This window comes from Oncorhynchus kisutch, linkage group LG17 (assembly GCF_002021735.2).
Source record: "Oncorhynchus kisutch isolate 150728-3 linkage group LG17, Okis_V2, whole genome shotgun sequence".
Classification (NCBI taxonomy): domain Eukaryota; kingdom Metazoa; phylum Chordata; class Actinopteri; order Salmoniformes; family Salmonidae; genus Oncorhynchus; species Oncorhynchus kisutch.
In genome coordinates this window covers 48,401,573-48,457,231 of record NC_034190.2, presented here as the reverse complement: position 1 = coordinate 48,457,231, position 55,659 = coordinate 48,401,573, and the positions used below count along the sequence as shown (strand labels likewise).

General features: G+C 42.6%; 2 protein-coding genes across 2 annotated transcripts; both read right to left on the bottom strand.

The window, feature by feature from the left end:
• Positions 1–483: 483 nt before the first annotated feature.
• On the bottom strand, positions 484–27,787 carry LOC109906969 (collagen alpha-3(IX) chain-like). Its single transcript, XM_031793960.1, has 32 exons — positions 27,492–27,787; positions 26,023–26,091; positions 24,489–24,524; positions 24,315–24,386; positions 23,701–23,754; positions 21,148–21,183; positions 20,680–20,703; positions 20,361–20,414; positions 19,724–19,777; positions 19,270–19,311; positions 19,085–19,141; positions 18,760–18,813; positions 18,595–18,648; positions 18,346–18,399; positions 18,140–18,193; positions 17,942–17,995; positions 17,671–17,724; positions 17,496–17,549; positions 17,330–17,383; positions 17,007–17,051; positions 15,735–15,788; positions 15,545–15,598; positions 11,770–11,823; positions 11,598–11,669; positions 10,976–11,011; positions 8,866–8,910; positions 8,728–8,760; positions 7,031–7,177; positions 6,819–6,873; positions 6,499–6,681; positions 6,197–6,274; positions 484–5,961 (listed from the first exon to the last, which is right to left on the bottom strand). The coding sequence occupies exons 1-32, from the start codon at positions 27,555–27,557 to the stop codon at positions 5,777–5,779; spliced, it is 2,037 nt and encodes a 678-aa protein (XP_031649820.1). The 5' UTR covers positions 27,558–27,787; the 3' UTR covers positions 484–5,776.
• A 2,009-nt stretch (positions 27,788–29,796) lies between these two features.
• LOC109907781 (opioid growth factor receptor) lies at positions 29,797–45,183 on the bottom strand. Its single transcript, XM_020505983.2, has 7 exons — positions 44,796–45,183; positions 40,075–40,143; positions 39,747–39,828; positions 39,581–39,659; positions 38,066–38,132; positions 32,386–32,534; positions 29,797–32,235 (listed from the first exon to the last, which is right to left on the bottom strand). Exons 1-7 carry the CDS (start codon positions 44,925–44,927, stop codon positions 31,155–31,157), a joined length of 1,659 nt encoding a protein of 552 aa, XP_020361572.1. The 5' UTR covers positions 44,928–45,183; the 3' UTR covers positions 29,797–31,154.
• Positions 45,184–55,659: the final 10,476 nt, after the last annotated feature.

Genomic DNA, 55,659 nt, shown 5'->3' with positions numbered 1-55,659 from the left:
TACATAAGTATTCAGACCCTTTACTCAACCTGTCTAGGCGCTCTGCGGACAATTCCTTTGACGTCATGGCTTGGTTTTTGCTCTGACATGCACTGTCAACCCGTTGGAACTTATATAGACAGGTGTGTGCCAAAATGTGGAAAAAGTCAAGGGGTCTGAATACTTTCCCGAATGCATTGTCAGTAACCCATGCTAGTTGATGCATCTTTAGAGCTCCCCTCTTTCTTAATTTCTAACTGATATTTTCATCTCTGTCGCATGAAATCGCTGACATGTGCGGTAGGCTTTTGAGAATGGTGTTTTCCCGCAATTGCATTTTTAGAACATTCCCACGTAGCCTACAACCAAGTGTGCATTGTTGAGCTTATAATATGAATAAATAAAACGCTATCAACATTTTAAGATAAACGGTCTGATCTCTTACATCAGCCTCATTGTAGAGACAGGCGATATGGCCTAAAAAATCATACATTTCTTTTGGGCGACTCACAATATCTCTGTTTATTGATTTGATCTTTAAATAAGCTTTGTTGTACAATTAACGTTCAAATACACTGCATTTCAAACAGTCAGCAATAATCTAATGAATTCAGGACTTGTGAAATTATACTTAGGCCAAATATCAGCCTTCCGCAATATAAGAACCACCACTAATAATGTACTTTATCAACAAAATGTACCCTGCTTTTTTTGTTGTTGCAATAATCACTGATCTGGTTTTCAAGTCAGTCTATGACAATGCCCTTTTTGTTACAAATGTAACCAGAACCATGCATAATGCACAGTCACTAATAATGACCAACTTCTGTTAGCAGGCATTGTAGAAAATGAGCACAGGTCTCATGAACAATCTCTCAAGCATAAACCCACGTGCTATTGAGTAGCCAGCTAATCTTTATATTTAAAGTCTAGCCAACTTGGATCTAGTATTTGCTAGCTAACAACGTAAAGCAGTTTAATTGTTATGAATGCACCCTTCTGTCCTCAAACTGCTTGAACAGCATGCTAGCCTGTCCACTTTGTTCAGATGTTGAAAACAAGTGGCCTACCTTATTTCTCAGAAGGAGAACGAGTTGCCAATTCCTTTATATACTTTTTTTTTATTCTCACATTTCTAAAAACACAGACTAGATTGCTAGTCTAACAGTCTGGCTAAAATGCTGCTAATGCTTTGCGCAACAAACTGAGCATTCATTTTCCAGAATCAATGTTCATTCATACTCTATTTTAGGCATCTGCTCTTTGCTTAGTTTGAGGAGGTGAGACATACAAAGGATATTGTTAGAAAGGTTATGTTATCCTCTGTTACATTAAAACGACGTCTGAACGTGTTTTGGTGTCCACATGAGCAATTCTATTGGATCAAACCTCAAAAAGCATATAGCGAGTGGAAGAAGTGATCTTTCATATCTTGTTGTTCTGAGTGCAGGGGGAGGAGCTTTGTGTGTAATTTTATAAAGTCATTTTTATGTCGCAATAAAGGGGCAGTGTTGTATTTTGAGACAGGCTTGAATATGCGAAGAAGCCAATAGGCAGAGTGTAGCTTAAATTTGTGTCTGATTGAGGGGGCAAATTAATTGAGCTTTTGGACAAGTAAAACAGTCTGGCCTACTTGTGTCTAAAAAAAGTGAATGTCAAGCCCTGAACAGACACATCTTTGTGTCGCGGCTGCTGTAGTGTCCTGAGGTACCATAGAACAGGGTTTCACGGGAGGGGCCCCGGGATAGAGTTTAGGAAACCCTGCCATAGAGTGCTATTCTCCCGTGGTGACTTTCTCCTCTCCCTCAGGATTTCCAGAGCACATTCTGTGGTAAGACTGGTCAGTGGATGAAGCCGAGCAGTGTCTCATGCCAGGTCATGGTCTGCCAGGAGACAGCAGAACCACCAAGCGACCCACAGGCATCGTAGCAGTGAAACAACGTCTTAAGCCGGATGGACACTAAACGATTTTGGCCTTCGATTTAGCTGTCCCAGACAAGTTTTTGAGATCGGAGACTCATTTAAAAAAAAATGTTTTAATTGAACCTTTATTTAACCAGGAAGGGTTCATTGAGATTTAAAATCTCTTTTTCAAGAGCGTCCTGGCCAAGATAGGCAGCACCAAGTCATTACAAAAATTAGGGAAAAAATCCCCAATGTCGTTGCCTTACTCAGTGCGTGCGGCCGTCAGTGACGCTCGCTTAATGTGAGTGGGTCAAAGATGCAATTTGAGGGCTACCGAGCAGTCCCAGACGTCCAGGTTTGATTTGATTGCCACAAAATCTGCAATTCTCTTGTAGTGTGAAATGTGCAATGACATGTTTTGAAAAAGATCTCACTTGTCTGGGACAGCTAAATCGTGGCCAAAATCGTTACGTGTACAGCCGGCTTCTGAGTTATTACACCTATTTAATAATTATTATATTTATTATATGAAATATAATTGTACCTCAATGTGATTATTAGCCCCCTTAACAGGGCATGTACTCAAACATGTAATTTTCCATCTTCATCTGGCCATCATTTTTTGTCAGATTTCATACATTTGTATTGTGATAAAAAGTGTCCTGATAGTTCGACTGATATTTCAAATTAGCTTCACTTCCAAACCTCAACAATAGTTAAAGTTTTAAGTTTCAGACCACGTAACATACCAACATTTTGACTGAGGGCCTGGGTAATACAATGCAAGTTTAACAGCACTCAAGGGCTCATATAGATCAGGTTACTGTAGAATGAAGGAGAGATGTTTTTTATACAACTTTACATAATTGTGAGTCTGAGGCAACAAACCTTTTTCAAACAAAATAAGAGCGATTTACGGAATATCGTGCACAGGTGGCACTGTTTCTCTAGCATTGAAGAGTTGATGAAAACGTGGTGATCCACTGACTACATTTCAGTTGAGTTATTCTTAATCGTATGTGCATCTTTGAATTCTAAAATTTGTACAATCTTTTTTTGTGTTTTATACAGGTTTGTTTAGTACTTGTGGCTGCAGTAAATACACTAAATGTATATTGTTCAATGATGCTACACTCTGTATATACTCTGTTCAAAAGTTGTTTAGTATTTTATTGTGACCGTTTTTCACATTACCCTGTTTATATTGGATAGTTGAAAAATAAATGTGACAATTTACTTGTTTTTGGTTAGTGTTATCTACTGATTGTTTTCGGGCATGAACATTCAGTTGATTAACTTGATACAGGGGTTTGCGAAAGTATTCACCCTCCTTGGATTTTTTCCTATTTTGTTGCCTTACAACCTGCAATTATTTTTTATTTTTTTTGGGGGGGTGGGGGGTTGTGTCACATGTCTACCACTTTGAAGATGCAAAATAATTTTTATTGTGAAACAAACAAGAAATAAGACACACCATTTTTTTTTTGCATGCATAACTATTCAACCCCCCAAAGTCAATACTTTGTAGAGCCACCTTTTGCAACAATTACAGCTGCAAGTCTCTTGGGGTATGTCTCTGTAAGCTTGGCACATCTAGCCACTGGGATTATTGCCCATTCTTCAAGGCAAAAATGCTCCAGTTCCTTCAATTTGGATGGGTTCTGCTGGGGTACAGCAATCTTTAAGTCACACCACAGATTCTCAATTGGAGGTCTGGGCTTTGACTAGGCCTTTCCAAGACATTTAAATGTTTCCCCTTAAACAACATGAGTGTTGCTTTAGCAGTATGGTTAGAGTCATTGTCCTGCTGGAAGGTGAACCTCCATCCCAGTCTCAAATCTCTGGAAGGATGTCCCTGTTTTTAGCACCATCCATCATTCCTTCAATTCTGACCAGTTTCCCAGTCTTGATGTTTTTCATCAGCAGGAATGGTGTTCTCGGGGTGATGAGAGGTGTTGGGTTTGCGCCAGACATTTTCCTTGATGGCCAAAAAGCTAAATTTTGGTCTCATCTGACCAGAGTACCTTCTTCCATATGTTTGGGAAGTCTCCCACATGCCTTTTGGTAAACACCAAACATGGTTGCATTTTTTTTTTTTTAAGCAATGGCTTTTTTTCTGGCCACTCTTCCGTAAAGCCCAGCTCTGTGGAGTGTACGGTTTAAAGTGGTCCTACGGACAGATACTCCAATCTCCGCTGTGGAGCTTTGCAGCTCCTTCAGGGTTATCTTTGGTCTCTTTGTTGCCTCTGATTAATGCCCTCCTTGCCTGGTCTTGGAGTTTTGGTGGGCAGCCCTCTCTTGGCAGGTTTGTTGTGGTGCCATATTCTTTACATTTGTTAATAATGGATTTAATGGTGCTCCGTGGGATGTTCAAAGTTTCAGATACTTTTTTTATAACCCAACCCTGATCTGTAATGTGTCCCTAACCTGTTTGGAGAGCTCCTTGGTCTTCATGGTGCCCCTTGCTTAGTGGTGTTACAGAATCTGGGGCCTTTCAGAACAGGTGTAGATATACTGAGATCATGTGACAGAACATGTGACACTTAGATTGCACACAGGTGGACTTTTTTAACTAATTATGTGACTTCTGAAGGTCATTGGTTGCATCAGATCTTATTTAGGGGCTTCATAGCAAAGGGGGTGAATACATATGCACACACCACTTTTCACTTCACTTTGACTATTTTGTGTACGTCCATTACAATGAAATACAAATACAAATTCATTTAAGTTACAGGTTGTAATGCAACAAAATAGGAAAAATGCCAAGGGGGATGAATACTTTTGCAAGGCACTGTATGTAGAAAAGAGTAATGTTTTACTGAAAAGTGGCTTTATTTGTTATTCTTTACATGGTGCTGTAGCATCTTACTGTACATACAACAGTCACCCCCAAATAATAAATAGTATTTAAAGTAATGTATATTTAATAGATACAGCACCGGTATATAGTGGATGTGGTCATTGCAAAATTAAAAAGATAAAGAACACAAATTGTGTTATTCTACAATTACAATTTCTGATGCATCCACAACTGTATTTATTTTCAAAACATATTGGAAGGGGAGATTTTAAAATCAAACATGTAATCGTGAAAAGTGAAACGAAAGACAAAAAAGGAAATTGGCAAAAAAAAACTTTACAAACTGATAAATAAAATAAAAACGAATCTATCAAGAGTTGGAAAATACTGTGGTTGCATCAATATCCAAAATATCTGGGCACTTAGGTTTCTTCATTGCCTGTTTGCGATACACACAAAGCTCCTTGGCAGACTTCACTTTGCTCACTGGCACATATCTTCCTATTTTACAATATCATAAGCTTGTCTTGTGAGGTAACACCCGCGGTCTATGCAGAAAGGACCTTGACACATACACATTCACTGCAAGGACAATCACGGTTGTAGTGTTTTGGAGAGTTATCTTCCATAGGGGGGTATGTGACGCAAGATGTTTAGGGAGTGAAAGAACATAAGTACATACTTTTACACACATAAATGATTTTGAAAAATAATGGCCTATAAGCACTTTTCCAGTAAAGTTGTTTTCAGTTGTTAATAAAAAAAATGTTGATGGTATTTGGAGCAATGCTGGTGTTTTCTAACTCTCTTGTGAAATGTTTACTCAGCTTTGTCCACTTCATGGATGGGTGGAGTCTAGATTTTTAGTCTCAGTTTGTTTCTTTGTTTTCCCAAACTGCTGTTTTCCTTCTTTTAACACTCTTGGGATGTTCTTCTCTTCCTCAAAATAAATCTGTTGCTACTGTTCCCGTCTTGTTTTAAATACATTTAAAGAGGACATTATGTGACTCGTCTCTCTCCTCTCCTCCATCTCTTCCTCATATTTTCTCCTCCCAGGGGTGGCTAGTTCCGGGATGAGGGAAGTAATGTTTAATGGTTCTTGGGATTGGAGGTTTTCGCATGGACATTTGCCCCCTGGCAGGCGGTAGTGTCGCAGATTCCTGGGGAGCCCGAGTGCCCGGTCCTTCCTGTCCTACCTGCCTCTCCGGGTTCTCCTGGATCTCCTGGGGATCCGTCACGCCCGTCTTTGACGATTCCAAATACTCCTGGGATACCTATGGGCACAGAAACAAGAGTGCAGGGGATGAGCCAAGTCTCCCAACAAGTACACACTAATTCAAACACACAGTGGAACCCTGCGTTACTCTTAAATAGAGGCTCAGATGTCCCACAAAGGGGTTTGTGGCAAAGAGAGTCTACTGATACAACTCCCCTTCGCTACCCATGAACTTGTATCATTCTAGCCCAAACCACACTCATTGTGAATGCACGGTGTATAAACTGTCATACCTTGGTATCCTTGGTCTCCAATGGGCCCTTCGATGGCTTTTCCAATGGGTCCCTTGTCACCCTGTTCACCAAGATCACCTGTGGAAGAGACGGAAAACAATGTTACAAAAAAAGACAATCTATTGGCACTACTTTGAGAACTGTGCAATATGCCTAACATACTAGAGATGGTCACACCTGTCTGTACACTTTATATGAGACGTACAGTACGTTTTGTGCTATCTGTTTGCTCTGTGCTGATAACATAGGCAGTTTGAGCCGTATGTTTCTCGGCATGGACCTGTGTATCTCCTGTTACTTACCTCTGGGACCTGGGTCTCCCAGGTCTCCAGGCAGTCCTCTGTAGCCAGGAGGTCCACGGGAGCCGGGGTGACCGATAGACCCAGTCTCGCCTGGTTTCCCCGTAGGTCCGGCAATGCCGGGGCGACCCACTTGGCCAGGGGACAGGGGTCTTCTGAGGTTGGAAGCCAGCTTTGCAATCTGATCTGGGAGAGGCAGGACAGAGGAACAAGAAATTTGCAAACATGTTTTTGTCAAAAAGGATTTAAAGTCCCTTTTTGGTAATTTAAAGAAAGACAAGGACACTGCACCCTACAACCCTTTTGATCTCCAAAATCCTTACCATCAATCATAGATCCACACAATTCTCTGATGTGCTGTTCGCTTGCCAGTTTACCCTGAAAACAGAGACAGGGAAGACACATTTAATTCAGCAGGTGTCGTCAGTGACAGTTCAGTCGATCTGAGACATTCTTGGTGCCGGGACACCAACTTGCCAAGTTGACATGGATCGAAGTACGGCATTAACCCTAGTTACTCAAAGAGGTTACTCACGGGAACACCAATCTTGCCAGCGATTCCGGACAGACCCTGTTCACCCTGAAAGCCCATGAGGCCTGGTTTCCCAGGAACCCCTCTGGCTCCGAGCTCTCCCTGTGGTCCCACCACGCCCTTGGGTCCCAGCTCTCCACGCTTCCCAGACTGTAAACACACACAAAAAAAACAAAATCAAATATACAGCTCTTGTGTTCACTAAAGTAAATGAGTTAAATTCAGTGGAGGTGTTCCGTTGTCAGGGAAGAAAGTCTGAGTCTATTGCACTCTGTGGCGAAACACCAGAATAAGAAACAACCTGACTTATCAAAGAGTGTTGGAAAAGTAAACACTGTAGTTGTGCGCTTCCTTGAGAACATCAGTGTGGGAGTGTACATATGTCTCATTTGATAATTAATTGAATGATCACAACAAATCCTACGTGTGAGAGTTGCTGTAGCTAGCAGCAGGTAGCGTTAGCGAGCCACATCAGTGCCTTGGCTGTAATTACATTAATTGTGAGGTAAACTGTGCTGCAGCTTAGCGTGACTCCCTTCTCCCCTGTGGGGATGGCAGAGAGTGGGGATGGCAGAGACTGGGCTAAGCAATCATGCGGCAGGCTAATTAATCCAGCTAATCCTGGAATGTGAGCTGGGATCCTGTACAATGAGTTAGTGTGTTGCAGTCTGGTCTGGGCACCAGCATTTAGTGCAAACACCAAATCTCTGGCAACATATCAGAGAAAAGATAGAGAGAGGAGAGAGACCATAATAAGGGAAAGAGACACTGAAGATGTGTGAGATAGTGAAAAAGGGTCAATGATAGACTGGTCTAGTAAGCCCAACTAAGTAGAGCTTTTGACTATACGCCTAGTGAATGTGATGACAACTGTTGTGGTAGTTATCTAGAGGGACAAACCTGCCAGTAAAATATGTGTCAATGAATGGAGTTGGACCTAGGGCTCTATTCAATCAGATCCACTTTAACTAGAGCTGTCAAATCCACAAGTGGCTCCCACTGCATGGAGTAGTAGTTACTGTCTTGTCTCATCGCTACAACGTCCTCCGAAACACAACCCAACCGAGCCGCAGTGCTTTTCAATACAGCGCGCATCCAGCCCGGAAGCCAGCCGCACCAATGTGTCGGAGGAAAACACCTAGCGACCTGGTCAGCGTGCACTGCGCCCGGCCCACCACAGGAGTCGCTAGTGCGCGATGAGACAAGGATGTCCCTGCCGGCCAAACCCTTCCTAACCCGGACGACGCTAGGCCAATTGTGCGCCAGACAGAGCCTGGGCTCGTACCCAGAGTCTCTGGTGGCACAACTAGCACTGCGATGCAGTGCCTTAGACCACTGCGCCACCCGGGAGGCCCTATCATAAATATATTTTTTTTAATTAATAAAAATTTAAAAAATACATTTGAGCGTAATCATTTCTATGTAGCTTACACTTTCTCAGTCTGAACTTCTAACTGGAGTGGGGCGGGTGTGGCTTTGTGACAATGATCGCAAGAGGCGCTATTCACCGATTCGACTGCTCCAACACAGTTCCATCTCTGACACCACCAAAACATCCTCAATGCGGGTGACTGCTATCACCGGTTAACGCGTGATCTGACTGAATCTAGGCCCTAAACATATATGTGGTTGTCAAACATACATTCAACACTGACAAGGACTCACTCCACCGTTTGGATGAAGATAAAGAGATTACTCACCTCTCCTTTTTGGCCAACTGGACCGAATGGACCCTGAAAATGATAAATAAGACAAAAGAAATTGGATGACACACATGTTTTCATGTTGATTGGATGAATATTAATTTGACTGAACTTAAAATATGAAAGATAACTTACAGGTTCTCCATTCTCCCCGGGCAAACCATCAGCTCCTGCCACACCCTGAACAGAAAACAAAATAATTCTTTTTTGATGCCATTTACTGAGTGGTTATCATTTTTCCTTTTGCTTTTCAAGCCTGAGTGAATATTTGAATAACAATAATTGGGTGTGCATAGAAGCTTCCATAGAAAATATCACATCTATCTTTGGTTATGTTCCTACAAAAGTAAAATATACCCCCACAATATCTTCCATAATGAGCCCAAAAAACCATATTCCCACCTCTATAACCTTTCCCATTATCAATGACAATGGCAAGATTCTCTCCAAACCCAAATACAGTGCCTTGCGAAAGTATTCGGCCCCCTTGAACTTTGCGACCTTTTGCCACATTTCAGGCTTCAAACATAAAGATATAAAACTGTATTTTTTTGTGAAGAATCAACAACAAGTGGGACACAATCATGAAGTGGAACGACATTTATTGGATATTTCAAACTTTTTTAACAAATCAAAAACTGAAAAATTGGGCGTGCAAAATTATTCAGCCCCTTTACTTTCAGTGCAGCAAACTCTCTCCAGAAGTTCAGTGAGGATCTCTGAATGATCCAATGTTGACCTAAATGACTAATGATGATAAATACAATCCACCTGTGTGTAATCAAGTCTCCGTATAAATGCACCTGCACTGTGATAGTCTCAGAGGTCCGTTAAAAGCGCAGAGAGCATCATGAAGAACAAGGAACACACCTGGCAGGTCCGAGATACTGTTGTGAAGAAGTTTAAAGCCGGATTTGGATACAAAAAGATTTCCCAAACTTTAAACATCCCAAGGAGCACTGTGCAAGCGATAATATTGAAATGGAAGGAGTATCAGAACACTGCAAATCTACCAAGACCTGGCCGTCCCTCTAAACTTTCAGCTCATACAAGGAGAAGACTGATCAGAGATGCAGCCAAGAGGCCCATGATCACTCTGGATGAACTGCAGAGATCTACAGCTGAGGTGGGAGACTCTGTCCATAGGACAACAATCAGTCGTATATTGCACAAATCTGGCCTTTATGGAAGAGTGGCAAGAAGAAAGCCATTTCTTAAAGATATCCATAAAAAGTGTTGTTTAAAGTTTGCCAGAAGCCACCTGGGAGACACACCAAACATGTGGAAGAAGGTGCTCTGGTCAGATGAAACCAAAATTGAACCTTTTGGCAACAATGCAAAACGTTATGTTTGGCGTAAAAGCAACACCCTGAACACACCATCCCCACTGTCAAACATGGTGGTGGCAGCATCATGGTTTGGGCCTGCTTTTCTTCAGCAGGGACAGGGAAGATGGTTAAAATTGATGGGAAGATGGATGGAGCCAAATACAGGACCATTCTGGAAGAAAACCTGATGGAGTCTGCAAAAGACCTGAGACTGGGACGGAGATTTGTCTTCCAACAAGACAATGATCCAAAACATAAAGCAAAATCTACAATGGAATGGTTCAAAAATAAACATATCCAGGTGTTAGAATGGCCAAGTCAAAGTCCAGACCTGAATCCAATCGAGAATCTGTGAAAAGAACTGAAAACTGCTGTTCACAAATGCTCTCCATCCAACCTCACTGAGCTCGAGCTGTTTTGCAAGGAGGAATGGGAAAAAATGTCAGTCTCTCGATGTGCAAAACTGATAGAGACATACCCCAAGCGACTTACAGCTGTAATCGCAGCAAAAGGTGGTGCCACAAAGTATTAACTTAAAGGGGCTGAATAATTTTGCACGGACAATTTTTCAGTTTTTGATTTGTTAAACAAGTTTGAAATATCCAATAAATGTCGTTCCACTTCATGATTGTGTCCCACTTGTTGTTGATTCTTCACAAAAAAATACAGTTTTATATCTTTATGTTTGAAACCTGAAATGTGGCAAAAGGTCGCAAAGTTCAAGGGGGCCGAATACTTTCGCAAGGCACTGTATATATATATATTTAACTAGGCAAGAAACAGGGTAACCCCATGAGCACACTGAATGCTGACTGAAGACAGTGGGAACAGGGTTTCTATGGTATTATTATTCTCAACTTAATTTGACCTTTGACCACTACTGTAGAGAGCTACAAGTGTAGTACATGTGAACTTACCACGTCTCCTTTAGGGCCTGATGCTCCGACTGGACCCTGCAGTAGGAACAGAATGAGAGAGAGAGAGAGAGGGGGGACTGTTGAATAAAAGAGAGCCAGTGGTTGTGGAGACCAGTAGCAGAGCCCATGGCTCCATAGATGGCAGGCTGTGTGCATTGAGTGAGGAGGGGGGGGGGGGGGGGTTGTGGAGTGGGACAGAGCAGGAAGCTGGATAAAGCCAGGCTTTGTTCTGCTCTCGGCTCCTGAACAGGACTCTTCTTTCTCACCTCTCTCCTGGGTACAGTACAGTACACCGTTAGGGCTGGAGTGAGTAAGCCCACACTGTCCAGGTTATAAGCATACACTGCTCTGATCTAAATGGGTGTGGCAGGAGGAGCTATGGGTGTGCGTGTTTGTGTGCAGTCCAATATTGGGTCAGATGGTCAATAGCTGTAATCTGTTTTTAAAGGCATAGCTACAAATGAAAGGCCTTGTTAATTCCCACAAGGACATCTGTGTGGTGAATAGGGATTCGTGGGCTTGGAAACTGATGGTGAAATGTTCAAATCCCCAGGGTGAACATCACTGTGGGTCACTTCTGCAGTCTTTGGCCAGCAAGCGTTCTGTTCGGGGTCACACTCACCCTCTCACCAAATCCGCCGCGGATTCCGGTTGGTCCGGGAAGGCCAGGGTCCCCCAGAGACCCCTTTATTCCCTGTTGAACATGACAGACACCATCAGAAGACCTCCAACACATGACACAGAATTTCATTCAGGGATTGTCCAGAAAGGATGTATCCCATCATACCACTGACCTGGAAGCCTTTGCTGCCCCGAACCCCGATGTTGCCCACTGGTCCGATGCCCCCCTGGGAAATATACAACATTATGTTAGCACAACAAGAAATACATCAGGGCCTGCAGACACAGGAAGTACATCTCATCCGGACCTTTGACTTTTTGCCTTCCCTCATCCAATATGATCTGTTATTTGAACCTTACCTTTTTTACCCCTCGTGGTATCCAATTGTTAGTAGTTACTATCTTGTCTCATCGCTACAACTCCCGTACGGGCTCGGGAGAGACGAAGGTCGAAAGCCATGCGTCCTCCGAAACACAACCCAACCAAGCCACACTGCTTCTTAACACAGCGCACATCCAACCCGGAAGCCAACCGCACCAATGTGTCGGAGGAAACACTGTGCACCTGGCGACCTGATCAGCGTGCACTGCGCCCGGTCCGCCACAGGAGTCGCTAGTGCGTCATGAGACAAGGATATCCCTACTGGCCAAACCCTCCCTAACCCAGACGACGCTAGGCCAATTGTGCATCGCCCAATGGACCTTCCGGTCACGGCCGGCTGCAATAGAGCCTGGGCTCGAACCCAGAGTCTCTGGTGGCACAGCTAGCACTGCGATGCAGTGCCCACTGTGCCACCCGGGAGGCCCCGAACCGTACCTTTTTAAGAGACACCAACAAAGAAGGACATGATTGTTTATACTTGGTATTGCGGTTGCGCTTGATGAAAGAGGCCCAAGAGTCATTGTTGATGTCGTGCAGGGTTTCCCACACTCGGTTCTGGGGGCCCCGCCCTGGGTGCACGTTTTGGTTTTTGCCCTAGCACTACGAAGTTGATTCAAGTCATCAAAGCTTGACGATGAGTTGGTTATTTGAATCAGCTGTGTAGTGCTGGGGCTAAAACCAAAAAGTTCACCCGTGGAGGGGGAGGGGCCCAAGGACCCGGTTTGGGAAACCCTGGTGTAGAGCATGATAATCACTTTTATATCCTGGCTGTATCCTGAATTCCCTCCCTCTAGGGTTCTGATGGGGATCCAGACAAAATCCCCTCTGTGTCTCTGACCCTCTTCCATCCATACCTCTTTTATACACTCCTGTCTTCACCACTGCCTCCATCTAACTAGAGGAGAATAGCTATACACAATTTATTAGGTACACCCCTCCAGTACCGAGTTGTACCCCGCTTTGTCTCCAGAACAGCCTGAATTCTTCAGGGCACGGAAACGTTGCTCAATTAGAATCAAGGGAAAAAGTTCCCGACACCATTACACCCCAGCCACTAGCCTGTACCATTGACACCAGGCAGGATGGGGGCATGGACTCATGCTGCTTATGCAAAATCCTGACTCTGCCATCAGCATGACGCAACAGGAACTGGGATTATTCGAAAATGTTTTTCTACTTTTTCTACTGTCCAGTGTTGGTGATGGCGTGCCCACTGGAGACTCTACTTCTTGTTTTTAGCTGATAGGAGTGGAACCCAGTGTGGTCGTCTGCTGTAGTAGCCCATCTGTGACAAGGGCCAATGAGTTCCGAGATGCATTCTCCTTCGACCTCTCATCAACAAGCTGCCGCTGACTGGATGCTATTTGTTTGTCGCACCATTCTCAGTAGACCCTAGACACTGTTGTGCGTGAAAAGACTAGGAGGCCGGCCTTTTCTACAGTAACCGGCGAGCCTGGCACCGACGATTATACTATGCACTCGTTTTTCCCATTGAAAAGTTAAATCGAACAGTAAGTGAATGACTCGACGCCTGTCTGCCTGCTTTATATAGCAAGCCATGGCCACGTTACTCACTGTCTATAGGAGCAATCCATTTTAGTGAATGGGATGGTGTACCTAAATAAACGGGCCACTGTGTGTATATAGTGTGAATATACACGTCCCTCCGTATTTATTTGGAGAGTGAAGCTAAAATATGTACATTTGGCTCTATACTCCAGCATTTTGGATTTGAGATCAAATCTTTCATATGAGGCAATGTTACATATGTTTTACCGTTTCCATTTCCATTTTAGTCGTATCCAGAGTGACTTACAGGATAAATTAGGGTTAAGTGTCCTCCTCAAAGCTCTGGGATTCGAACAAGAGAATCTAACCTCCCCTGTTATTAGTAATGCTGCGATGCTAGCATTTGTTTTTTTTGGGGGGGGGGGGTTATGTTCTTTCTTCCTCTGTACCTTTCTCACTCATATTGTATGTTGCTATCCAACAGTCTCCCAGTTGATCACAACCAATTGTGTTTTATGATTTAACTAAATAAGGGGAAGTTTTCACCCTTATCCTCTCTCAATCGTCATACTGTATCTTCAAACAAACAATAAGACGATGGATAAAATGTGTAACACCATCTTGTTTCACTTGCTAATGTCCACATGAAAACAATACAAGTAATCCAGGAAGTTATGCCTTATCTTTTAGGGGCGAGAAGCTTTGGAACTTAAAATGAATGTCACACCCAAACTTTAGGGAAAGAGTTGTGTATTGTTGGGCGTTGAAATCCTTCTAATAACGCCTCTGTGCTCTTGTTTCATTTCAGACTTGTTGTAAGCATAATGAGAGAGAATGAGAGAGCAGCAGACTCATCAATAGGTAATGTGGTAATACACTACATGACCAAAAGAATGTGGCCACCTGCTTGTCAAACATCTCATTCCAAAATCAGGCGCTTCTGGGAAGGCTTCCAATAGATGTTGGAACATTGCTGCGGGGACTTCCTTCCATTCAGCCACAAGAGCATTGGTGAGGTCGGGCACTGATGTTGGGCGATTAGGTCTGACTCGCAGTCTGCGTTCCAATTCATCTCAAAGGTGTTCGATGGGGTTGAGGTCAGGGCTCTGTGCAGGCCAGCTAAGTTCTTCCAGACCAATCTCAACAAACTATTTCTATATGGACCTCACCTTGTGCACCGGGGCATGATCATGCTAAAACAGGAAAGGGCCTTCACCAAACTTTTGCCACAAAGTTGGAAGCACAGAACCATCTAGAATGTCATTGTATGCTGTAGCGTTAAGATTTACCTTCACTGGAACTAAGGGGCCTAGCCCGAACATTGAGAAACAGCCCCAGACCATTATTCCTCCTCCACCAAACCTTACAGTTGGCACTATGCATTCAGGCAGTTAGTGATCTCCTGGCATCCGCCAAACCCAGATTTGTCTGTCGGCCTGCCAGATAGTGAAGCGTGATTCATCACTCCAGAGACCGTCTTTCCACTACTCCAGAGTCCAATGGCGGTGAGCTTTACACCACTCCAGACGACACTTGGCATTGCGCATGGTGATCTTAGGCTTGTGTGCGGCTGCTCGGCCATGGAAACCCATTTCATGAAGCTCCTGACAAACAGTTCTTGTGCTGACGTTGCTTCCATTGGCAGTTTCCACTTCCCAATAACAGCACTTACAGTTGCCTGGGGAAGCTCTGGCAGGGCAGAAGTTTTACGCTCTGTTTTAACCATACTTTCTAACGGTCAGGAAAAACACTTCTGCTTGGTAATAAAACTAATAAAATAATGTTTTATTGTCACACACACCAGATAGGTGCAGTGAAATGTGTTGTTTTACAACAAATTAGGGTTAATAAGTGCCTTGTTCAAGGTCACATCGGCTGATTTTTCACCCTGTCGGCTCCAGGATTCAAACCAGTGTTCCGTTACTGGCCCAACACTCTAACCAGTAAACTACCTACCGCCTTAGTACATGGCTCCACTCTACCCACTGCCATCTCAACAGGTGGATGCTGCCACGTTTCCATGGATACGGTATTGAACTTTGACCTAGACTACTTACAGCCACTCCTCTGGTTCCCGCCTCGCCCCTCTCTCCTGGGATACCGATGTCGCCCTGTGGGAGGAGTCAGATGATGGTGCAGGCAAGTGAGACGAGCTGATACACCACGACTGCAATGTAACAAAACATCACACAACACACAGACACCCCGATAATACCCCACTGCCCCAGAAGCCCATCAGATACATACAGGAATACCTGGCTCTCCAGACGGCCCTGCCTCTCCCATCTCTCCTGGGTCGCCCTGGGAAGAAAAGGGTTAACAGAAGGGTTATGTGGTGGCTTAACTTCACTGCCATTGGCTTAATGGTTCCTCTATTTGTATGATGTCATTTGTAACACCACTGTGTATTTCCTCTGAAAGTATGATGTCATTCGTCTGAGCAGGGAACCTTTGATTGTAATTGACATGACATAATTGGTGACATCACTGTCTGTATGGTTTATTATCTGATTGTATGATACCATGTGTGATGTCACTGGGTGTGTGACATCACAGTACACATTTATGACATTACTGACTATGACACCACTAGCTGTTTCTTTTGAGTCTGTATTCACACAATAAGAATGAATCCCCCTCGACCACGCCCACAAATTGGGGAAAACAAACATTCTTTCCATTTGACTCCTATGGTAAAAGAGACAACTTCGATTTTTTTGTTATACAGAAAAGAAAACAAACATGCCAAAAATCTGATGTGTTTTCCCCACAGGCGGGCTGTGACGTTATATCTAATACCAACTGGGTCTATAATATCAGTTGTAATATTAGCTGAATGATTCCATCTTTTGATTGCATAATATCATTGTGACCTCAATGGCTTTATGACATCACTAAGAAAATAGCCTAGATTTGCGTCGGTTTTACTTCGAAACAAAAACACTTGTTGGAGTTCTCATATGCTTGCAATGTTGTTTTGATTATTGCTTTTACAGTCGCAAAAATTACATTTGGTTGTGATAGTTGCAAAATGCCTATTTTGGATGCAGCAGTTGTTACCTAAAATGCTATTGCTCGTTGACATAGGCTATAGTCAAAGAGCCATTTTACTGGTTGAAGGTTAACTTGAGGAGTTTTTTTTTGTGTTGTATAATGCAGTTTATTTACAACGATGTCACAAACATTATATTAAGCAGGACATTCATACAAACCCTACAATCCAATTAGAACCATAAACTAGTGTGAAATGCACTCATAAGCTACATGTAAATGTAGGCTTTTTTTGCTGGCCGTCTATGAGAACTCCCCCAATTTTACCCCCACGGTGTGGAAATAGTGAATAGCGACTTGGGGTTTAAACCATAGAATTACATATTAGAACTGAATAATTGAATATGATCTCTAGGGTGGTAAAAATGGTGATATCCTTCTCTAGATGGCCCCATTGTATACATCATATCCGTTACTTTATGAAATCACTGTCTTCATGACCTGGTTATGCATTGTTGTCATACTCACAACTCCTCCTGTGGCTCCCTTTGAGCCAGCCTTTCCTTGTAAACCCTGAAACACAGACATAGAAACATGACTCTGGGGGTAGTTTCCACAGTAGTACGATGATTATAATGGGACTTGGGCCTAGTAAACACACTGTGAGAGACTCAGTTAGATATGATTGTGTGGTCATTAGAGTGTGTAAGAGAATCAGTGTTAGGTTAAAAGGCATCTCCTAAGTAGGATACAGTGGGACAGGTAATGGCCAACTTTACACTTAGATAATGTCATGCTTAACACAGCAGCTACGGCCACGGGGAGGGAGACACACTGGGTTTGATACTCACAGGAAGGCCGTTGGGTCCTTTCTCACCGGGTACCCCATTCCGTCCGGCGTCGCCCTGGCAACGCAGAGAAACACTGTCCCTTATGACATCAGCCACACCCACCGTGGGCTCATGGGAAATGTCAGCAGAGCAGAGAGCATTTTGGGAGGAAAGGGTGCCACTTTACCTTCTCGCCGTCCAGTCCCTGGGTGCCATCTTTCCCGTCTCTGCCGGGGATGCCCTGCAGAGGAGAGAAACACTCTGTTGGTCAGGGGATCCGAGATCTGCAATATCTGTTTTCATGAGAGATTGACATTTTATTAGAGATGTGTATTTGAAGAGATTTGTATTTTAAGACTTACAGGCTCCCCTTTGGGTCCTGCTCCCCCGGGAACTCCCTTTGGACCAATTTTGCCCTATTGAGAAATAACAAGGTACAATGTTACATTACCTGAACGGTTTGTAGCGCAACAATAGATCCTTTACAATCTCTTGTACTCACACCGTGTACCATCACATGACTGTTTAGTCTGCTATGTCATTAGAGATTAGAGTTGCCTTTAAAGAGGATGTTCAGTCAGACATGCAAATATCAATACAAAAATGTACAGCATGTGTGTATTATCTACTCACAATCTCGCCCTTTGGCCCTCTAAATCCCTCTGGTCCTTTCTCTCCAACATCACCCTGGGATTGTCAAATGACAGACACAGAGCTTTTTATTGATGGGACCAATGGCAGACACCTAACACAATGTAATAAACACCAGTGCTGAAGTGAGGTACGGGTTATATGCTACTCAACAGATGGTACAAACAAGGAGAGACTCACTGTCTTGCCGATGATGCCAGCAATACCAGGTTTGCCTCGGAAACCAGGTAAACCCTGAAAAGAATAATGAGAGAGAGACAGTAGATGCATTACAATCAGGGAAACTGACATAGCGTTTCCACCGCAGCCTATTGAAGTGCTGGTCTGTAAGTTCCAGACAGAAGACAGAGGTCTGTGACAAAGACATTCAGAGGCATGGTACTCACCCTGTCTCCTACTGCACCCATCGGGCCCTGAAGTCCCCTCAAACCACGAGGACCCTGGAAAAAAACACCACGGGATGGTTAAGAACCAATCAGAATCAATCCCAACCACCATAAGAATCAATCAGAACGATCAATACTGCATACCATTCACACATCAGGCCAGAGGCAGAAAGTACTGGACAATCTAAACAAACAGGCAACAGATAAAAAATGTCTGTGTTTCGAGCCACATTAGGTGACATCCCTCACCTGCAGGCCCACAGTGCCGGGAATACCCGGAGGACCAGATGGGCCAGCATAACCCTGGGAGAGACAACAGGACACACAGTTACCAATAGGTATTCCACATCCGGATTAACACTTCAGACTAGTGAACCTTTCTGCTCCCCGAGTTTCATTCTAAATTGATCTCACCTTCTCTCCGTCTTTCCCGAGCTCTCCCTTGTCTCCTTTGTGTCCTGTGTGACCCTAAATGAAGAGAGAGTGGGGGGGGGGGGGGGGGGGGGGGGGGTGGAAGGAAGGAAGGAAAGACATACGGAAGAAGCAAGGGAAACATATTTAGAGGGGGATGGCGAGAGATATAAAGAAAGACCAAGAAGGGTAGATCATGAGAATGGGAGAGATACAACAGTTAGTTTAGCTGTCATGTTCCTGGGGGAAACTGTCATTTGAAAAGCACACATTTCCGAGCTTTAAAAGGCATACTCAGTAAAGTAGAGCAACAATGTCCTGTACCCACCTTGAATCCAGGCATTCCTGGAGGGCCGGAGGGGCCAGGAGGGCAGATGGCAGGACACTATAAAGGGGAAAGACAACACTGCATTAGGCAAAGTAAAAATAATGTCCCATTGCTGTTCAATGCAGCACAGTACAGGGTTGATGTACTTAAATGTGTTGGGTCTGAAAAAACATCCTGACACTTACCAACAGATCTCCACTGCCATCAGGGAGAGCCCCAGGAAGACCCTTAGAGAGGTAGAATGAAGAATGAAGTTCAGATTGATATATACTTTAAAAAAATGTTTTACCTTCATTTAACTAGGCAAGAACAAATTCTTATTTACAATGACGGCCTACCCCGGACGACGCTGGGCCAATTGTGTGCCACCCTATGGGACTCCCAATCACAGCCGGTTGTGATACAGCCTGGAATCGAACCAAGGTCTGTAGTGACAACTCTAGCACTGCGATGCAGTGCCTTAGAGCGCTGCGCCACTCGGGAGCCCAAATGAATGTGTTTCATTTCCATCTTTCTTTCTTTAAGCATTTCTTCACCTCACATCTGTGCGACCACGCATATCCATCCCTGACTGATGGCAGTAATAACAATGTCACTAAGGTGGAGAATCAACAGATAATGTAGATGTTCTGTACTTACTGGGGGTCCGTCAGGGCCGGGTGGCCCAGCCAATCCTGCAAGACCCTCAGGGCCCTGGGAGAGAGGCAAAGGAACACACAGGCTAGAGTCAATCAATCAACCTGATTCATTTGCATATAAACTGTACCAAAATCACTGCATAGACTTACACTGCCCCATATTCTCATCATGTTAAAATAAAGGAAATCAAAGCTGACGCTCCATTGCTAAACCTCTGACCAGCGTCTCCGATATGAAGCTCAACTGAAATCATGCCTCATCACGATCACGCCAATCAGTCCTGGTTCTCTCTCCAGGGGTCTTTCCCCACTCTACTCCCCGGAGATGAGAACTGTTTATGGAGGTGTTTATGGGAAAACGATTGGAGAGATGTGCCTGTCTTCTCTGTCTCAGGGATCTCCAGTGTTGGTCCTGGAGTGATGCTGCTTCTGGTACTGTAGATTTGACTTGTCATTCAGTGGTTAAACATTAAACTTGCAAACTTGATTGCTTCATCGTGAGTTACCAGGGAGTCCACTAGATACCCAGTAGTGGCAGTCAAAGAGGCAATTAAGTGTATGTGTATATTTCCCTGTTTCCTGTCTGTTGTACATCTTTCTTAATCGGGATGAATTCATTAATTGGTCTTAACACTCACTGCTGGTCCCTGTGGCCCGATTCCGCCCGCAAGCCCATTGGCTCCTGGTGGCCCCTGGAAACAATAGAAATGGGTTGGGTGAGAGCACACACACACACACGCAGCAGGCACGGACATACACAAACACGTGCGTAACTAGAAGTCATATATAGACATGCAAAAATATCTACACACACACAGAGACAGACAGACAGACAGACAGACAGACAGACAGACAGACAGACAGACAGACAGACAGACAGACAGACAGACAGACAGACAGACAGACAGACAGACAGACACAGACACAGACACACACACACACGCCATCTGTACTCACTGGAGCTCCCGGTCTCCCTCTGCCCTACGGAAGACAGGGAAAGGCATATTAAGACATACATACACACACACACAAGACAACTTATTAGTCATCGTGTCATAACAAGCTGATGTTATAATGGTTCAAATGTATAGGGGGAATTGAAGATGTGTGACAGTACACCGTATGCATACGGTGATAGACAGCTGTGTGTGCTTGTGTGTGTTTGTGTTATGATATAACTGGGAACATTTGTATGTGTCCTATAGGTAGGGCCCAGCATTTTTCTTGACCATGTGACTCGACCAGGAAACTCTGGGCCCTAGTTATGGATTTAGCTGTTGACAGGTGAGTGTGTGTATTCAAAAGCATCTATATTTCTAGTGATCAGTCTGGTGTAATAGAGGTTATGAACATGGACCGGTGATACAGGCTACGTTGATGTCTTATTGGGCATGTAACAGAGATGGAAGATGAACTTGTACTTACAGGAGGTCCACCTGGCCCGGGAGGTCCAGCATCGCCCTGCAGTGACAAAGACACACAACCGCTCAGACAACTTCGACAGATACAATGAAACTAGGTGGGAACTAGGTTAAAAACCTAAAACATTATTTGCATGTTCTTGTGCCAAAACTGGGTTTCGAGGTCTTTGGGAGGGGATGACGTGTCAGCATCGAGTCATGTATCAGTGAGGCAAAACTAGAGCAACTGCCTTGGTCCAAATAGGTGGGAAACAATCAAAATTAATTTGTAGTATAAAGATACTATAAATGTAAACTGAATACACTTTTCCTATGCTGAAAAGTGATGCAGTGACCTGATATGACCCAAAACAAGAGTATAATAAAGATGCCCCCCCAACCACTCTCCTTATTTTATGCCCCTTTTCTTGTCTACTCTTTCACTCCCCCCTCCCTCCCTGTTTCCTCTCTCTTTCGCATTGCCCCCCTCCTTTGCCCTCCAACCCCTCCTCTGCCCCACACACACACACTCAACCCCACCAACATTCCATCTCAACTGTGTTTGGACTGTTTGTGTGGTGTGAGGGAGAAAAAGACTCACAGTGAGACTTAACACAGTGGTGTCATGGCAACCCACACTACATTCCACACTGTTCCAACTGACTTTATATTGGATGAGTGTAGACTAGCCTGCTACACAAATACACACACTAACACACACATACACAGTTAGACACATGCACATGCACAGACACTGTTGCACGCACTCAAGCACATATACAGTACACAGCACTTACGCCCACATGCACCTGCACACGAGCACGTATCAAACATGCACACACAGAGCCACACGCGTGCATGTCTCCTGTGACACATGGGAATGTGTCCTGGTTTGTTTTCACTGTTTTACTGTTATTCTCAGCATCTCTAGTATTCTCTGTTCGATTTCATTTACAGCTATTTGAAGCTGGTGGACCAAAATGTGAAAGTTACCACCAGCTTTAAACAGCGGTTTTGGTCTACCAGCTTCAAAAAGCTATATTTTTACTTATTGAAAATATATATTCACAGCGATTTAGATGGTAAAAGGATTCCCTACACTATTCAGTGCTTGTTTTTATAACATAAACTGAAATTGAGCGAACAGTGTAGAATTTTTGCAACCAGGAAATGACAGAACGATATCCACTAGATAACACAGCCACAAAGTAAAGACAGCTTTCCCAGTTTGACAACAGATGCTGCTCCGGCGGGAGAAATCAATAGGCGAATATCGCAGCCAATCACAACACTGGCGGGTAAGTAATAACGTGAAACACTTATCGTCCCATTGTTAGCGCCAGATATATTATGGACATTTTCTGAAATTACAATGCAAAAATTCTAAAGAATCCTATGTGTAGCACCTTTAATAGTGAAAACATACAGCGTCTTCCTCTAGTCTAAGCAGTAAAGGCTGGTTATGTGTGTTGAAGAGCATCGGTGAACTTCATTATCTAGTGACTGTTTTGGGGAGGTGGTAGATATGGTTATTTTTTCCTGAAAATGTAGCTACTGTGTTTTGCTCTGAAAACAGCTTCAGCCCAAATCCCTTCCTCGGTGTGAGCAGGGGGAGGGAGAGAACGTCCAAGCTTTGTCAACCTTCATCCCATTAGTGCATGGATGTTAGCCAGGAAATAAACACTCACTTCCTGATTAGTGTGACTAATTAGTTGAATTGCCTCCATTTTGACAGCGGACCCATTTCCTCCCTTCAAGTTGTGATCACAGGACCCTTTCTAACATCCTTTTATAGCTCGCATTTAATGCATGACTCCCAACACGTCACATCCAGTTCTGGAGGTGCTAGGTAAAACCATTACGTTCTCCTGCGCTGTACTGCTTTCCTGCCTTTACCACCCCGGCATTCATATTCTCAGCGCTTCATCTTCCTCAGAGGATAACTGTACTTATTTCCTCCTGCATCCAAGCCACAGATCCCTCTGCTTCCTATAGTCTTGGCCGGATTGGTGGGCAGCTGTGTGCATTCCAGGCGGGATTAGGGAAGCAGCGGCCAGAGCTAGATAAATCTGACTCGGTGTCACCCTGTCGCTCATTAAAAACATTCCCACAAAGGGAATTTGTTCGACAAATCCATCCCGACAGGGAGAAAACAGAGGCCTGAGTAGGTATCAGCTTTAGCCCACCAAGGTCTCAAGGAGCTCAATGTAACTATCCCCCTTTCTCTCTATTCTGTAGGGTCATACAGATATGATACACAGAGGACTGGATGGCACCTACCTCAGCCTAAGGTCATTCTAAGGTCACAACACCAGCTCTATGGGTGGGTTTTCATAAGTTGAGCTAACTGAGGCACCCCAAATCGTTAATGCCTTTTGTCACTCTGTACATACTGTGTGTGTGTGCGCGCGCGTCCCGTGTACATGTATGTGTGTCAATGCATCTGTGTGTTTTAGTGGCTGATTGATGAGGCCAAAGGGACCGTCTTTAGTTAAAGATGTCATTAAAGTTAATGAGGCACATCCAGAGGCAAAAGGCCATGCAGGAACCTTGGGGGACCGATAGGCACTTCACTTACCAACTCCCCTGGAGGACCGTCCTTCCCTGCAGGCCCATCAGCACCTGTCAATCCCTGAGGAAGAATCACAACATCGTTGAAACATTATTAGACATTACACTGTGCTATTTCTTACATCTAAATGACTCAATTCAACTGTTTGAATAAATGGGGGGGGGGACACATTTTATGGGATAATTCATTCAAGTTCTCTAACAAGAGGCAGCTATGAGCAAGTTGTTCACTGAATAGAGGACCTGTTCCTCGCTCTGTATGCAGGTACATGGCTGTTCAGTCCAAATCAGTCTACTCCAGGCAGTCAATTATACGATGAGATACAGTGAATACTGGGAACCAGTCTAAGCAAGTGTCAAGGAGTAGAGTTTGGTAGCAATAGCCTCAAGCTACTGCATAGCTAATAGGTGCATGGTGAGTCTATGACAGCAATTCAGGCAATCTATTACGCATCAATAACAAGACCAGTGTGTGTGTGTGTGTGTGTGTGTGTGTGTGTGTGTGTGTGTGTGTGTGTGTGTGTGTGTGTGTGTGTGTGTGTGTGTGTGTGTGTGTGTGTGTGTGTGTGTGTGTGTGTGTGTGTGTGTGTGTGTGTGTGTGAGTTTCTACGGGTCACTTACGTCCACCCCTGGGAGGCCGGGCAGGCCTGGGTTCCCTGGTCCTCCTGCTCCGCCTGCTTTCCCCTTGGGTCCCTAAACCATTGGAACAGGTCTGTGTTAGAACAATCAAACACCTCACAAAATGTTATTGTTGATCTGTTGTTGTAAAAGGTTATGTTCTGTTGTTATACTCACAGCTTTCCCTGAAAGTCCAGCAGGGCCATCTTTGCCCTGCCAATCAAAAGAAACAACATACGATTCCAATTGGACACACATCTCAAAGGCCTTTGATTTCAGTCTGGGAATTAGACAGATTTTGGACATATCATGTCCTTAAATAACAAGTGATTACGTTTTATGTTAATACAAGTCCGCAGTCACAAATGCCACTCAATTACCGTGAGTGTGTATGTGTGTTTTAAAGACGAATAATACCATCTCAGCAGACAGATGTGAAATACGGACGTCCTTCTGGCCATTTTTCCCCCCGTAAAAGGCCAATCAACACACAACTGAAATGAAACTCATCTAAAGCTATATGTTGAATGGCTACCAGTGATATACAGACTGTGTGTATGAAGTGCTTTAACACACAGGTGGTTGTAGCTACCCTCTGCCCTAAATCTCCCAGTGGGCAATGGGGAAAAATAAACCTTTCTAAAAGACTGAGTGGAATGGTCACATGATGAAAGCCTCAGGTTGGTTTGGACAGGGAGTAGGAGAAGGGAGGGTGGCGAGGAAGGAGGTGTGAGGGGAAACTTTAGATGCTCTCGTAGGGTTGGGGAATGTATGAATGAATGGGTCTTCTGTATGGCTGGCTGGCCTTCCAAACTGTGGTGAATTGACTTTACTCCACTAAAGCAGCACAGCTATTCAATCCCCAACATCTAAAGGTTTGATAGGCATAAAATATCAAGTGTATTTGAATTTCTGTTATGAGATCAGAAAAGTTGGCAGGTTCTGTTTGGGGATCCATTAACATATCAAGGTATTGTAAGGTTTGAGACCATAGGCCTTAGTGTTTTTGTTTTTTGAGCACATAATCCTATTTCCCCTCTAACATATAGCACCTTTGGTTTTTCCCCATTTCTATCATGATTGGCTCTGATGTGTCATCGGGTGCCCTCCGGCCAATAAAAGGCCTGTGTACATAGTGTTTAATGATGACTAAATACCTGTAAGGCAGGGTTAAGACTCTCAGTGGGAGGAGTCAATCTGTTATAAACTGGATAACTAGAGAGCATTTGACCAGAATTTGATTGCAAGACCAACATTAAAACACCACTATCATCAATGATGGGAAATTAAAACAGCTGTGATTAGAAATATAATATCAGTCATTCTTGGATTTTCAATCCATTTGATTTCAGTTTGGTTGTTGTTAATCAGTAGGCTACAACTTGAATAAACGCATTTTTATTTTTATTTCCCCCCTTAAACATTGTAGAAACATAAAAATTACTTTGATTATTATTAGGATCAAAGACAACACTTTCCCTATAAAAAGTTGACATAAATACTAATGTAGGTCCACATAAGTAAATGTTCAAATTTGTTTGACAAGCGAGTGCTAAAGTAACAGGTTACTTGATTGCCTCAGCCATGATGACAACTTCATTCAGTAATTGGATGGCAAAACCCAGCTCTACTCCACTCCACTGCCTTACAGTGGTCTCAAAACCAATGGGAGCGAGACCCTCATGCTTCGGTGTCTGGCTAGCTAACTCACGTCAGTACCATCCTTCCCTGCCGGTCCCAGGGGTCCTGGCGGCCCGACTGCTCCTCGTGGGCCGGGTCTCTGCGACACAAAACCAAGACGTCAAAAATGAATACAAATATCCGCAAGACTGATAGGTATTATCATGTGATACGTCTTCATAAATTGTCTAAAATCAAGCTGCTTTATGCTCAAATGGGCACGGAAGGAATGTGCGCCTTAAGAATGAAAAAATAGACAGGATAAACCTTGTACCTAAACAAATATATATACAAAGTCTAAATGCTTGTTGTTGAATGTATTCCAATAATAGGGTGAACTGATCGTGCGTCATTATTCAGAACGAAAAAGAAGTGGCCACATTGAAAGGATTCAGGTTATATTATATTATAAACTGGGTGGTTCGAGCACTGAATGCTGATTGACTGACAACTGTGGTATATCAGACCATATACCATTGGTTTGATAAAACGTTTAATTTTACTGCAATAATTAAGTTGGTAACCAGTCTATAATAGCATATACCTCAGCTAAGGGCCGTGTCCAGGCACTCTGCATTGTGTCGTGCAAAAGAACAGCCATTAGCCGTGGTATATTGGCCATATAACCCCCCCCCCCCTTAATTATATTGCTTTGAATCTCCTAAACAATAAACTGAAAGAAATGAAAACAATCAAATGTATCACAAAATATATGATGACAAAGCTATGCGCATGAAATAACCTTTATTACAACCGAGCTCTTGAATGCAGAAATGACCCCAATTACGCACAGGCAGTGCAAAGAATTTCTAGGGTCACAAACTAATAATTTAAGTTAAATAATATAATGAATATACTTGATTTAATTTCAGACTGGACTAAAAGCGTAGGTGTTTCCAAGGGCTTCCAAGGAGCACGGCTGAATGAACAAAGGTGTCATTGTGAATAGGCCACTGACCTTCAGGCTCTGCATTCTTTAGCATCTACTCCATAACCCCTACTCCATGAACTCGCAAGTAAATTAAAAAAGTTAACTGAAAAGACAACAGTCCTTCACGGACACCTGTGGATGATTAAATAAATAAATAACCTAATTATTTCAATAACCCATTCAGAAATCTTTGAACAAATCGACACCTAAGCTACATACAACCTTATAAAACAAGAAAGGCACTAACACGTAGGAAAAAAAAATCGAAACCGTCTATATATAACCTATGTATTAAACTGTGTCAAAGGTTCATATAAAAATGGACGATAAATAGCCTATATATGTCCACCTTGCAGGAAGCCTAATAATCATGGAAGGATTAGACTGACACATTTACACCCACAGCAGAACGCATAAACTATCAACGAAATGAGAACATCAGGCCAGTTGAGTGCCTACAAATTCTTCAGGCAGTTTACAATGAAGCTATGCAAACAGCAATTCCGAGCACAAGGTTGCGGATGAAAACATTAGGGATGGATAACGGGCGCACCAAAGCCACCGCTTACCTGGGCTGGAGATGATGCCAAAAGCTGGCACAGCAAGAGCAGCCCGAGAGCTGAGAATATAGACATGGCTTCCCGCTCGCCCCTCAAATCAGAATTGACGCAGAAAAAGTCGAACCCCGTACCCAGTCCTTATCGCACACTCTCCCCCCGGCTTCGTGACGGACCGTTCCTTCACCTTATAGCGCGCGGCTCCTGAATGGCTTTCACCTTGATTCCAGATAAACCTGAGCCTCCAGCCGAGGGGGGCAGATCGCACTGTAGAGAGGGATGAGGGGAGTTGTGAGGTGAGGAACTGATGGAGGGGGGAGCGAGGTAGAGGTGCACGACTTCGGAGCCAGTAAAAGTGGGCTGTGCTAGAACTTTCCTGCCAATCCATGGGGGCACTACTGCCCAATCCGAATCCTGAAGTTATAAGGTTGGTGAAAGCAGTATGGTGAAAGCTCCACTGGCCTAAAGATGACATGGATGGAGCTACACCATATCTCTTTCACCCATCCAAATAATTCAGATCTACACCAAGTGCTACAGTAGAGTCTGTTTGGAATTGATGGGAGGTATAAAAAAAAAATCTGACTTCTGGAAGGACCCTTCAATGGTCCACAACTAAGCTTCCCTTGCACCAACCTGCAACAATTTGTCAAATTCACAGGCCTACTTTGACAATATTCACCAGGGGACATTTTAACAGTACCCATGCCATTGTGCTACACTGCTCCTCAACTGTTAGTGTACATTCGTGGCCAAAGGTTTTGAGAATGACACAAATATTAATTTCCACAAAGTTTGCTGCTTCAGTGTCTTTAGATATTTTTTGTCAGATGTTACTATGGAATACTGAAGTATAATTACAAGCATTTCACAAGTGTCAAAGGCTTTTATTGACAATTACATGAAGTTGATGCAAAGAGTCAATATTTGCAGTGTCGACCCTTCTTTCTCAAGACCTCTGCAATCCGCCCTGGCATGCTGTCAATTAACTTCTGGGCCACATTCTGACTGATGGCAGCCCATTCTTGCATAATCAATGCTTGGAGTTTGTCAGAATTTGTGGTGTTTTGTTTGTCCACCCAGCTCTTGAGGATTGACCACAAGTTCTCAATGGGATTACGGTCTGGGGAGTTTCCTGGCCATGGACCCAAAATACCGAGCCACTTAGTTATCACCTTTGCCTTATGGCAAGGTGCTCCATCATGCTGGAAAAGGCATTGTTTGTCACCAAACTGTTCCTGGATGGTTGGGAGAAGTTGCTCTCGGAGGATGTGTTGGTACCATTATTTATTCATGGCTGTGTTCTTGTGAGCCCACTCCCTTGGCTGAGAAGCAACCCCACACATGAATGGTCTCAGGATGCTTTACTGTTGGCATGACACAGGACTGATGGTAGCGCTCCCCTTGTCTTCTCCGGACAAGCTTTTTTCCGGATGCCCCAAACAATCGGAAAGGGGATTCATCAGAGATAAGGACTTTACCCCAGTCTTCAGCAGTCCAATACCTGTACCTTTTGCAGAATATCAGTCTGTCCCTGATGTTTTTCCTGGAGAGAAGTGGCTTCTTTGCTGCTCTACTTGACACCAAGCCATCCTCCAAAAGTCTTCACTTCACTGTGCGTGCAGATGATCTCACACCTGCCTGCTGCCATTTCTGTACTGGTGGTGCCCCAATCACACAGCTGAATCAACTTTAGGAGATGGTCCTGGCTGGACTTTCTTGGGTGCCCTGAAGCCTTCTTCACAACAATTGAACCGCTCTCCTTGAAGATCTGATAAATGGTCGATTTAGGTGGAAATCTTACTTGCAGCAATATCCTTGCTTGTGAAGCCCTTTTTGTGCAAAGCAATGATGATGGCATGCCGGTTAACCATGGTTGACAAGAGGAAGAACAATGATTCCAAGCACCACCCTCCTTTTGAAGCTTCCAGTCTGTTATTCAAACTCAATCAGCATGACAGAGTGATCTCCAGCCTTGTCAACACTCACACCTGTGTTAACGAGAGAATCACTGACATGATGGCAACTGGTCCTTTTGTGGCAAGGCTGATATTCAGTGGAAATGTTTTGGGGGATTCAGTTCATTTGCATGGCAAAGGGGGACTCTGTAAATAATTTCAATTCATCTGATCACTCTTCTAAACAATTCTGGAATATATGCAAATTGCCATCATACAAACTGAGGCAGCAGACTTTGTGAAAATTAATGTGTCATTCTCAAATTTTGGACACGGCTGTAGTATAGTATTCAGACAACCAAGGTTGGAATCTGAATAATGTAATAATTCTAGAAGGGTAAAAATGAATTAGACAAATGTAAATAACTTGCACAATCTTTATTTTATTGTCATGTAACAGGAAAGGGGTCAAGTTTGTAGGTTGCATGGACAAAGGATTTTCAAATTCCATTCATCACCCCACCAAAGTGGAGTGTATTTACAACCCTTTCACACACAATTTCAATACATGTATGATGAATATATTCATTCATTTTCTGAAAATTGTAAAATAGACATTCGTGATGAAATCTCCACAAGGGTGGAAAACAAAGCTTACCCAAACATAACCTCAGAAATGGAAGAAACGTTGACTATCTCCCACAGGGTTTTCCTGAGATTTGCAATTCAATAAATGAGTCGAAGGGGATCAGGCCTTTGGATAACCATACAATAATTTTGAAAATAAATAAATAAATAGCCTCGCTGTTTGGAACATAAGAAAAAGAACACCCACATTCTATTGATTACACTTACTATGTCATCCTTACAGCAAAGCCAAAGTAGTTCAACCAAATAGCTACATCTCATATTATTCCAAAACTTCCAAGACAGAATACAATCAAACAGTTAAATGTTTTTTTGTTTTTTTTGGCAATGTCATGTATATCTCTCATTCCGCAAAAAAAAGAAGTGCAAAATTCTTGAAATAAACAAATGACATTACAATCCTGTTCCCATTTCATAGAGGCTTTCAATAAAATATAATACACAATGTAGTCGCAACATTGACAGATAATACTAGATAAAGTACATTTCAATGTGTGCAAAATTACTATTCAAACTGTATTCAGTTTTTGAACGGAGTGGTGTATTAAAAAAAGTTGCAACAAGCAGGCATCAGTTCATTGTATGAGATTGAATTCATATTTTCAATGTTGACTGTAATTACAGACTATCCTTACATCCTCCTCAGTTCAAAGTACCCAACTTCTAGCAGTTGCAAGATCAACTATGGAGAATCCCCTTCACAACACAATTTCATCAGAACAAATAAATTCAGTAACCCATACATCCTTACCAACAACAAGAACAAACCCACTCTAATGTGAACATGGAGGACAGTAGAATATAATAAGGCCTGAAAACTATATTTCTGTTAAAGCCCTGCCCAGAAACCACCTAGCGCCTTCCTCCTAGGAGCTTCCGTAGAACTCAGAATTTATGCCATTCTGAGGATTGGTGAGGTGTAAGCAATATGGCGAGAATTCCATCTAACCTACAGTATCAGACGGCAAGGATGAGCTATTACCATAGACTATACATTTTTTCTGAGCCTTTCATATCCACATGAAGTGCCTAGACGGTAGGGTCTAGGGGTCGATTTGGGATTGGCCATAACTGTACACAATTTAACATATGTCCCTTTAGTCTGCAACTGATTCCTCCCTCCTTATATTCAGGAAGTTCCCATGTCCCTGAAGTTCCCTGAACTTGGCTGGGAGTTGGATTCCACATCCATTGGCTCCACTTCATTTTTCACCTCTTTCCCATTTGTCTGGTCCTCTCCAGCTTTCTTTGTGTTCTCCCCACCCACTGGCACTGCTTTGTTATCAGACACATCACTAAAGTCAGTCCTTGGGTGTTTTTCACCTCGTTCTGAGGAGTCCTTTTTCGGCGAATCCTTTTTGGGATCCTCAGTCTTGGCTTTGTGGGATGATGCCGCTGATGGGCTCGTCTGATGCGGGTGGTTGTCGTTGGGAACGCCTGTGCCTTTCTCCCACCCGTTGGGGCAGTTCTCTGAAGGACCGTTGCGTGTCACCACCGTGTCACCTTCCCTTTTCTTCTTAGTCGGTTGCGCCAAATTATCAGACTTAATTTCAGATGCAGCTGCCTTGACTTTAACTGAGTCCTGGACGCTGTCCTTGGCTTGACTATCCTCTTTGAGTCCTTCCTCCATACTGTGATCTCCTTTAACAGACTCAGGGTCTGGGCTGCCTGAATGGTCCATATCAAGATCATTACTGTTACCGTTTCCCAGTGATTCTGAGTCCTCTGAGGAGATTGCTGGCCCCGAAGGATTAACAGAAAAACCCTCAGCCTGCTTATCTCCATCACTACTCAATGCTACATCATTCAACTTGGTAGTCTCCTTCACCTCCTCCGTGACACCCTTCTCCTTCTGGGCTCCCACTGCCTCTCCCTCTCTAGCCTTGGCTCGTGTGCGGCCTTCCTCCGCTCCCTCTCCGTTCCCCTTCTCCGCCTTCTTCAGCTGTTTCTGGATCTTTCTGGGGCACCATACAAACTTTTCCTTGGGCTCAAAGTGCTGGAAAGCGTAGCGCAGAAGCTCTTTGCGCTTCTGCTTGTCACGAATGGCAAACAGGAAGTAGTCGAGCACGCTGCGCTTGACACTGCTCAGGTTCCTTTTGACCAGCGTCTCCTCCAGGAAGAAGCGCACCAATGGGCTCTGGTAGTGCTCAAAGCCTAGCTCCCCCAGGCTCTTCAGGATGCGCGTAATGCGGAGGTTGTTGTGCATGTTCCTGAGACAGAAAACACAACCAATATTTAGATGGAGGACCCCTAGTAACAGTTTACAACGCCACTGATGACAAAGAATGGTCAGTGGTTCCACATGGTCTTAAGAAATCACATCCTGTAAAGATGACCAAGGCATAACTTCAGCAACTCACCTTTCAAGGTTGGCGAAGCGTTCTCTCCAGTTCTCGGCGCGTTTGACCTCACCTGTGTCTTTGTTGACCAGCTGGATACCATAGAACCCCAGCATGAGCTCGTAGGACTCCACCAGCCTCTTCTTGGCCTCCTCACTCTCCCTGAAGGCCTGAGGACACAGTGGGGCAAGAGCACAGAGACCATTATCGTCGCCTTGATAGAGAAGCTCCATTCATAAACACTTCGTCTGCTCACTGGACCTAAGGGAGTCCTTTGACAAGTCACCCTATGCTTACTGTTTTTTTGTAACAGTATTTATTGGAATTTCATCTTTTTCACCCATATTAAGAGAGACAAAACAAAAGAAACAGCACTCACTTATACATATACACATACATCCAGCATTTCCCTCTTCCCGCTCGGCACTTCTCTCACCCCATCATTGCGTCTCTCAATACATATATTTTATACAAACTTACAGAAATTAAACAAAAAAAGCTCAGTTTAAACCAAGGTGTTAGGTTTCACACATGGAACGTACAGTATAATTCTGAAATACATAGATCACCACCATTCTAAGAGAATCCTTGCAGCATAATAGCTGATACCTCAGGTTCTAGGTCATTTAGATAAGGTTCCCATACTTTGTAGAACTGATTTGTTTTAGAATGCAATGTACATGTCAGATATTCCAGAGGCACCCATTCAAATTGGCATAATATACTATCTTTAATAGAAGGAACATTACCACTAATCCACTGTAAAAGGATGTTTGCCCTCGCTGCGAAGGTAAGGATGTTGTAAAGCCTCCTCTTACCCGCAGAAGTAACTATGTGTTAGGGTGCCTGTATCAGTGTTACATTTAAGACACTGAGGGGAAGAGGAAGTGGGGCTAAAAGCATGTCTGCGATTTGGGGATATATGCAAGCTGTGTATTATTCTTAATTGGAACGCTCTAGTACGATTACATATAGATATTATTTTTGCATATCTCCAAAAGTCCTCCCACATCTCTTCATCAATTGTAACAGACAATTCTTTCTCCCACACTTGTTTCACCCTCTGTGTTGACAGCAGAAAAGGCCCTTAAAGCACCATAAAACAGACAGACATTTTCCTTTGTGGGGAAAAAAGCATTCTTTCAATGACAGACATATCAGGGTTACCAATTAAGGTGGTGTAATGTCTTACTTGTAGGAAGTGGAAAAAGCCCTGTTTTGGGAGTCGATATTTCTCGACCATCTGCTCAAATGACAAAATCTTATCAGCAAATAAGTAATTTAGTCTGCGTATGCCCGTATTAAGCCAAAAGTGAAAGCCAGCATCCAGCAATCCGGAACCAAAATCTGGGTTGTTAAGAATTGGGGTAAGAGCAGAGGTTAGTTTGGACCTTCCCAGGAAGCGTTTAACTAACCTCCATACTTTGAGTGTGTTAAGTGTAATGGGATTATTGCAGTGATCTTCTACAGACTTGAAACTTCTGAAAAAAAAAAGTATTCTGTAAGGGGTATTTTGAAAGAGAAGTCTCAATGTCTAACCAAATAGGAGTCATCGTTTGTGATCCAGTCAGAAATATAACATAGGTGGGCACACCACTGATAGAACCTAATATTGGGCAGATCCAAGCCACCCATAGAACTTGGCAGCTGCATTATTGCCATCTTAAGTCTTGGCTTACGTTTACGCCATATAAAAAGGAACTCAGCCATCCATTTACATCCTTTATTACCTTATTGGAGAGTAATACTGGGATCATTTGGATTGGGTAAAGTAGTCTAATGTAAAAATGTTCATTTTCAACAGGGATATTCTACCCAACCAAGAAATCGGGAGATAGTTTCAGCGCTCCAGATCTTGTCTTATTGTATCAAACAAGGGAACAAAATTGGCTTTGTATATTTGGTGGAATTTAGGAGTTACAAATCTACCCAGATACATAAAACCTGAGGGAGATCATTTAAAAGGGAAGGGGGAGAGGTATTAGCTACAGATTGAAGGTTACCAAGTGGCATAGCCTCTGATTCAGTTAAGTTAATCTTGTAGCCTGAGAATTCGCTGAATAATTCAATAATATTAATAAGAGATTTAATTGAAGTATCGGGACTAGAGATGAATATCAGGACATCATCAGCATACAAGCTTATTTTATGGTGAACAACACCAATGAGCAGCCCCTGTATAGCAGGCGTTATACCCTGATGGCCTCGGCCAGTGGTTCCATAACGAGTGCAGAGGAGAGGAGACAAAGGACAGCCCTGTCTGGTACCTCTGTATATAGAGAAGCTATTTGACCGTAGCCCATTAGTAACGACAGCAGCCTGAGGATCATCATAGAAAACTTTCACCCATTTTATAAAGTTGTCCCCTACACCAAATGTATTTAAAGCAAAGAATAGGTAAGACCACTCCACACAATCAAATACTCTCTCAGCATCTAGGGAGAGCACAAGACCATCCATAGCACTTTGTTGGTAGGCTTGGTTTACATTAAGAAGCCGCCTGACATTGTTGCATGACTTACGGCACTTAATGAAGCCAGTTTGGGCTCCTTTCACAATTAGTGGCAGTGAGTCCTCTAATCTTGTGGCTATAATTTTAGAAAGCAATTTTATATCCACATTCGGAAGGGAAATTGGTCTGTACGAGGAACAAGACTCTGGACATTTCCCCTTTTGAGAATAAGTGATATGTTGGCTTCTCTCAGCATTTGAGGGAGCTGGTCATTTGAAAATGAGTGGTTAAACATATCACGCAATGGCTCAAGGATCAGGCCATGGAACTCTTTATAGAACTCACTACAAAACCCGTCTGGTCCTGGGGCTTTACCATTTTGCAAATTCTTAATTGCGAACATTATCTCTTCCTCGGTAATAGGGGGATTAAGGAGAGACCTCTGAGCTCCCTACTATCTCCGAAGAACAATCTTAGAAAATAAGTTCTCCAATAATTTGGGTGCATCATCTGGCAGTTCGGAGGCATAAAGGTTTGCATAAAATTTCTTAAGAGTCATTTATCAATTTATTTTCATATAATTGATTGCCATCAGAATCAGTAATAGTGGCACTTGACAGAGTCAGCTCTCTTTTTAGCTAGGTATGCCAAGTACTTTCCAGGCTTATCGCCATGTTCATATAGCTTTCGCCTGACAAATCTAATTTTCTTTTCAGCGTCCTGTGTTAGGAGAGAGTCCAACGTTGATCTAAGGACTAATATTTCCTTTAATAGGGCAGGAGTGGGAGTTTTAATGTAGTCCTTCTCTTTAGTTCCTAATTCACCCTCTAACGGGTTTTGCTTTTGACGCTTTTTCTGTCTCTTAGTGGCTGTGTATGACATAAATCAGACCCCTTGCATACGCTTTACAGGTTTCCCAAAGGAGCAAGGAAGAGAAATGCTTTAAAATCTGTAATAAAATAAAATATGATGTGAATGTATGGTCTTTAACAACGGTTATAGTCGACCTCTAATGTCTTGACCGATTTAATGCCCCGTTGAGTTATGTCCAGGATCACCTCTGCATGATCAGATATGACTATGCTTCCTATCCTAGCAGATAAAACAGACTGCAAAGACATCCTGGGCATAAAAAAGTAATCTATTCTAGTCGGACATTCATGAGGTGCAGAGAAAAAAAAGTTAACTCTGTTGGAGGGATGAAAAGTTCTCCAAACATCAGCATACCCCAGATCATCACAAATAGCTTTAAGTGACTTAGCTTGAGGAGAGAGTGAAGCTATACCGCTGGGAAACTTATCAATAAAGGGGTTCAACAAACAATTAAAATCTCCAACCACTGCAGTGTCCGAGTTAAATTCTGAAAAGTCTAGAAATACCTTAGTGAGGAAATCAGGGGGGTGAGCAGGGGGGAAGTAAATATTCATTATGGAAATGTTCTGCCCTTGTAAAGTACCATTAATTATAACAAAGCGACCAAATTTATCTTTCACACAATTCAAGACCTTAAGTGGTAAGTTCTTTTTCCCAATAATTGGTACACCTCTACTTCTGGATGTAAATTATGAGAAAAACACTTGACCAAACCCCCCTTGTTGTAATTTCAGATGCTCCTTATCCAAATTAGTTTCTTGCGATATCAATATTTAATTTTTTCAAAAAAGACAGTACCTTCTTTTTAATGGGATTATGGCTCCCTCTAATGTTCCATGTGCATACACACAGACTGTTACCTGCCATTGCACTTTGACAATTCAATATCCAGACTGAATCCTACTGTAAAAGTGGGGTGGTACCTTTTTCCATGTGTTGAACTCTCTATCTCACCGAGCATAAACAAACGATATGAACCCTGAACTCGAACTATACTAAACCCCAAAATTTAACCTGTAAAGATCCAAAGGGGGTTTTCCCACTAGCTAAAATGCAGGGGATGTCAACTTTCCAATGTAGACTCTTAAGTCCGCATTGCCACTCAATAGCCTCATCCTTATATATATATATTTAGCAAGAAAAATAAAGATATGAATATTACTGAACCAGAGCACGTGAGAACTCACACCACTGTTTCATGATCAGATTCAAATAAAAAGTTATCCAATGCTGCGGAGGTGCAGCTTAAAATTATTTACCCGAGAGAGTCAATAAACGCAGCAGCCTCTTCAGGTGTGAAGAGTTTAGGCGATCCGTTGACCATAATCTTCAACGTGGCCGGGCACAGCAGTGCGTAGTCCATCTTCATTCTCGAGTCGAGCGTTCGCCTCAAACGCTTTGAGTCTTCGTACAACCGCTGTGGAATAATCATTGAAGAATGAGACCTTTGGACCTTTACGTTGACTACCTTCAGAGCCGATGTTTCTAGCCGCATCCATGACACGCTGCTTGTTGGTGAAGTTGTGGAACTTTATAACCACTGTGGGCACTGGTTGGGACCAGGTATCTGTGCTTGAGAGCATTGGGCTCTGTCCAGCTTCACACGACCAGCCTTAGTGTCCATTTGTAGGTAGCCAGGGATCCATTACATTTTTTACTGAACGTGTCCCTTCAGAATTTTCCGGGAGTCCCACAACACGAATATTGCATCTGCGTCCTCGATTATCCAAGTCGTCAATGTGCTCCGCCATTTCGCACACCTGTTTCTCAAGTGCTTTTATCTTAGTGTCCATAGACGTAGTTGAAGTTTCCACAGTAGCAATTCTTCCTTCTGCCTCACCAACACGTTTGACAACCCTCTATAGTTCAGCCTGCTATTGCTTCCAAGACCATTCTTATCTTAACATCGATCACTTTAGTAATGTTATCAGTCATCTTTTGAATCACCAGGTCCATTGTGCTTGGATCCGCAATGGTGTTAGCTTCGCTAACATTAGTTAGCTCCTCCTGCACATCTACAGAGGTGGTGGTTTCGGTCGAGTTCTTAGTAGTTCTGTTGGGCATGTTGTCGGAGATTTTTGAGAAATAGCCGTCAAGACTCGTTGTAGGATAACTTATTTCGCCAATTCTACCACTTTTTGAAGCTAGGAGAATAATGTAAAAATATAAAATTTACGAATGCCATGGGAGCTCGCTGAAACACAGTGTTCTCTCTACGGCGCCATTTTGTCCCCCCTATATGCTTACTGTTACATTCAACAGTAACTCATTTTATGAAAAGGGCATTTCACAGTGCTTTATTGTACCCCTTAACCCCACTTGCAGGTCAGTGCTCCTAATACATCACAATGATCAAGCAAAATGTGAACCACTCACCAGGATCTCCTTCTTGGTGAGCTCAGAGGCCATGTAGTTCACTCCTGGTTCCCGCAGTGGAAACAACCTGAGAGCAACAGTGGATTATAACTTTAGACGGCTAGATATCAATAATAGCACAGTGGAATCACTTCAATAATGTTTCAATCGTGTTTTGTGATAGCTTTCCTGTTGATATTTTACTGCTCCGTGCTCCGGCCAAGTGACAAGATGTTGGTGATTGACAGTTTATTGCAACAGAATGTAAACGCCATCCAAGTTTACGACACTTGAGATTCGATTACTGTACTGTTATCATTGTGAGTTGGGCAAATTATAGGCCTAGTCATAAAGTAATATAGTATAATACTACATTATAATGGTATAACCAGCATTTTCACTTTGGATGAATTGCGTGCCCATAGTGAACTGCATCCTACTCTGTCCTAGATGCTAATATATGCATATTATTATTACTGTTGGATAGAAAACACTGAAGTTTCTAAAACTGTTTGAATTATGTCTGAGTATAACAGAACTCATAGGGCAGGTAAACTTCCAAACAGGAAGTGGAGATTCTAGGGCTGGTCGAATTTTAAGTCATCACCTATACACATTCAAACAAGATATGGATCTGTTCGCACTTCCAACGCCTTCCATGTCAACAGTCAGTAGAACGTGGAGTGAAGCCTCTAGTGTGATGTGGGGCTTGATGGGACGGGAATGAGTCAGTGGACTGTCAGAATGCCAGTTCCTGGCTGCGCAAATTACTGTTGATATCGCCTGCGTTCCATGACTCTGCAGACAAAAACGAATGCTCCGGTTGGAACGTTATTGGATATATATGATAATAACATCCTGAAGATTGATTCTCTACTTAGTTTGACCAGTTTATTCGACCTGGAATATAATTTTGAAGTTTTCGTCCGAGTTCGCCTGGACCAGCACCAGCTTTTGGACATGTGAGCTAAACATGCTAGCAAAAGCATCTAATTGGACACTAGTAATGGACATTATGGAACAAAACAACAATTTGTGGAACTAGGACTCCTTGCACTGCATTCTGATGAAAGATCAAAGGTAAGGGAATATTTGTGATGTAATTTCGTATTTCTGTTGACTCCAACATGGCGGAGAAATGTTCTTTACCTCCGAGAGCTGTCTCAGATTATTGCATGGTATGCTTTTTTCGTAACGTTTAAAAATAAAAAAATGTGTAAAATACGTATCTTTCGTCAAAGTTTATGAGTATTTCTGTTATATGATGTGGCTCTCTAATTACTCCGGATATTTTGGAGGCATTTCTGAACATGGCGCCAATGTAAACCGAGATTTGTGGATATAAATATGCATATTATCGAACAAAACATAAATGTATTGTGTAACATGATATCATGAGAGTGTCATCGGATGAAGATTATCAAAGGTTAGTGATTAATTTTCTCTAATTCTGCTTTTGTGGCGGGGGGAATACATAAGAAACAAATACACACAATTAGCCCATAACAGAACCGGAGTATTTAGGATCATACGTACCACTGAATGTAGGAGTGAACTCTCTCCAGCCTCTTATAGTCCGTCTTCCATTCTTTATGAAAGGATTCTATTAAAATTTCTAAACAAAGATATAGAGCATTACATACACCATTACGCACATTTTCCAGTCACTGAAAACGGCTTGGAAGAATAGCAAATGACCTACCATCAGGGGAGGAGGGGTATTCGTTGAGATAGAATTTTAAATTGAACATTCTCTCTTCTGAGCATTCGTCGTCTGTTAGATTCTGTGAAGACACGCAGACAAGCAGCACAGTCAGATGTCTAGATGATGTCTCATGACGATGACAAGATAAAAACAGATGACCTGTGTAGGGCCTGGAGTTTTACCTGGTCAGGAGAAAAAAAACGTGGGTTCTGGTAAGACCAGGTTAGCCTAGGCTTACTAAGACCCAACATTTTTCCTGACAAATTCACATGGACAAAAACTCCTGGCCCTATTCATGTGTAATAACAAGAGCCTTCAGACTTACAGGATACCCTTTTCTGTAGTTCTGCATGTCCTTGGCAGCCCTCATGTTCCTGGAGAACGTGTTTGACCACTGTGAAAGATATGGTACAGCGATATTGGATGAACCATTTGGCAGAAATACATTCATTTTCTTTTGGGTACCTAAAATTATTTTGACCTGGGTGTAAGTCAGTGGAACTGAAGAGGATACGGGTACAAGACCATAGCTGTAGTTTCACCCCATAGTTTCCCTGTTTGTACAGTTGCATGGGTGATTTGGTGCGGTGTTAATTTCATCAACAAAAATGGTGACGAAAATACCAAATACTACTTTAATCCCCTAAAATAGGGGACTATGTACAAAAAGTGCTGAAACGGTTCACCCGATATGGATGAAAATGTCCTCAAATGAAAGCTGACAGTCTGCCCTTTCACCCCATAGTGTTTCCTCGGCGTTCATTTGTGTGGTGCTGCGCTACGGCAGAATCACTGCCGTCACATCAAAAGAAACATCCTATTCCTACGAAACATGGTTTCAATAAAGTTCTGTAAAGCACATTCGCTTTTCTTGGTAAATGGATAATCTGTCTGGGTTCACAGTTCTGAAGGTTATTTAGCTCTGTGAGTCGTGGCAGACAGCGTGCAACTCAAGAAACACAGCGCGACAGTGACCATTGCGCGAGTGACAAGTTCACTCGAATCACTTTAGAATGCACCTGTGCGAGAAACGGCACGACAGTGACAAGTGTGCGAGTGACCAGTGTGGATACGTTAGCCAACTAGTTAAGTTATAGCTAGCTTATGTAGATAATTTGTTTCCGCCTTCACCCTTATGTAGTCCTAACATTCTGTATATTCCCCTTGTCCTAAGTTTTTTTTACAAATATTTTTGTAAAGACCCTCCTTCACTAAACCCCTAAAATAAAGCAGCTTAATTGAATTGTAAACCCCAAATCTATTTTGCATGAAGAAACAACCGGTCATTCATCACAAACTTTGAATATCTGGGTTTTCCCTCTTCACAATGAGGAAAGACTGCATTTAAAATCAGTGGACACTACTCATTTTTATTACAATACACCTGTCACAATTGTTTTCTTAACTAGAGGTTTGTTATTGCTAAAAGGTGCAGCATAGGTGTAAACAACTTTTTATTTTAGCAAGAGATAACACGTGTATAGCCTAAGAAAGTAGCAGAAATGTGTAGAAAGTAGTTGAATGCATGTTATTGAAGGGAAACAATAGTCTTGAAAATATCATTATGTTGCCAAAACAGTTCTCATTGTACAGTGTGTGTATATATAAGAAATTCAACTACAAAATAATAGTCTTCTCCCATTTTTTAAAAACCATTGCCCCCACCCCCAAGGTGTATAAACAATAAATAAGAATACAATAGATACAAAACAAAAACGTGAAGAACAGATCAAGCAACTCTAATTAGCACATGTAGGACAGTACGCAAGTGTGTGCATGGACTTTGCAGATGCATTTCTCACATGTGCAGCACATATTTGTTTTACGGTCCTTTAGAGGCATCTCCTCCTCTTGCCTGCCCCAGCTGCAGCCTCAGGTGGATCAGGACAAGATTCAGCCCCCTGAACAGCTTTCACAAGCGCTGCTGTGCAGGGGAGGCACTCCCTTCTTTGAATGTGTGGGGTTACTAGTGCCTTTCCCAACTTCTCCAGGAACACCCCTCTTGTTCCACTTATCAGGCATCCAGGTAGGGTTGATCTTGTGCCATATTACAAAGGCATTGTATGAGAACACGTCAATGATGTTATGGAAGATGACCAGGGGCCAGCTCTAAATGTAAGTTCTAAATCACCTTGTCCAGGTTGTCCATGCCATATTTGTTGTGGTTGTAGTCCAGGATGATGGCTGGCTTCCAGTCCTCACGATCACTGATCTCAGCCGTTTTGTGCAGTGTGCTCAGGAAGATCACATTCTTGTTACTCTTTGGCAAGTAAGAAACTAGATTGGTGGTGGGGAGAAGGCAAACTTTGATGAGAAGGCCTCTCCCCCTTATCGCAAGGAGTGGAGGGGGGAGTTCAGGCTTGTTCTTTCAAACTGTGCCAACCATGGAGATCTTCCTCTTCAGAGGAGCTGCTGGCTGAGTTCAATCAGTAGCATACAATCTCAATATCTCATTGTGTGAATGTCTCTGTGATTTGTGTGGTGCATAAGTGATTTTATAACTGCCGGGTCAAAAATGACCCTAAGACAAACTACGTACCCTGGTGGTGTACAGCTTTCATGGAAATATGAACAAAGATGTTTAGTTTTTTTTAATGTTTGGGTCACTATAGGAAAAGGTCATCAAATTTCAAGTTGAAAAAATATAATTTAGGGGATTCTCTCTGCTGTTAATTAAACATAGTAGTGGGTCATTTTTTTTTTATACCGTTAAGACAACTCAAGGATTAATACACTTGAGCCAATCAGTTGTGTTGTGACAAGGTAAGGGGATATACAGAAGATAGCTCTATTTGGTCAAATACCAAGTCCATTTTATGGCAAGAACAGCTCAAATAAGCAAAGAGAAACGACAGTCCATCAAGACATGAAGGTCAGTCAATACGGAAAATTAAGAACTTAGAAAAAGTTTAAGTGCAGTCGCAAAAACCATCAAGCTCTATAATGAAACTGGCTCTCATGACCGCCACAGGAATGGAAGACCCAGAGTTACCTCTGCTGCAGAGGATAAGTTCATTCGAGTTACCAGCCTCAGACATTTTTGCCCAAATAACTGCTTCAGAGTTCAAGCAACAGACATCTCAACATCAACTGTTCTGAGAAGACTATGTGAATCAGACCTTCATGGTCAAATTTCCCCAAAGAAACCACACCAATAAGAGTCCAAATTGGAGATTTTTGGTTCCAACCGCCGTGTCTTTGTGAGACGCGGTGTGGGTGAATGGATTATCTCTGCATGTGTATTTCCCACCGTAAAGCATGGAGGTGGTGTTATGGTGCTTTGTGGGTGACACGGATTTATTTCAAATTCAAGGCACACTTAACCAGCATGGCTACCACGTCGCTGCAGAATGCTACCCCATTCCTTCTGGGTTGGGCTTAGTGGGACTATCATTTACTTTTCAACAGGACAATGACCCAACACACCGCCAGGCTGTGTACGGGCTATTTATTTGACCAAGGAGAGTGGTGGAGTGCTGCATCAGATGACCTGGCCTCCACAATCCCCCAACCTGAAGCAAATTGAGATGGTTTGGGATGAGTCCGACCGCAGAGTGAAGGAGAAGCAACCAACAAGTGACCAGCATATGTGGGAACACCTTCAAGATTGTTGGAAAAACATTCCATGTGAAGCTGGTTGAGAGAATGCCAAGCATGTGCAAAGCTGTCAAGGCAAAGGGTGGCTATTTGAAGAGTCGCGCACCCAGTTTGATTTGTTTTATACCTTGTCTTACTACATGATTCCATGTAGTATTTCATAGTTCGTCTTCACTATTATTCTACAACGTAGAAAATATAAAAATAAAAAACCTTGAAAAACTTTTGACTGGTATATAAAATTACACTTGTTTACTTGACTTTTATACTCTATAAATTGACTCCAATTAATTTACCGTAGCAAGTTTGCCACCTGCAGTAGGCAAGTAAAGCGGTTGTCAAATCCATCACTTCTGTTTGGCTGTGCCCATAGCAACATTCTAAAATTAGATGGATAAGAACTCCCCAGTGTTCTGCCACCAACTTGCCCACATCGTGCTCGTGCTGCAATGTCTGCAAACACAAAGCTAGCTCGTGCTTGGCTCTGCCCACTACGATTCATTTGCTCTTAATGGAACCAACAGGCTGTGGTCTATCTTCAGTTAGTCAAAAAAAGCGTTGCTAGAGTTGCTTACCAAGAAGACGGTGCCTGTTCCTGAGTGGCCTAGTTACAGTTTTGACTTAACTCAGCTTGAAAATCTATGACAAGACTTGAGCTGTGATTAACAACCAACTTGACATAGCTTGAATATTTTATTTTTTTAAGGATAATGTGCAAATATCGTGCACTCCAGGTGTGCAATGCTCTTAGAGACAGCTGTAATTGGTGCCAAATGTCATTCACAATGTAGGCCTATTGACTCGGGGGTCGAATACTTACGTAATAAATAATTTTATTTATCGTAAATGTTTTCCAAATGTTAACATTTTTTATCCAATTTGACATAGTATTGTGATTTTATAGGGCACCGTTTGTAGTCCATCGTATGTACTGTTTAATCTTGCGTAGTGGCTTCGCTGGCATGCATCTAAAAAAAAAAGAAATGCTGAGTTTGCCCCACCAAGATGTACATGCTAAAATCGCCACTGCAGGCTATAATGCAATGACTAGCTCAAGACAAAGTGGGGATGAAAAGCTAACGTTACATCTAGCTAACGAAACGTTAGCGCTTTATCTAGCCTTTAGCATGCTAACGTTAGTTAGCATAGTAGGTAGCTAGCTTTGTAACCCCAAACTAAACGAGGCATTATAAATGAAACTCGTTCAATATAAATGATAGTTTTAAGTGAGTTGGTAACTATTACATTCTCCTGCAAACAATATTCCACATTTGGAGGTAACGTAGGTCGTTAGGCTTCCATTAGTTGAACAGTTGCTAACGTTAGCTAGCAAGCTAACGTGTGCTAGTAGTGGCCTAATGCTAACATTAGTTTTCGCGTACTCGTTCGCCGTGTTAACGTCGACATTTGTATAGTTGGTTACACAAGATTTTAAAAAATGCAACGTACTAAACCAGATGTCCATGATTTAGTTTTGTCCTGGCTTGAGCGACGCGTTTGGTTCTCTCCAGGATCGTCTCCATCACTCTCGGTGTCCCACGTCGAATCATACACGCATACTAAATCGTCCTGCTCCATCATTTAAAACACAATGTCACAATGTGGGCTTGAGAAAGACCAAAAGCGAAATCTGCTAGCCAAGATAATTACACATGAGTTGAACTTCCAGGCCTAAATTCGATGACTACCACGACCGACCAACCATCCCTCCTCCCGGTCAGCAAAATCCATCGTCGCGATTCGTGGTACCAGTACGGGTTCGACAAACATGAGTGACAGGTTGAAATGGTCTGCAGTCAATGCATGTCTGTCTGTTGGCTGAGCATCTTCTTCTTCTGTTGATTTTATGGCGGACTACAACCCCAAAATGTGTATTGCTGCCACCTACTGGACGGGTTGAAACCAAAAGAAGGTACAAATAAAATCCATACCTGATAGGGAAACTAACTTAATCCACCCAAATTAAAATAGTACACTGACTAAACAAAACTCCCACTTCTTCCTTCTTTCAATTCTTCATATCTCCCTTCTCACGCTCTAGGGCCTGAGAGGGTGGTACGGCTCTTAGGGCCTGAGAGGGTGGTGCGGCTTGTGGCAATATTCCATGTAACTCCTTCGCCGAGAAATCTTTCAGCCCCAGGAACCGCTCCGCCGCTTCCACAATGATTTCTATCTTCCTGGACCTTCTCCCCACCTTGGCAGTGGCATTTATCACCATATGTATAAAGGCCACAAAGTCCACCTTCTTAACCTTTAAAATGTCAGGATCCTGATGGTGAAAGGCAACCGCTGCAGCCTGCAGTGAAGGCCTATCCACCACCATGGACTCTTCAAGTGCACCATTCAAACCGCCAACCCTTTTAAACAGCTGCTGCATATGATATGCTCTGGATAGCCCTGACTTTGGCCACCTCATTTTCTTTCACCCTTATGGGGCATTCGAAAGATAAGGCTTCATGATTCTCACCACAATTGCAACATGCCACATTTTCATCACTTTTATAACATAATATGATCTTTTCCACAACTTGGACATCTCAACTTCTCCTTTCTGCAAAAAGACCAAAAGCTTTACAATTATCACACTGCATTGATCTTGGGATAAATGCTCTGACTCTGTAGTTAATACACCCTAACTGACTCCATATCAAAAAATAAAAGAACAGACTCTTCCCTTTTTCTTCATTCACCACACGATTCATCCGACGTGCATCAATCACTCCAGGAGTATTTTTCATCTCTTCAACATCTACTTCCCACGAGACTCCAGATATAGCCCCCTTGAGAGGTGCCCTGTTTCTGAGAGACACACACACACACGACACTTCAAACTTATCAAATCGGGTGAGACGCAACACACGTTTTTTCGGATCCTCAGAAGCACAAAAAAAAAATCGAAACCAGCCCGCCTCTCATGATCCTCACAGCCTTCACTCTACCCAGCACTCTCTCCACCAGTTAGGATATCTCAAATGGATTCCACACGATTGGTAATTCAATCAGCTGCTCCTCAATTACAAACTGTACTCTTACAAGATACGAAGTAACGTTCTCATCACTGTACTCTACTTTGCTCCGTTTTCCTTTCTTATGGACAATATTCCAATTCTCCTTTGAGTCTACCGCCATCAGATTCAGAAACCACTTCATCATCCGCCTCCGCCATCTTTCCCCTCAAGCACCTCCAGGCTGAGCAGCTGATGACAGGGTTGACAGATCAAACAAAATGTCTTGCCCGTGAATACTGAAAATCACCACAAAAGGCCTGAAACTAGCCAAGCAAATCTTTCCTACAGCAAGAGAGGACTTGCCACATTTATACAATATACCCTTTTTCCGTAACGTCATCGAGCCAATTAAGAAGGAATATCGACGTCACTTGTAACGATGCTAGAAGCAAAATGTAGTTTTCATCAAAATAATAATTATTGCAAGCTATGGAGTGACATAATAAAGGAATTTGAATATGTCTCAAGATAAAATATAATTTGCCCTTATTAAACTCGACAGATAATTTTCCATAATTTTCCTTGTTTGACTGCTATGATTAAGCAGTAAAGCAGGAGTGGGTATGGTAAAGTGCATTCGGAAACTATTGTTACAGCTGTCATGATGTTGGCCTGTGGCTAAGGTTTATGACCCCCCCATAAATACCTTTCTCCTCTCTCTCTCTTAACTCTACTGAAGGACCCTTGAATAGCCTTTGCTAAACATAGAGAGTCTGGGAACATCAAACAAGTGGGGGGAAAGGAACCATATTTTGTTAATAGAACCAGTTGAAAATATGCGTTGGTACTTAATGAATATGATGTCAGTTCAGTTGTCATCTGAGACATTATGACTGATGACAGGATGACATAAACCGTATCTGGGAAAGTCTACACATTCTAGTTATCAGATTCACATGGAATTGTTGTGCAATTTAAATGTTTCAATATGACACTATTTGTGAAAAGATTAAATGTAATTTTAGCTTCCAAATGAGAGATTTGGGTTTTCATAAAGTTAGAGCTCTGCTCAATCAGTGGCCCGCCCCTGTGAAGAGACATGGGTTATAAACTATGAAACACACCCTTCTCTCCCTCCACTATATAAGCCCTTGACAAAAATGTAACTATCTGTTCCGAGGACGATAGGACGACGGTCCATACGTTGAAAAGGACTAACATGTCAACTACAGAACTAAGCCAACCTCAGCGTGAGCTTTGGTTGTGAATGGTATAAACTTTGAACTCTTACTCACTAAAAAGTGAGACATCCTAGCCGTTGAGTTAGCAACAGCAGCTGTAAACGTGGGCTAGGAAAGGACGGACGACCTATCCTGTCTACCACACAATGACATTACTACAAAGTATCCAGTTTACCACCAGAGTCACCCTTCAAAGGACTAGGAAGATCTGTTGGGCAACACGGTCAGCATCTACGACCAACCTACTGAAGCGCATCTCAGAGTAAATAATTATGGCATTTTCCTTTTCCAAATGGGCGGTAATTTAGAATGCATAAGATGCTGTATTTACGATAGCAGAGCTTCTCCCTTTGTTCTTCAGTCTTCCCGCTCTTTCACTCAAACCCAACCCCCTTTTATTTGTGTAACCAGAAATTATGACGGCTCCGTACACCGGGGACGTTTTCTGTATGACATAATTTGCATTTTGTGTATATGTAATTCTGTGTGATTAGTTAGGTATTTAGTAAATAAATAAACCCAATTTTGCATTGTTGATTCAACTTGTTAGCCAGGGTTCGTGAAGATAACCAAGATTTCTACGATGTTCAGATGAGACTGAAATAAGGTGACGATTAATATTGACTGCTATTGATGTAAAATATTACTAGGTCTTTCAGAGTTTATTCGGAAGATATAAACACTCTTTCGTGGTGCCCCGACATTCTAGTTAATTACATTTACATGATTAGCTCAATCAGGTAATGTTAATTACAGAGAAAGGATTTTATAGAATAGCATGTCACATCACTTAATCCGGCATAGCCAAAGAAACAACACAGCCTCATTCTAAAAGTCATTTAAAAAAAATCCCTCATCAATCTACACACAATACCCCATAATGACAAAGGAAAACATTGCAACTGGGTGGTTCTAGCCCTGAATGCTGATTGGCTGACAGCCGTGGTATATCAGACCGTATACCACATGTATGACAAAATATTTATTTTTACTGCTCTAATTACATTGGTAACCAGATTATAATAGCAATAAGGCACCTCATGGGTTTGTGGAATATGGCCAATATACCACGTCTAAGGACTGTATCCAGGCATAAGAAAATGTATTGTGCATAAGAACAGCCCTTAGCCCTTTTGCCTCCTGCCTTTTTGCTTAACTAAATCCCCTTTGCACATGTGCATACCTATAAATCCGACAGGAGAGTTTGAGTCATGAAAGTTGGACAGAGAATCTCAAAATCTCTGAGCAAGAAACACTGGGACGAACTTAAAAATCTAGGCTATTTTCTGGCAATTGACACCTATGTGCCAGATGTTAAAACTACAAACCATTATAAATGGCACATTTGTGAGATTGACTTGTCATTTCAATAGGCATAGGTTACAGACTAAAATCTGGGTTTATGATTGTAATTCAACTTTGCAATGGTTTGCTTAGCTAGATGCAGGTATTTTATAGCCCCTGATAGAACTACATCTAATGTGAGATAGCCTAGGCAAGATGTAAACTGAACGATTTAGCAGTTCGCTTAGTTCAAATTGACAGAATAATTTTTTCAACATAAATAGCAAAGTGATTTCGAGGTAAGAAGTGCTTTGTTTCCCAATAGCCTGCTGGAATAGACTACTGAGCATGGGGTCGTAATTTCTATCCCTGAATTAAATATTAATAATATGTACAGTACAAGTCAATAGGTTGGACACACCTACTCATTCAACGTTTTTTGTTTATTTTTTTAACTATTTTCTGCATTGTAGAATAATAGTGAAGACATCAAAACTATGAAATAACACATGGAATCATGTAACCTAAAAAGTAGGTATAAAACACATTTTATATGCCACCCTTTGCCTTGATGACAGCGTTGAACCCTCTTGGCTTTCTCTCAAACAGCTTCACCTGGAATGCTTTTCCAACAGTCTTGAAGAAGTTCCCACATATGCTGAGCACCTGTTGGCTGCTTTTCCTTCACTCTGTGGTCCAACTCATCCCAAATCATATCAATTGGGTTGAGGTCGGGTGATTTGTGGAGGCCAGGTCATCTGATGAAGCACTCCATCACTCTCCTTCTTGGTCAAATAGTCCTTACACAGCCTGGAGGTGTGTTGGGTCATTGCCTTGTTGAAAAACAAATTATTGTCACACTAAGTGCAAACCAGATGGGGTGGCGTATCGCTGCAGAATGCTGCGGTAGCCATGCTGGTTAAGTGTGCCTTGAATTCTAAATAAATCACTGACAGTGTCACCAGCAAAGCATCCCCACACCATCACACCTCCTCCTCCACCACACCTGCAGATATCATCCGTTCACCTACTCTGCGTCTCACAAAGATACAGCGGTTGGAACAAAACATATCAGATTAGGACTCATCATTGAGTCCATTGCTCGTGTTTCTTGGCCCAAGCAAGTCTCTTCTTCATATTGGTGTCCTTTAGTAGTGGTTTCTTTGCAGCCCGATTCAGGCCTGATTCACACGGTCTCCTCTGAAAAGTTGATGTTGACATGTGTCTGTTACTTGAACTCTGTGAAGCATTTATTTGGGCTGCAATTTCTGAGGCTGGTAACTCTAATGAACTTATCCTCTGCAGCGGAGGTAATTCTAGGTCTTCCTTTCCTGTAGTGGTCCTTATGAGAGCCAGTTTCATCATAGCTATTGATGGTTTTTGAGACTGCACTTGTAGGAACTTTCTAAGTGTTGAAATGTTTTACGGATTGACTGACCTTCATGTCTTAAAGTAATGTTGTACTGTCGTTTCTCTTTGCTTATTTGAGCTGTTCTTGCCATAATATGGACTTGGTCTTTTACCAAATAGGACTATCTTCTGTATACCACCCCTACCTTGTCACAACACAACTGATTGGCTCAAATTCATTAAGAAGGAAAGAAATTCCACAAATGTACTTTTAACAAGGCACACCTGTTAATTGACTACCTCATGAAGCTGGTTGAGAGAATTCCAAGAGCGTGCAAAGCTGTCATCAAGGTGAAGGGTGGCTACTAGGGTTTACTCATTTTGGGGAATATTCAGAGGTGGAAACTTTCCGTGGGAATTAACGGGAATATATGGGAATTAACAGAAATATATGCAAATTAATATTAATACCATTTAAATGTAGATGTTTTTTCATTGGATATATTTACCTTATCATATGGAGACAGAAACAAAAACCATTTACCTTATCATGAGTTAACATAATTGCAGATGATTAAATCCTTCCAATAGAAATAAAAAAAAACATTTAATTGAACATTTGATTTCACTGAACAACCAAAGAAAGGGAATATTGAATGGTCCCCAATGATCCATCACATATCCCAAAAACGTTTTCAACATACATCTGTAAAATTATAGTCTAGAAACCTAAGCTTTGGTTGTGTTCCTCTCAGGCTTCCAAGTCTTCTCCCTGAACCTCCTCTATGTTGTCAGCAGGTTGCCTAGTGGTTAGAGCATTTGGCCAGTAACTGAAAGGTTGCTAGATCAAATCCCTGAGCTGACAAGGTAAAAAAAATGTTGTTCTGCTCCTGAACAAGGCAGTTAACCCACTGTTCCTAGGCTGTCATTGTAAATAATAATTTGTTCAACTGACTTGCCTAGTTAAATAAAGGATAAAAATGTCCACCTCTTGAACATCAGCCTCTGAGGCCTCATCTTCGTTGTCACTTTCCAACCTTGTTGAGGATGGCTTGTTGTCAGGCTCAAATTTGCCCAGATGGCCACATATTTTTCAGCCTGCTGCACCATTTGCGCTCTGAGGCAGCTGATGTTGGTGGGATTTGGAGGATGATGGAGGCAAAAGGGGAAAGAGCCTCGGATCCACAAAGTCCCTTCCACCAGGTGGCTGATGAGATATGTTGGCATGACTTTTGGATCTCCATCCCAAAGCCCTTCCTTGGAATTGTACTTCGCCAGACTGCCAAGAACCTTGCCCTCATCCAGGCCAATGTGGCGAGACACAGTAGTGATGACACCATAGGCCTGTTGATCTCTGCACCAGACAGGATGCTCTTGCCAGCATACTTGGGGTCCAACATGTACGCTGCTGCGTGTATGGGCTTCAGGCAGAAGTCTTCACGCTTTTTGATGTATTTCAGAACTGCAGTTTCCTCTGCTTGGAGCAACAGTGAAGTGGGCAGGGCAGTACTGTCACGCCCTGACCTTAGAGATCCTTTTTATGTCTCTATTTTGGTTTGGTCAGACAGCAGGTCTGGGACAGGTAGCACGTCCGGTGAACAGGTCGGGGTTCCATAGCCGCAGGCAGAACAGTTAAAACTGGAGCAGCAGCATGGCCAGGTGGACTGGGGAAAGCAAGGAGTCATCATGCCAGGTAGTCCTGGGGCATGGTCCTAGGGCTCAGATCCTCAGAGAGAAAGAAAGAAAGAGAGAATTAGAGAGAGCATACTTAAATTCACACAGGACACCCGATAAGACAGGACAACTACTCCAGATATAACAGACTGACCCTAGCCCCCCGACACATAAACTACTGCAGCCTAAATACTGGAGGCTGAGACAGGAGGGGTCAGGAGACACTGTGGCCCCATCCGATGATACCACCAGACAGGGCCAAACAGGCAGGATATAAACCCACCGTCTTTGCCAAAACACAGCCCCCACACCACTAGAGGGATATCTTCAACCACCAACTTACCATCCTGAGACAAGGCCTAGTATAGCGCACAAAGATCTCTTGCCCACAAACATTCAACCACCCATCAGAGATGATTGCAATACAGTCTGCTTTCTCTATGATTTGCTTGACCTTCAGTTGAACTCTGTTGAACTCTGCATCCAGCAAATGAGTAGATGAAGCTTGTCTGGTTGGTGGGGTGTGTGCTGGGCAAAGAACATTCAGAAATCTTTCCCAATACACATGGCCTGTGAGCATCATTGGTGAACCATTTGCATACACAGCTCTAGCAAGACATTCATCAGCATTTCCCTGACTATGTTCCTCCATTAAGTCAAAAAAACTTCTGATTCCAGGAGGGCAATGAGCTGTTGCTATCGATAAGGTGTCTGATTCATCATTTTCACCTCGAATAGAAGTAGAGGGACCTTTGTCAGAGGTTGCTTGTTGTGAGTGCTAAGGGAACTTTAAGCACTTGGCCAGATTATTCTGCATCTTTGTTGAATTCTTCACATATGATTTGGCACAGTATTTGCAAATGTGCACAGTTTTCCATTTTCCATTTGCTGCAGTGAAATGTCTCCACACATCAGATAGTGCCCGCGGAATTTTCCTGTAAAGATTAGAAAAAAATGAGAACCTCCCCCAAGAGGTAAATACAGTGGGGCAAAAAAGTATTTAGTCAGCCACCAATTGTGCAAGTTCTCCCACTTAAAAAGATTAGAGAGGCCTGTACTTTTCATCATAGGTACACTTCAACTATGACAGACAAAATTAGATTTTCTTTTTTTTAAATCACATTGTAGGATTTTTAATTAATTAATTTGCAAATTATGGTGGAAAATAAGTATTTGGTCACCTACAAACAAGCAAGATTTCTGTCTCTCACAGACCTGTAACTTCTTCTTTAAGAGGCTCCTCTGTCCTCCACTTGTTACCTGTATTAATGGCACCTGTTTGAACTTGTTATCAGTATAAAAGACAGCTGTCCACAACCTCAAACAGTCACACTCCAAACTCCACTATGGCCAAGACCAAAGAGCTGTCAATGGACACCAGAAACAAAATTGTAGACCTGCACCAGGCTGGGAAGACAGAATCTGCAATAGGTAAGCAGCTTGGTTTGAAGAAATCGATTGTGGGAGCAATTATTAGGAAATGGAAGACATACAAGACCACTGATAATCTCCCTCGATCTGGGGCTCCATGCAAGATCTCACCCCGTGGGGTCAAAATGATCACAAGAACGGTGAGCTAAAATCCCAGAACCACACGGGGAACCTAGTGAATGACCTGCAGAGAGCTGGGACCAAAGTAACAAAGCCTACCATCAGTAACACACTACGCCGCCAGGGACTCAAATCCTGCAGTGCCAGACGTGTCCCCCTGCTTAAGCCAGTACATGTCCAGGCCCGTCTGAAGTTTGCTAGAGAGCATTTGGATGATCCAGAAGAAGATTGGGAGAATGTCAGATGAAACCAAAATATAACTTTTTGGGAAAAACTCAACTCGTCGTGTTTGGAGGACAAAGAATGCTGAGTTGCATGCAAAGAACACCATACCTACTGTGAAGCATGGGGGTGGAAACATCATGCTTTGGGTCTGTTTTTCTGCAAAGGGACCAGGATGACTGATCTGTGTAAAGGAAAGAATGAATGGGGCCATGTATCGTGAGATTTTGAGTGAAAACCTCCTTCCATCAGCAAGGGCATTGAAGATGAAACGTGGCTGGGTCTTTCAGCATGACAATGATCCCAATCACACCGCCCGGGCAACAAAGGAGTGGCTTCGTAAGAAGCATTTCAAGGTCCTAGCCAGTCTCCAGATCTCAACCCCATAGAAAATCTTTGGAGGGAGTTGAAAGTCCGTGTTGCCCAGCAACAGACCCAAAACATCTCTGCTCTAGAGGAGATCTGCATGGAGGAATGGGCCAAAAATACCAGCAACAGTGTGTGAAAACCTTGTGAAGACTTACAGAAAACTTTTGACCTCTGTCATTGCCAACAAAGGGTATATGACAAAGTATTGAGATAAACTTTTGTTATTGACCAAATACTTATTTTCCACCATAATTTGCAAATAAATTCATAAAAAGTCCTATAATGTGATTTTCTGGATTTTCCCCCCTAATTTTGTCTGTCATAGTTGACGTGTACCTATGATGAAAATTACAGGCCTCTCTCATCTTTTTAAGTGGGAGAAATTGCACAATTGGTGGCTGACTAAATACTTTTTTGCTCCACTGTAGTTAAGCAGTTAGATTAAACAGCTCCTTGGTAAGATACATGTTTTAAAATGAAACAGGTGAATTAACCCTCCTCAGCTAGCAGGCTCAAGCATGCTAAAACCTATATGGTAGCAAAAACTAACTAGCAGAAATTAACAACTTAGAAATGATTTAAACACACTTTGCTGTAGGCTACTATTGACCAATTAAAACTTCTTAAGGCTAGGTGGGACGCTAGCTCCCCATCTCGACAACATGCACTGAAATTACAGAGCGTGAAATTCAAAATACAAAAAAGGTAATATTAAACATTCATGAAAATACAGCCTTTGTTAGATTTCAAAAAGGCTTTACCGTGAAAGCATGCGATTATCTGAGGACAGCGCCCCGCATGCAAAATCATTAAAAACATTTTTCAAACCAGCAGAGGCGTCATAAAAGTCAGAAATAGCAATAAAATAAATTGCTTACCTTTGAAGATATTCCTCTGTTTGCAATCCCAAAGGTCCCAGGTACACAACAAATGGTCGTTTTGTTCGATAAAGTCCTTCTTTATGTCCCCAAAAAGTCTGTTTATTTGGCGCGTTTGATTCAATAATCCACCCATTCCAGTCGTTCAACATGCAGACAAAGCAATCCCAAAAGTTACCAATAAACTTTGTCCAAACAAGTCAAACAACATTTCTAATCAATCCTCAGGTACCCTAATATGTAAATAAATAATACAATTTAAGACAGAATAGTATGTTCAATACCGGAGATAAATAACGAAGTGTGCGCCCTCATCCGCCCGCTCCGCAAGACTACAGTCCAAATGAGAGCCACCTTGAAAACTACAAATTCTAGCTCATTTTTCAAAAAACAAGCCTGCAACCCTTTATAAAGACTGTTGACGTCTAGTGGAAGCCATAGGAACTGCAATCTGGGAGGATTTTCTTTTAATATCCCACAGACAAGTGTTTGAATGGGTGGTGACCTCAAAAAAAAAAGAAATTCCGGATGGATTCTCCTCGGGTTTTTGCCTGCCATATCAGTTCTGTTATACTCACAGACATTGTTTTAACAGTTTTAGAAACATCAGAGTGTTCTCTATTATATGCATATCCTAGCTTCTGGGCCTGAGTACCAGGCAGTTTACTTTGGGCACATCAGTCATCCGAACTTCCGAAATCTGCCCCCTAGCCCTAAGAAGTTTTAACAAAAAATCATGTGTGTCATATAAAATATATTAATCCCATCCAGTATTGTAATCAAAATGTATCAGAAA

Excerpts from the sequence above, each read along its gene's own strand:
- LOC109906969 (XM_031793960.1), bottom strand. The coding sequence starts at position 27,557 with ATGTCTATATTCTCAGCTCTCGGGCTGCTCTTGCTGTGCCAGCTTTTG. Across the intron at positions 11,670-11,769 it reads GGGGCAGCAAAGGCTTCCAG|GGAATAAAGGGGTCTCTGGG; the intron begins GTCAGTGGTATG and ends CATGTTCAACAG. Across the intron at positions 8,761-8,865 it reads CCGGGGAGAATGGAGAACCT|GGTCCATTCGGTCCAGTTGG; the intron begins GTAAGTTATCTT and ends TATCATTTTCAG.
- LOC109907781 (XM_020505983.2), bottom strand. The coding sequence starts at position 44,927 with ATGATGGAGCAGGACGATTTAGTATGCGTGTATGATTCGACGTGGGAC. Across the intron at positions 40,144-44,795 it reads AATCATGGACATCTGGTTTA|TGGTCAAACACGTTCTCCAG; the intron begins GTACGTTGCATT and ends TATCTTTCACAG. Across the intron at positions 39,829-40,074 it reads ACTACAGAAAAGGGTATCCT|AATCTAACAGACGACGAATG; the intron begins GTAAGTCTGAAG and ends GTGTCTTCACAG.